This window comes from Glycine soja, chromosome 15 (genome assembly GCF_004193775.1).
Source record: "Glycine soja cultivar W05 chromosome 15, ASM419377v2, whole genome shotgun sequence".
Taxonomy (NCBI): Eukaryota; Viridiplantae; Streptophyta; class Magnoliopsida; order Fabales; family Fabaceae; genus Glycine; species Glycine soja.
The window spans coordinates 21,843,601-21,915,689 of NC_041016.1; the positions used below are offsets into that span (position 1 = coordinate 21,843,601).

Below are 72,089 nucleotides of genomic sequence, written 5' to 3' on the forward strand. Positions count from 1 at the left end.
GGACCAAATAGATAATGTTGTTCATGCTAATGCAAAAGTTAAAACCATGTGTTTAGCTTGGTTTGAGGCCAATAAAACATATGTTGAGGGTAAAGATTTGACTTATGCTAAGTTTCCTACCAGATTTGTATGGTTGAATCAACAAAAAATGTGGCAGCCAAGGAAAAAATGTTATTCTATTGGGAGACTTTCTTATATTCCTGCTAGTGTAGGCGAACTATATTACATGAGAATACTTCTCATGATTTAGCATAGTTGTGTTGATTACGACAATATCAAAACATTCAATGGGAAAATCTATGTCAATTTTCTAGATGCATGTTATGCTTTGGGGTTACTAATGGATGATAGAGAGTATATTGGTGCAATTAAAGAAGCCAGCCAGATGGGTTCTAGAAACCAATTGAGGAGACTTTTTGTTACAATGTTCTTCATGAATACAATGACAAAACTAGATGTGGTATGAACAACCACTTGGAAATTGTTAGTAGATGGGATTGTCTACCAAAAAAGAAGACAACTAAATATTCCAAGTAAAGTTCAATACAATTTTAGTTTTATATATTTTAAATCTATAAATTGCTTATATGGAATTTTAATGAAGACTAATATATAACAAAAAGTCTAAACTTACTTGATATTATGTATTATAATGAATCAAATCAATATAGTATATAGATATGTAGAAATCCATATTGTTATAAACAAAAGTTTACACCTCAATAGTTCAAATTAAGTTTGATTCCAAAAGAAAATTTATAAGTGTCTTTCTGAATCAGATATGATATATTAGAAAGTCCATATGTTTGCAACACCTATTATTTGTAAAACATTCTTATTTGTTGCAGGTCTTCATGTTGAAGATAGTGAGTTGAAGGAGCTTTGTCTTATAGAAATTGAGAAGCTACTCAATTCGAATGGAAGATCTTTAAAAGATTATATAGTTATCTGCCATGTCCAGATAGTTCTAAGTTTGATTTCTATAAAAATAAATTCATTGTAGAACAACTCAATTATGATACAAATGAGTTAATTGAGCTCCATGCTACTCTATTGAAATTGTTGACAGAGGAGTAGTTAGATGTGTACAATTAGATCATTGAAGTTGTGTTTTCTGATCATGGCCAATTTTTCTTCCTTTATGGCTACGGTGGAATTGGGGGGACCTTCCTTTGGAATACATTTTTAGCTGCTATTAGATCATAAAAGAAGATTGTTTTGAATGTTGCATCTAGTGGTATTGCCAGTTTGCTTCTCCTTGGTTGAAGGACAACTCATTCTACTTTTTCAGTTCCATTCTTAATGACTGAGAAATCAACAAGCAACATGGAACAAGGAAGTCTTCGTGCAAAGCTTCTTATCAAAAATAAATTAATTATTTGGGATGAAACACCAATGATGAATAGATATTGTTTTGAGGCTTTCAACCGCATTGGGATTTGATGCATTGTAAGTGTGAAGAAAATAAATACAAGTTGTTTGGTGGAAAAGTTATTGTTTTAGGAGGTAATTTTGGGCAAATTCTACTAATTGTTAGAAAAGGATTAAAACAAGATATCCTTAAAGCAACAATTAACTCATTAGATTTATGGAAACATTGCAAAGTGTTGAAATTGACAAAAAACATGAGATTGACCACTGCCAAGTCAAATTAGATAGCCAATGAGATCAAGAACTTTGTTGATTGGATTCTTCAACTTGGAAATGGTGACATAGATTCAAATGAGAAAGGTGAAGGTGACATTGAAATACCAACTGATCTTTTGGTTTTAGATAATGATAAACCGCTGGTTTCATTGGTTGATTTTGTGTATTCAAACATATTGGAAAATTTGAGTGTTCCAAATTTCTTTGAAGAGAGAGGAATCCTCGCTCCAACATTAGAAATTGTTGAAGAAGTAAATGAATTTATTTTGTCTTTAATTCCACGGGATGAAAAGTATTATTTCAGTTCAGATTCACCTTGCCATTCTGATGAAGATTATGAAATACAAGGTGAAAGGTTTACACCAGAATTTTTGAATGAGATCAAGTATTCACGAATTCCAAATCATAAGTTACGACTCAAAGTTGGAGTTCTTGTGATGTTGTTAAGAAACTTGGATAAGATAAATGAATTATGTAATGACGCACGACTACAAGTGAAACAGTTAGGCAAAAATGTCATCACAGCTACAATACTAACTGATAAAAATTATGGTGATACAATTCCCTTTATCTTTGTGTTTTGCAATGACTATAAACAAAAGTCAAGGACAATCACTATCTAAGGTTGAATTGTATCTTCCAAGGCCAGTTTTCACTCATGGTCAACTATATATGGCAGTATCTAGAGTGAAATTAAAGGATGGCTTGAAGATGTTAATTTTGGATGAAGATTGAAAAGTTTGTACATCAACCAAAAATGTTGTGTACAAATAAGTTTTTGAAAACCTATAGTCACTACATATAATAGGTTAAACACTCTTTGGTAACATGAAAGGGTCAGTACTCTCAACTGCAACGCAACAATAGAATTATTCTAATCTATTGTGAACAACCACTTATGTAAATGTTTACAGCTAATTATATCGATAATTATTAGTCATCTTATATTGCTTGCACTTTGTTAATATCTAGTGAAAGAATTAATGTGTTGGCAAAATGTTGTTAGCAATGCATACTTTTTATTCAAACACAAAAGTATTTTAATAGACAGGCATATACAGGAGAATACCTAGCTACATAGTGATTTTTTTTTGACTAATTGACACTACGAAATTCTGTACAATTAGTAATCCTGCAAACGTCCCAATACAGGTCTTACCATAAATTTGTAGAACAAAAAGTTCCAAGTGCAAGCCCATTTCAAATATTTGGAACAATAAGTTTCAAACATTTTGTGTTTCTAGGTAGACCTTTAGTTTGTTGGCTGCACATAGCTCTGTAGTTTGACAATAGCTTGATCCTGCAACCAAAAGAAAATAAGGCTCAAACAAACATCCAATTATTTGCTTCTTGGATTCAGCCATCCCATAACAAATCATTTTTTGAATTAATTCAAACAAAATGGAACTGACAGCATGACAAAACTATTTATGAAGTGAAAAAAGTAGGCAATTCCTTTTAACAATATAATAAGTCAAAGCTGATTTAAAATGACTCCTTCATTAGTAGAATTACAGATGAAATGGGAATATACTGATAGCAGTAAAATAGTGTAGTGTAATTAGAGTAATCTTTAAAATTGCATGCATAGGGACAAAGGTTAAACAAAACATGATAATCTAATATGATAAATAAACAAGAAAGATACTAATAAGGAATAAAAAAACAATAACCATTTTTAAGTAGGTTCATTAGTTATACTGTTTTTTGTTTTTCATTTTTTTTATATTAGATTTCTATTACAATTTTGCATTCATTTTTTTCCAACATTGCAGATTCTACTAAAAGTACTATGCCAATGGAGTTTAGTCTAACTGACCAACATGTTGTTGCAATTTCAACTTCATCAGTTGGAAATGGTATATGACTTTTTTTTTCAATTTTAATTTCATGCAAACAAATCCATGTCATGTTTCTCTTTGTTATCAAATGACAGGAGTTGAACAATTCTGCACATAATATTAAGCAGTGCAAATATATTCAACAATTTATTGATGTACTACAATCTATAGGAAGAACAATATTGAATTTCCATAGTGCAAAATATGAAAAACAACCTCAACAATTAGGTTAGATTTGGTCTTCAATTGGTAAATTATATTACTTATGTATTAGTAACAGGAAAATCATGGTACTTGTAGTCCATGCAAGATTTCTGGCATTGGAAGCTTAGGAAAATATGCAAGATCAACAAATCCAACCTCCTCGGCCCTTTTAGCAGCATCCTCAGTTTGTAAACAGAAAAAGTTTAAAAGGAGAAATATTATTCTATATAACTACAACACAACAATATCTGAGAAACATATTTTTGAAGCAAGATTAGTACTCTCAGCTGCAACACAACAATAAAATGTAAAATAAGTTTTTCCTTAAATTGTATCATATAATAATTATAGTTCGTGATAATTTACAATAAATCAGTATGTCCATGCATTGCACAAGCTCTAATACTAGTAGTATACAATAGTTGGTTAACATTTATAAGGGTTGCGAGAAAGATATCTAATTATTAGGATATTTATGTGCTTAGAAGGGATAATGGACTTTTCGTAGTTAAAGAGATATTATTCTAAGACCCTAAACCTTCTTAACACCATAGGTTAGAAAGTGCTTAAGGATAGTTTTGTGAATAAAATATTTCATAAGACTTGAAAGTAGAAACTTCGAAGGACCAATTCATAAGTTTAAATAACGAATGTTATGAAATGGCGGATGACAAAAATTGGTTGTATGTAGGTGTCTTAGCTTCTTCTTGGTAAACCTCCTACCTGGTTGTTGGTGGTGGAGAGCATATAAGCTTGAGGCCGACCATGGATAATTATGGTGGGTATGGAGATCCCGTACTCCTTACTACAAGAGTAATAACTAAGCACTCCACCCTGGAAATCTTCATTGAGTTGTTGATATTGATGTGTTTATAAAGTTGTTGATGATGCTCCATGGACATTGTTGTGTGTTGTGCTTTTATGGACCATTGTTGATGTTGATGGTGTGCACATACATGTATGAGTATGAAGTGTGTGGTTGCGTTTTGCAAGTAAGCACGTAACTAGAGTAATAGTTAACGGGGGAAAGTGCTTTTTATTCTTGATTCTTATTGGACAACGCTGCCAACAATAAATAGAACACAAGACAAAAAAAAAAAAATTGATACTACACCTCAAAGGTGGTTGCTAGACGAAATAAAGTGGCAAGACTACTTTACCAATCCGAGAATCAATTATATCATGGCGAAAATTCTGAACAAAATTTTTTATCTAACATTTTACATTAATTAACTATAAAATATTTGATTCGAAACACGCTGCAGGGTATATCGAGCAGGAATTTCAACCTCTGCAATCTGTTGTTAACAATCACCCCATTACAAAAAATCACTGTAGAACGTAATTATCAAAATGTCTTGGTTGAATTGCAAGTAGGCCGTGAAACAAACCTGACAGATGCCACACCTTCCAGAAAATTGAAACTTCATTCAAGGATAAATTCCTTTGGAAATGGAAAGAGGAAAATGTGCTATGCAACTAGATACGTCAAAATTTTGCTTGATTCTTTATAGGTTGCAAGTTGTACATGCGACCGATGCTCAGCAGTACCGCATTAAAATAATACTTGGGTCGGACAAGGATTCTTGAGCAAAGCTGTAAAAAATCCAACTTGTGAATTCTTAGCGGTCATTTCTTGGCACCAGAAGAACATAAATATCGCAGCATATATTCATTGGAGGAACATGTATCTGCTAGATCTTGATGAATTCTAGTGATTGCTTTCTGCAAAGATTTCAATGATGGTAACAGATTTCTAGAGTTCTGCTGAATAGAACTCCCATGGGCTTTGCAGAGCTCCTGTCATATCAAAGATAAAGACCACTTTTATAGAACTACTATGACCTTAAGCAAACTTATGAAAAAACTAAATCTAAGCAAGTAAAGAATACCTGAGACCATCTAAGTGTAAATTCCAAATGTGGGCAGTTTTCTAAAAGATCTGCAAGTGCCTCAACTAATCGCTGGATATATTTGTAAGGCATTGATGTGGCAACTGCTGGAATATCTCCTGGACTAACCGCAAATATACATTTTTTAATGAAAGAATCCTCATTCAGGCGAAGGCTAAGGATCAAGGCTTTACTTGGTTGATTTTCCCGCAGAGCCTCTTCAACAGCCTGTTCAGCAATGCCATCCCAAGTTACTAACGACATCAGAAAAGGAAACAGTGCAACAAAGCCAGAACATCAAATACAGCAAGATGGAGTGAAATTGAAATTATATAAGATGCATTTTCAAGCTGCTCAATGTTGATTTTGATTCCTTGTTTTCATGATTGAAAAGGAAAACATGAAATATAGGAAACCGTTATCTTGATTATCTTATCCACAGAAATTTTAACATTTCAATAATTTGTTGAAAAACAAAATCATACTTTTCTTGAGTTTTATATTGACTTGTCATAAAAAAAACAATGACATGAAAAATCCACACTATAGGAGGAAAATTGCATCCTCTTCTTACAAGTATATATGTGAACAACCACTATAAAGTTTCAAACACAAATTTTGCAGGTTGTTTACTCATTTTCAAAGCAGGTGTTCTCTACAGCATTTCCTACTACAGAAAATAGTTTCTACAATAATCTTATATTCTTTGAAGTATACAAAGCCCTAGTTCTTTCAAGAAGATAAAATACCTCAGGTGTAACATTTATGTCTAGGTCAGTTGGATCAAATATGAATGATTCATCAACAGAATAAACCAAAACTCCCTCAGTTGTTGCTGCAACAAAATTACGTCCCGTAGGTGCAATTCTCAGGCTCTTTGTCTGAATAATAGGCCTTCCACGGTTAGGCATAGATCCTGGCAAGTCTAATCCTAGCTTCCCTCGTGTTTGTTTGTCAACACCTTCTTCAATGTCACTGTTGTCATCATCAATCAAATCTAGTGGGCCAGCTTCAGTCATATTCTTCGAGTTAAAAATGTCAAGCACTCCATCTAATGAGAGATTGTGAGTTATCTGGAAACGTCGAAGCAAAACCTGAACAAAAGAGATTCCAATTAATAAACAGAACTGCGCTATCATATGATATGTAAACAAGTAGTACAGAATAGTCCATTTTAAATATGCATCCACTTCGAACACCCCATAAATATAGACAGACAAGGGATGTGAATAATAAACTCACTAAATCAGCATAAAAGTTTTGGAAGGCAATAGACAGAATCAGGCACAGATGAAAGAAGATTTTAGGAGTAACATTTTAACCATCAGATAGATTAACGTTCAACATGAAAAAGAACATAACTATTCTAAGTGAAAAGAGATTTCAGAGAATAAAAACAAAAGGCTTTCCTCAATCTTTGCATAACATAGATTGTTTCTCCCTCTAAAAGAGGAACTGATTGCCTAATGAGAAACTTAGGCATAAAATAAATGAATAGTGGAGGAGTTACGGTATACAGATTGTAACGAGGAAAGGTCCCCATGGAAGGGACACTTCACACCCAGATGTACACTCGTCAGGTGAAATTCCCCAACCAACAAGATAATATTTTTTCAATATGCTATAGCTGACCAAAGGAAGTTCCTCATCATCTCTATCTTGAGTATTTCGAATAAGAAAAAGTGAAAAAATGGAGAGGAATACTGGACAAAATTGATCTAAGGAATAAGCACCCTTCCAATTATCTGGCACTTGGAGATCTTATAGATGATTGGATCCTGGAAAGAACTAGCCCTAGGACTGACACCTAAGGAAAACAAAGTGGTCCGATACTAGAAATGCCCTTAAGAAAACTAGGAAACAAGCGAAAACACGCCTGCAAAAGAATCAATTTGTCGTGGAAATGGCTGGTTACAGCTCAAGGTGCAGGAGGTAGAGAAATAAATTGCAAAAAAGAAACAAAAGTCTTCTTCAATCAAGGATTTATTTTAGTAAATATCACAAGAATGGATCAACTTTGTGAGCTAACCAGCCTTTCACTACAAGAACTTATTGAGCTCATCAGCCTTTCACTTCTTTATCATTTAACTTAAGGAGCATTGAGGCCCAAAAGTCTTCACTCTGCAGCATCTAAGCTGCATCACCAACACAAAGGTGTGATCCGTAGGGAAGGTGCAAAATGATATGCATCTCAAATTTTCAACCTATCCATTTACTGAAGGGCAACAGTACATATTGACCCCAGACAGCATTTAAGCCTCTCAATAAACAAACAAACGACGAAGCCTTATCCCACTAGGTGGCATTTAAGCCTCAATATTTAGACAAAATGTTATGACAAAGACAAGGGCTTTAACACTATATATAGTGTGTCAGTGCATGTATGCGCGAGTATCAGTATCATTATAATACAAATGATTGCAAAATATTTCATGCTTTTTTGTTGTTTATGAATTATCTAATTGTCCCACATCCAAAACATATCTATTTAACCAATAATGTGTTGGACTAAACTGAACAACGAAAACTCATGGAACATTAACATGAACCGTGCAATATAGAAGCTTTCTAGAGGATCAAATTCTCAGAAATAATAAACAGTTGATATGCTGTGACTTCTAAATATGTGAAAATCAACCAAGGCGCAAGCAGGCCAACCTGATCTGTAACATCATACATGCAGATGTATCTGCTACTTCCCCCAGCTAATATATAGCTTCCATCAGCTGAATAACACAAGGTTGTAAAGAACTTCCCTGAAGTTGAGTTAGCAGCTGATCTACGGTCTGTCATAAGACGCCCACCGGCTATATCTCTAGAACCTTCTATGGTGTACATTAGCAAACCATCTATTGGGTCCCAAAAATGAATTTGCCCATCTAATGTGCTGCAAGCTAACTGCCTTCCATCTGGACGGTAAACAACTGTAAGAACATCGTGTGTGTGAGGAAACGTTTCAACTGCTCCTTTTCCATCAAAGACATTCCACAGCCGAACAGTTTTGTCATATGATGATGAAGCCAAGACAGTCTGCACAAAGGGAAAAGAGATGATGCTAAGTTGTTTTTATTATAACACATGTAAAAACTAAAAAGCATAAAAGAAAATACAATCTTTAGTGATTCCCTTCATTGTCATATCTCAAGAGACATCAGTGTTGATATTTGATCATACTACAGTCTTAGAAAAAAATATTATGTTAAAATGAACCATGGCTTCACAGAAATTTCTACTCGAGGCACTGTAACAACAGAAATTTGGAACCAGCTAAAACTAAAACAGACGAACAGGAGATAAGACATTAACTTAGTCAGGCAAATCAACAGAAGAAAATATAACTAACATTTGTAGGAGAAAACACCAGTCCATGAACAGGAGCTTCATGACCACTAAGCACATCCATCAAGCGCCCCGTTTTCATTGACCAAACAAAAACCTGTAACATATCATTGAGAAAAAAGGGTGAGTGGTAAAATAAAATAATGATATAGTCAGAATCAACCAAATTTGTGCAAAATTATACCTCAAAGGAATCTGAAGTGCCAGCACATATCACTTCACCACTTATATCAGCTGTCAAAGAAACAAACTGCCTCGGAGAAGGGGTTGTAAACGTCTTAAAATTCCGGTAACGTAATAAGTCCCATGCACGAATGGTCCCATCAAGAGATGCACTAAGCAGGACATTGTTACTTGGTATAAAATGTAGAGCCGTAATAGCATTAGTGTGCTCAGAAAATGTAACAAAGCAAAAGCCTGAGGAAAGAGTCCACACCTGTGACACACAAGAACAAAACAATCGCTTCTGAATATTCAATTTCCAAACCAGTGCAATCCACCCATAATCAAAGACGAGAATGTGCAAAGCAAGCAGTCAAACACAGATCAATTTTTCAAAAACACAACCACCAGCCAAATTCAATCACCTTCACTTTATTATCATCTGCTCCGGTTGCAAGGAGCTGCGAGTCTGGCGAATATGCAACGCAGTTCACATCAAAGTAGTGACCCTGCTGCTTCAAAATGTAGCTCTCAGACCTCCACTCCCACACAAGCAGCTGTCCCAACTTGGCACAGCCAAAGGTCAACCAATTCCCAAGCTCATTAAACACTGCAGTGGTAATCTTCTCCCTTGAAATAGACAACAAATGAATGCACACAAAATCCGGCATCTGATACAATCCAAACACACCATTAGAAAATCCAACAACCACCATATCCAGCCCTCTATGATAATCACACGCGGTCACCTTTGCCGATCCCTGCATAAACCCATCCTTCCTCAATAACTCCCACTTCCCTCTACTCAAGTAACCTTCATCACCATCCTCAATATCAGTTTTCTTTCTTTTCTTCACACCACCATTCTCACTAATTTTCTTTCTTTTCTCCACACCATCATTCTCACTATCCTCCAAATTCTCTTCCACGTCCCTCTCCGGCGTCCCCGGAGAGGGCGGCTCCGAACCCTCACCACTATCATCATCAGAAGTAAAACCCCAGCTAAACAAATAACAATCCCTAGTAACCGTATAAGCCTTGCAAACCCTATTAGTCTTCGAATTGACACCGAAGAACGAACCGGCAACAGAATCCCTATGCCCTAGGAGCAAAAAAGGCCTTTTTTTAACACCACCAGTGTTCAATTTCTTCAAGCACAAGATTCTCGCGGTCAAATCCTTGGACCCGGCGACGAGGTATTTCGAGTCGGGGCTCCAATCGAGGGAGGTGACCTTCGCGTCGAAGTCCGCAAAGGTCCGAACGAGCTCGAAGGGGAAATACTCCCGCCGGAACGCCGGCGAGCGCCAGATCTGGACCAGCTTCCCGGCAGCGACGGCGATGAGGGAGCCTTCGGGGCTGAACTTCGCTGCGGTGACGCGGTGCTTGAAGGTGATGCGATGGAGGAGGGCGCGGCGGCGGAGGTTGATGAAGAGGCAGCGGTTGCGGTCGTCGACGGCGAGGAGGAAGGTGGCGTCGGCGGAGACGGCGATGCGGGTGACGTTGGAGGAGGACTGGATGGGGAGCGTGGTGGTCTCGGACTTGAGGAGGTCCGTGACGGCAACGCGGTTACCGACGGGGGAGAGTAGCACGGTGTTGCTGGAAATGACCACGTTTCCCCCTCTGTAGGGGGCGCCCAACAGGTTCTGGAACCGGAAGTTCATCGCTTTGTGGAAGTTTTTGGGAAGGAGAGTGGGGGCGTTCGCTGCATGAACTGCGAGAGGACACTGTGTGAGGCGGGATTGGGGGTTTATGAGTTTAGGGTTTTAGGGGTTCTCCCTCGTTAAAATCGAATGCAATACGGTATCGTTTTGAATATACAGAGATACGATAAAATACTGATTAAATCGGTTTTGAAAAAGAAAATCATTTAATCTGATCACGTCAATTTTCTTAATTAATCATCTAATTATGCTTGGTTGAAAATTTAAATCCGAACCAATTTGAATTGATTTGAATTAGATTGATTTTTGGTTTAAGTGTTATTTTTATTTTTATTTAGAGAAAACATTAAAAATGGTAAAATATATAATAAACATGATCAAATATAATTAAAATATAAGATTCTGAGTATGGCTAGGTGCACCCAACAAAATTTGTAAATGAAAAAAAATGTCTTTGGCTTCTTTTTTCATTATGAAAGATTTTTTTTCCTGGAAATGCACATAGCTCCATTTTTGTTCGTTGTTTTTCTCTGTTTTTGTGGTTTTCGTCCGACATTGTCTCCGATTCGTGAGTTCGTTGTGAATGGTTAGGTGCGGTGAAGGTACTGGTGTTGAGTGTTGCGGTGATCGGCAGTGGCAAACGAGGTACGCAGAAGGTGGTGACTCCCTCGGGAACGTACGGATCAACTTGATCCATAAGTTGGTGTGTTACAGTTACGGATCAAGTTGATTTGTAAGTGACTTACGGATCAACTTGATCCGTAAGAGTAATTATTTTTAATATTTGATGTTTTTTGAATTTAGTTTCCCTTTTTTTAAAATTATTAATTTGTTTGTATGGTCATTTTTTGTTTCAGTTGGTTAGATGGACGAAAATGAGTGAATCTATGAAATAATGTCTGAACAAGCGGATATGGATTATGAAAATGAAGAAGCATGTAGTGCGAATGAACCACATGTTGATTGTTCTGATGCGTTCAATACTTTTCAGGTTATAATGTTAATGTTTGACACAGATTTAATAAAATGAATACTAGTAGAAAACTTAAATATGTGGATTGCTTTGTAGGTGTTTGAGTGCCAAGAGGATGTTTCGCGGTGGGCTCGATCCGTTGCTCATGAAAACAGATTTGTGGCGGTGATTTTGAGGTCGACCACAAACACAGGTAGTAGAGGAAGGACTGCGTTTGTGTTAATTGGCTGTGAAAGGAGTGACGAGTATAGGTGTAGGAAAAAAGAATTTATCAGAAGATACACTAGGACTAGGAAATGTGGGTGTCCCTTCAAGCTTCGTTGCAAGCCAGTGGTTGGAGGAGAAGACTAGATGGTGAAGTTGATTTGTGGAATGCATAATCATGAATTGGCCAAGTCATTAGTTGGACATCCATATGCAGGGTGATTGACTAGAGCTTAAAAAATACTTATTGCCGATATGACGAAGTCCATGGTGAAGCCAAGACACATTCTGCTAACTCTGAAGGAACACAATGCCAATAGTTGTAGGACCGTTAAACAGATATACAATGCAAGAAGTGCATTCTGTTCTTCCATATGAGGAAGCGATCTTGAAATGCAACATCTGATGAAGCTTCTTGAACGTGATCAATATATTCATTGGCACATAATAAAGGATGAAGATGTGGTTCGTGATATCTTTTGGTGTCACTCTGATGCAGTGAAGTTAGTCAACGCATGTAATTTGGTATTTTTGATAGACAACACCTACAAAACAAACCGGTACAGACTCCCACTGCTCGATTTTGTTAGGGTAACGCCGAGTGGGATGATATTCTCTACCGGTTTTGCATATGTGGAGGGTGAACGCGTTAATAATTTGGTCTGGGCTTTACAACAGTTCCGATGCCTTTTTTTAAAGCGTGATGCCCTCCCTGGAGTTATAGTCACTAACAGAGACCAAGCATTGATGAATGCAGTGAAGGTTGTATTCCCTGATTGTACAAATTTGTTGTGCAGTTTTCACATAAACAAGAATGTGAAGGTCAAATGTAAATCACTAATTAGGCAAAAAAATGCTTGGGATTATGTCATGGATTGCTGGGGATGTCTGACTGATTGTCCTTCAGAACAACAGTTTGATGAATGCCTGAAGAAGTTCGAAATGGCTTGCGCACCTTGGCCAATGTTTGTTGACTATGGCAAGGAAACATGGATAATACCACACAAGGAAAAATTTGTTTCCGCCTGGACTAATAAGGTGATGCACTTAGGAAACACAACAACAAACAGGTATGAAATTGTTCAACTATTTCTAATAACGTTGATGAATTGATGGAATTGTATTATTGTATATGTTTATTTTTATTTGTGTATTTGAAATGTAGGGTTGAATCTGCTCACTCGTCTTTAAAAAGATTGTTACAAAATAACCTTGGAGACTTATGCTATGTGTGGGATGCCATGAACAACATGATTACGTTGCAGCACACGGAGATTAAAGCATCATTTGAAACAAGTACACATGTTGTTGGACATGTGTTCAAAAAAACCTTATACAAGAGGCTTCTTGAAATGGTTTCAAGGTATGCTTTAAATCAGATTGTTGCTGAATTAGGGGGTGTTGACTATGCTGGCAAGAATCCCTCAAGTTGTGGTTGCGTGGTGAGAACCACGCTTGGTCTTCCTTGTGCTTGTGAGCTATCCAAATATGTTGGTGGTTGTATCACAACAAAGCATGATATTCTTTTCTCTTAGAAGTCAACCGCTGGAAAATTCTTTATTGCATCGTATAATTTGTATTGGTCATGTGTATGACAATCATTTTGTTGAGATACATTGTAGATTGAAGTGTTTTTTTTTATATTTATGCAATGAGTTTTGTAGGATTGAGTTAACACTTTTTTCGCATGTACAACAGGTTTATTTACATGAACATTGTCCCTTACCGCCTGTAGCATTGTTATGGTCTAGCAATTGTCATCCTCAGGCGAAGCCGTGGCCAAATCCATGTATTAGCAGAATGCAACATTACAAGAGCTTCGTGATGTTCAAGAGAGACTATGTTGACATAAATGATGATTGAACATGTAATTTACAATGACTGATCGTTCTGAATTGGATATTCACATTTATGTGTCTTTGTATATTTGTTACGTCCACAACAAAATTATTACTTAATTCTAAAAATGCATGTATGATATATCGTTGTCTGAATTGACAACACATTGTGAAAAAGCGTGTATGATAAATTGTTGTCTGCATTAACATAAAGCAAGTGACAGGACCTTGCACAACATGACTACACATGCAAATCTGATGCAAGATAAAGTGTGTCACGTCATTGGTGTAGTTGACAACACATACAGAAAGCATGTGTATGCATAATTTTAATCTTTAAAAAATGCAGCACTGATATTAAAACTCATCTATATATATGACACAACCTAACACTGTAAAAAACCACAAGTTTCACTCGTAACCCAACTCTTACAAAAAACTATGGCATTCTTGGGAGAGACAAGAAGTCAAACAATTGTGAATTCCACATTATGTTTTATTTTTTCAAATGGATCCATTGTTCACAACGACAGTGGTGTTTCCTTTCAAGCTTCCACTCCAGTTCCCATTCGAGTACCTAACGGTTGTGATTTTCAAACGTTAAAAACTAGAATACACAATATCCTTAAGCTAACCGACAAGCAATTTTTGGATGAAATTTACTACCACCAGCCTTTCACATATGCAGGTAATCAATTTTGGTTTCAATGTATGCAACTGAAAGATGATGTTGATGTTAACACAATGTTAATGTGTAATCATGAATTTTCATTTGTTGGTCCGATTGAGTTATTATGTAGCATTGCTAGAACACCAGATGGTATTTTAAACTTACTTCAAGCCACTATGACCCCTACTCATGATGCCCTGCTATATTACAATGGGAAGTAGAACATGTCACACCAAAATGAGTTTGTTGGTTACTCGTTCATAGGAAAAAATCCCAAAAAGTTTAACATTCCCACCAGATGTACCATGGATAAATTGAAGGATTTGATCAAACAAGTTGCGCCTCCTGGGATTCCCCCTTATGGTATTCATGAAACACAAATGGTAAGGCGATTATTTTTTCGGAAACCAAGTTACCATGAGTATTCAGAAAAAGTTATAAAATTCAAAATAATTGAACTCAAAACCAACGATGACGTGATGAAGGTGTTGATTGAGTCTAACTACTAGAAAAAGATTGGGCCAATAGAAATTTTAGTTGTTTTCAGTAAACCTGCACCGGAAATGGAAGACGAGTTGTCCTTGTCGCAAAATTAGCATGAGTTAGTTGTAGTATTTGATGCAAATTTAATTTCGTTCGACTATATTGAAGTTAATGTACTATTTGAATTCATGTATCGCATAATCGTTCTTTTTTTTCTGGAAATGGAAGATGAGTTGTCGTTCTCTGTTAAATTTGATTTCTACTACTTTTACTTTTTTATCGGTCTTGCAAATTTATTTTAAATATAAAAAACTACAACAAACGAAAAATACTAATTAATTATTTAAAATCGAGTAGTTCATTTTTTTAAAAGAAACTACTATAAAATTAAAATTTAATTAAAATATATTTTGTCATCAATTAAAAATTATTTAATGTTGAACTAATTAAAAATATTTAACAAAGTACATTTAACTCTGATGCAAAATATGGAAATCAAGAAAATAAATAAATTATATGAGTCAATTAATAATTTAATATGATGTATAATGCTTCAAATGAGAAGGTTTTATTTTTTAGTCTCTCAAATTAGAAGGTTTTATTTTTTAGTCTCTTAAAATAAAATATAAATGTTAGCCTAATTATAAAATTATAAAATATAAATACAGATTTTAATCTAAGGAGAGAAATTAAAAAAAAACATTTTTTTAATTTGATAGAATAAAATTATAAAATTATAAGCTAGTTGAACTTAATTTTGACTGTTTCAATTGATGAGTCTATCATTAGTTTGATTTGTTATTAATTTATTTTGTCGAGCCCTTGCATATTTAAAAAAACATATTTAATAGGCAGCAAGTTGATCACAATCCTATAATTATACCTAGTATAGCGATAATTAAATTTTAAAACATTTTTAAAAACATATTTTTCAAAAAATTATTTAATAGGCAGCGAGTTGATCACAATCCTAATATGATCCATTAAGCTAGATTAGGCAAAGGGAATACACAATCAATGAAAATAAATAAAATTAACATTACTATCGGAAATAAATAAAACCAACATTACTAATGAAATGGGTTCAAGTACAATAACTGTATATACATCGAATTTCAATATAAAATATGTACATAAACTACGCCTGGTCCGTGCATCGCCTACGTCGAGACCTAACATATACTAGCTGGTCCTGTGTGACACTCCTGGCCATCCTGAGGCATTCTTTGATCACTTCATGTGTCGATGAGCCTGGCGTGACCACCCCTAGGCTCAGATGGCGCTCCAACCTCTCAGCAATCTCATAGCAAACTTCCTGTTAAATACAATACAAACAGATTAAACAAATTATTATGAAAATATTGATGTAAATGACGTAAATTATTAGTATTACTTACCACTGCATGTCTAGGCTCGTCCACAATGGGCCTTGCAGACGTCGATGGTGCTCCTGGCTCCGACACGTGAGGGATATCTGTCTGTGGGACCTGAGGGACGACTCGGGGCTACGGAGCATGACCATCTGGCAGAGGATCTGTTGCCTAACCTGGTGTCATGAAAGGATGTGAAATACGGAAGAACCAGTCTATGTATTCGCTGGCACACTGACCTGGCACAGTGCACACCTCACCTGGTGCAACCATATGATTCAAATAGTGCATCCACCTATCGTGTATATCATCATACGACACCCATGAATCGACAGGCAGAGCTAGAATGGTCTGGGTGTATCCAAACTGTTGCATGACCCTCTCTGGTAGGTAATACACAACAACGAGCCCTAAGCGCAGGAGACTGGAATAACATGAAATCATATGGAAGTCTTGGACCGGTCGGTGCTCCCCATGTGGGATCCAACAGACATCCGGAATCTAGAGTCGGTCTAGGCGCTCCCTGTACGTTGGTGTACGTATGCTCTTTACGGTCTTCTTCGTAGCAATCCACCTACAAGCACGCGGTGAATTCTTGTCATATTTCGGATCATCAGTGGACTCCGCGACCGAGGGAAAGTGCTCGTATATCCAGCACTATAAAGGTAACATGAAAATCATAGACATTAATAATGAAAGTCTAAAAAAATTTAAAGTTAAACATTGTTGAACCTCAACGAATCAAAAACATGTTTGTTACCTGCAGCAGCATGATGTAACCGCCAAGCTGTCGGTTGGTGCTGATAGAAGCATCGTTGAGGTGGTCGTACATATGGACCAGTGCAACTACTCCCCAGGCGTACCTCCCGGTCTGACTGAGGTCACAATGGGCCTCCAAAAACACAAGATGAACATTGGTTGCACTCTTGTTAGCAAAAAGAGTGCAACACAGAAGATGAAGAAGATACGCGCAAGCCGCAGCTGTCCAATGACCTGCCCGACATCGACACTCATAGATATCACGTACCCATTCCAGACGTATGTACGGTCCACGACATTGCCCTATCTCAGCCTTGGCAGCCTCTGCATAAACCATCAATAAGTCCACCAGCATCTGTACCGCATCATCCATGTGTAAGGGCTGAAAGGCATGCAAGTCACCAACCACGGGCAGATGCAGAAGAGACGAGACGTCGTCCAGCGTGATCGTCACCTCTCCCACAGGGAATTGAAAACTAGACATCTCCCGGTGCCATCGCTCGACAAAGGACGACAAAAGTCACTGATCCCAGTGTCATGTATATCACCTCTTGCCATTGGCTTATCCGCATATACGTCAGCCTCAATCGAAGCTCCGGTAGCCTCTGCCGCAAGGACCACTGGCTCATCGTCCACAGCAGTCACAGGTACTCGTTGCCTGCCTATGGATGTCGTAGGCCGTTGACGCTATAGAGGATCATCAAAATCAGCACGATCTCCTCTGCGCACACCTCTGTTAGTATCATGCCCTAAGGCATGACCTAATCCTCGGGTCCTAACCATGATCTGCAAATGTCTACCGCAAATTCCATCACTGATTTCATTCACTCAAATTTCATTGGTCTAACGCAAATTTCATTGGTCTATGAGAATTTATCTAAGTTTTCACGGTATATACATAAATGATTATTTGCATGAAAGTGTTGTTCTATATTTGTCTTCCCTTATTTCATTTACATTAGGCGTGTGTTTCAATATGCTTAATATTAACCAAAAAAACAATATGCATAATATTTTCAACCCACTCTACTCCATGATTCAGCGGCTAGCTATTCTCATCCATTAAGCACTTACCTGTAAAGATGACTACATAAGCAAATATTCACATGAAAAACTTTCAACATTATCTTCATCTATATCTTTTTATTTTGGAGATCGATATGACCCATATATGTTTTTGGAACTCAAACTACATGTACTTAATTATTTACTATTTGTTTCAATGTTCCTTAAGAAATTGATAAGGTTTCAGAATGAATAAGACTAGCTATCAATCATGGTACCTTTTAGTAGAAATTTTCAGTTTTAAATACTCTTACATTTACAAAGTCAAAGAAAATGTAAATGGAGTACCACACGTACTGATAATACAGAAAAGGACCATACAAATGGTTCCTCAATTGGACATTCATATTCTCAAAGGGAACCAATCTATGGATATATATTTCATATGAAATTTACATGAATTAGACTCATAACTATATAATCTTCTGCTGATACATAAAACTTTGTGTAAAGCTACTTGCCCATTGATAAAAATGGACTGTGACATCTTTCTCAAAAATCCTAAGGCAAGACGAAAGTTAAGGCTAATGTTGCATCTTGAAACACTGAATTAGCATTGAGCATTACAGAACACTACATTGTTTCTATGCTTCCAAATAGACCAAGTTAAGGCTAATGGGAAAGTACCTTTAATGTGTAGCCATGACATAGTGTCTTGGGTGAGAATGTAATATACAACAACACAATTTCCAATTTCAAACTAGTATAAACTTAATCAACTAACCCTAAATCCTAATTTCAAAAAAACTCACTGTTTATGAAATATAAAACAATTTTAAAAATTAAAATTGAATACTATGGATCAAGTTGATCCGTAAGTTTTTTTAAGAAACTTACAGATCAACTTGATCCGTAAGCATGTTACAGATCTTACGGATCAAGTTGATCCGTAACATGCTTCTGGATCAATTTGATCCGTATGCTTACGGATCAACTTCATCCGTAACCAGCATCCAAACTGCGGCAACGACGAACTAAAAGCCATGGTTAGGGAGCTTACCTCGACGGTGGACGGTGACGAAGCTCCCTCGATGGTGGATGGCGGCGTTGCTCTTCGCGGAAGCTTCCTCAATGCACCTCGCAACCTCTTCACGGCAACCTCCTATTCACGACAAAAATGGTGGCAAGCTCCTCAACAAAGAAGAAGAAGAACCTCTTCCCGCAACCTCCTCTTAACGGCAACAACAAATGGAAAACGCCGGTGACGTGAGCAACAATAATATGAAAATGGCTGAGGTGAGGAAGAAGAAGAACAAAACGTTGTGAGGAAGAAGAGAAGAAAACACAGGAAGAAGAAGCAAAAATGCACGCGGAGCGGGAGAGAGATAGTCTCGCATTATTTTTTAAAAAATAAGTCAGGGGTATTACGACCTTTTCACTACAAGTGTTGGGTGCACCAGCAAAAATGTTGGGTGCACCTAGCAACACTCTAAGATTCCTCAAAGATGATCCAAAATTTGGGTGGGATGTCTAGACTTCCTTGGTGCATCAGCAGGGACTTCAATGACATTTTTTAAAAAATTGAGTTAGAAGGACACGTAACAATGCTGCGGAAGAAAGATTAAACAAAGCAATGATTAACCCTAATTGGTGTGATATTTTTCCTCATGTTAAAATTATTATTTTTTCTCTTATGATAGATTATGACATGGTTACATCCTACAAGGAAGAAGAAAATCAACCTCTTAACCATTTTGTATTCACAATGTTTAAATCAACTTGCTCTCTTTTTTATGAATGAGTCATATTTTTTAATTGATTATTTAAGAGGGAAAAGTAGAAGGATAACTTTGGATCATTATTGCAGAGCATTGGTGAGAGATATCAGTTTTCACCGGTTAATTTATATTAGCAATAGCAATATAGCTTGCATAGAAAAGACTAGGATGGACCAAAGGTGTTTTTATAAGTTGTGCAAGTTACTGAATACTATTGGGAGACTTGTACTAACTAAGGACATCGGTGTAGAAGTTGTAATATTTTTACATATTTTATCTCGTGATGCAAAAAAAAAATGGGTGAAACAATCAAGGTAGTCAAATTCAAGATTCTACCTCGACACAAAATTGTAAACCATTAAATCATAAATCAAAACTTAAGATTCTACAAGATTTGTAAAATGAATGTGTGTGTATGTGAGCGTGCGCACGTGCATATAATTCTTATTTATGCATATAAAATGGTAAAAATATGATAAAGAAAACACTTATACCACACGTCATATACTTAATTAAGCTTAAAATCATAAGCATACTTGCATAACAAAATCAATGACTAAACAAACTCCATACATAATTCATAAATGACAAAGAAGGAAACATAACAACTTAAAATACTACACTAATGCTTAATGCCTACTCCTTTTACCAAAAGTCCAAAATACAAGATATAAACACCTAGGCTTGACCTCTAAACACAAAAATAGATCACCAAAATTAAAATGATAACCACTCAAGATGTCCACAATTCTTCCATCATCTTCTTATTCTTCATTGATCATATTAGCAAGATGAGCCTTAGTCTCTCATCAAGAGGTGGTACTCCAAGAACACCATCCGTATCCTCACCTAGATTTGGAGTATCCAAATCTTTAGTTTCTTCAATGCAATATTTTCAAGTACTAGCTCCAGAGATGATCTTCTAGCTTGCCTCTGGTTCTCCAATTTTGAATTAGTCATGAAAAAACTACTACTACTATACATGCAATCATACCCTTTTTAACTTCCAAATCAACTTTAAAATTAGATCCATAATGCATTTCAGGGTTAAGATAATAGGCAACAACATGCAATGGTTTGTGAAGTTGGTTGTCCCATCTTCATGGAGGTTCATAACTAAAAAATAAATTAAATTAGAGTTTGCTTTTGAAATAAAGACTAGAAGACCACATGCAATCAAACCCTTTTTAACTTCCAAATCAACTTTAAAACTAGGTCCATAATGCAATTTAGGGTTAAGATAATAAGCAACAACATGCAATGCCCCGTGAAGTTGGTTGTCCCATCTTCCATCAATGATATTCCTTCGAGGTTCATAACTAAAAAAATGAATTAGAGTTTGGTTTTGAAATCGAGACTAGTAGACCACAAACAAAATAATAAACAAATATAAACATAGCTACAAATTAGTACCTTGACATCATTCAATTCCTCTTGGATCTCCCCCTTAACTTGGTCCATTGCCCATAAAGATACCCCATGGTTGGTTGTTTTTTCCTTTGATTCAACCATTTGAAGCACTTTGATTAGAGGAGATGCAGCCTTTAGACAAATAAAAATATTTTTCCAAAACTTTTTGTCCAAAATCACATCCTCAATCAATCTCCCATTTGTTGTCTTTGCAAACATGTTGTCCTTCCATTGGTCACTTGTGAACATTCTAAATAATCACTCTTGTTCTCATGAAGGCACCTAAAGCAAGGTAAGATGTGACAAAATGAGTTAAGTCTGACCTTATCAAATCTTTTCCTTTTATAAAGTGATGTAGTAGAGAAATGAGATAAGTCCTTTAATAATTATGTTTTAATTCTTCTAGCCTTGGGAATTGTCTCTTGATAAATATAAATATTCTTTCCAAATTTTTCCAACATCAAGTCAATACAGTGTGCTGCACAAGGTGTCTAATACATCCTTGTCCTCTTTGCCATCAACATAGTACCAACAACTTTGTAATTGGCTACATTATCCATCACAACTTGGACAATATTCTCTTCACCAACTTCTTAAATAATCTCATCTATCATCTCAAATATCTTCTCCGTTGTTTTTGAGACAGTAGATGCATTAGTGGACTTCAAAAACACAGTGCCCTTCCGACTATTCACAAAATAATTCAGTATTATCCTCCTCCTCTTGTTAGTTTAACTATCAGTCATTAAAGTGCACCTTGTTTTCTTCCATGAAACTCTATGTGCTTCCAAATATTCTTTCAAATACCTTACTCTAATTCCATGGTAAGAGGGCTTTTTAAGCCTCAGACCGTGTTTTGCTACCAATTCAATCATTTGGGCAAATGCTTCACTCCTTGCCACATTGAAAGGAATGGTATTAAGGTAGAGAAGCCTTGCAACAGTTTTGTATGCTACCTCTTTGTCATTCTTCTTGAATTTAAAATCAACATTGGGTTGTTTGAGTATTACCCTCTTAAAAATATTTTGAGAGCTTCAATCATCAATACTTTTCCTTTTTTTCCATCAATTTCCACAACCTCCTCCTCATCCTTATCTCTTCCAAGACTTGATTTCTTCATCAAATTTTTCTCAAAATTAAGAACAAATTATATTGCCATCTTCTACTATTTTACTCAAGCAACCAAAACTTGGGCCTGAAAATTGCACTGATGAAGGTTGAAAATGGTTTAAGGTAATATCTCAAATAAGACAATTTAGATGTTATTCAATTATATTTAAATAGTAAATTTTGACATTAGACATGTTATCTTTTTGTGAAGTGTCTAGGAGCTTCAGATGGAGTATACACAAAGTTAAATGTCCCACAAGTTGATAAAGCTAGATATCAGACTGAGAAGGGTGACATAGCAACACATGCCTTAAGAGTTTGCTCACAAGATCAATGATTTATTTATGTCTTAGCTAGATAAGAAGGATCCGCTACAAATTTTACAGTTCTTGGAGATGTTATATCTCGTAGAAATGGATTAAAAGTGCCCAAAGGTACAATGCCTTATTTAGTCTAGTATTTTTAAAATAAGTTTTTCTTTAAACTTTTTTATAAGTGATATTTTTTTAGGTTATTACTATTTGTGTAATGTTGGCTATATAAATGAGGACGGATTTCTTGCACCTCATAGGTGGGTGGAGCTATCACTTTAGTAAATGGAGGCAAGGGTCACAACCAACCACACCAAGAGAATTTTTCAACATAAAACATTCTTCAACTAAATATTTTATAGAAAGATGTTTTAGATTGTGAAAGGATGATGGGCAATTTGAGAGCCATATATTTTATCTAGTCAAATTAAACTCAATGTAGGATAATTACCGCATATTGTTTGCTTCAGAATCAAATTAGAAGAGAAATGGTGGTGGATCCTTTATATCATGAATTGATAGAGGAGGAACAAAATGGAGTGCAAGGTGATATGATAATTCATGTGGAGACATCATGTGCTTGGACACTTTGGAGAGATGAACTTGCTCAAGAAATGTTCAATAGATAAAAAGGACAACATTAACATCAAGTGGGAAATGATTTTTTTGGAAACATTAATAGGTTTGGTTTACAATTGATATATTTTTAATTAGTTTTATGTTTGTTTTAAAACAACTTCGATGTAGTTAAATTTTAGTAAATTTCTTATTATGTTGTTATTGCTCAAACATTCATCGCTTATGAGTCATTTTTTATTGTGTTTTATAAAAAAAGTTATATTATTTTATGAGTCATTATGGATATACATAATAGTTTTTCTTTTCATAAACGGGTGAACCAAAGGTTAAACGTAATAACCATTGTCATACCCTAATTTCGTCCAAGAATTATCATTTGATGATGTTTTAATTCTCGCTAATTGAAAGGTGTTGTTCGACACCAGTTTCTGCACAAAACGAGAGATCGTTCAATGTTTTGATCAGGAATGCGAAAGATACCAAAAGGGAGGGGGAAAAGGGTCATTTTAGGGAATTTTCTGGACCCTAGCTCGCCCAGGCTAACCTCTGGCTTTCCTGGGCCACCAAAAGACTTCCATGTTAAGTAACCAGCTCGCTTGGGCGAGCCAGTTGCTTCATGGCTAAGTCTTAGCTCGCCTAGGCGAGATGCCATGGTCCCAAATGCTTGTTTTTCCTATAAATAGGTGTGAGGGAGGCTAAGGAAAGGGGGGCATTCAGTATTGAGAGGTTCTTTGAGAGAAATCAGAGAGAAGAAAAAGAAAGAAGAGAAAAATGAGGACGAGGCGCTACTGAATTGCGATTGTAATAAACTTCTACGTCGTTCTTCGTTCGGTGTTCTTCGTTTGTCATCCGGTTAGTTTTTGTTTTAAGGATTTGAATGTGATCTATGTACCCTTAGGGGTCCCCCTTGTTATTATGTGCACATCCATCTTCTCCATCTATCATCGATGATCTCGTTTTTCTTTGTAAAGTTCAATCTTAACCGATCACTAGTGTTGTAAAGTTGTCTTTAAAGAGATTGAAAGTTAATAAACAAAACCAAGATAAAACCAACTCACAACTAACTTCTTTTTATCAAATATCACTTGAGGTCATTTCAAGGTCCAACGCCTTAACGATTCTTTCCGCATTTCAAATTTAAAAGATCATTTCAAGGTCCAACGCCTTAAAGATTCCTCCACTTTTCAAATTTACAAGATTGTTTCAAGGTCCAACGCCTTAACGATTCCTTCGCTTTTCAAATTTTCAAGATCGTTTCAAGGTCCAACGCCTTAACGATTCCTCCGCTTTTCAAAATTTAAAACATCGTTTCAAGGTCCAACACCTTAAAATACTTTTTGTTCACAATTAAAATGAATCTTTCAAAAACATAAAAAACAAATTTAACTCATAAACATTCAGATTTAAAGAACTACGTATGTCTGAATTTCTCATCGCACTTGAGGATACGTAGGGGTAAGGGCAATACCCTATTCGACCCCCAAAAAATAAAAAATATAAGAAGGGAAAATACATAATTTTAAAGTCATATTTTGCACACTCGATTAAAGGCTATCGTCCCTTGTGACGGGCGCGTGGGGTGCTAATACCTTCCCCATGCGTAAACAACTCCTGAACCCTTATTCTCAAAATTCTTAGACCTTTTTTTTTTTCTAGCATTTTCCTCAAATAAATGTTGGTGGTGACTCCCACTTGTTTTCCTTTTTGGAAGACGCTCCTTTGGCTTTTCGCTTCACCCTCCCGTCGAATGGTAGGTTGTGACAACCATCAATGGAATATTAATGAAGATAGAATCCAAATTGAGTGTTTAGTTGAACACTACAATGCTTGAAGAGGAGACAATGGCTTTAAACATGGTTTCCATAAGCATTTTGAGAAGAAGATACTTGAAAAAATGCATGAATGCACCTTGAAATCTACCCTTCATATAGAGTCTAGGGTTAAGCAACTAAAGAAGCACTACAATGCAATATGTGAGATGAAGGGACCTAGAGGTGGTAGTGGGTTTGGTTGGAATGACAAGGATAAAATGATTGTGGTTGAAAAAGAAATTTTAAAGAATGGATAAATATAATTAATTTTTTTACATTTCTAGTATTTTTCATACAAGTTTATTTATTTTAATATGATATTTATATTTTTTTTTTTACAATCTCATCTTGATGCTAAAGGACTCTTCAACAAGTCTTTTCTTTACTTTGATGCTCTTAGGCTAATTTTTTTTTTTGGTAAAGATGCAACCACATAAGTAAATAATGTTGATGTCTCTTTAGTGTTGTGGAAGAAATGGACAAAAAAGTTGACATTCCTAATATTAAACTTAATACACAATTTACTAAAGACATTGATTACCAAGTTGACATTGTTCCTGAAATCTAAGCTGCCACAAATGTTGGATAAGGTAGTGCTAAGAAAGGTATAAAAAAAAAAGAGTTAGGTCGAAAGGTTCAATGGTTGAAATATTTACAGCTAGTATTGATAAGTTTGACGCATTTTTTTGAAAAAACTCAAATAAAGTTAATGAGTTGGCTTAATGTTTCAAAGTTGAGTCTAATGGAGCCAATAAAGAAAAAATAATTTTTGAAGAGTTGAAGAAAATGGAAGAATTGACTACTCAACAAAGGGTTCGAGTTGGTTGTTTGATATGCAAGGATATTAGCACACTTTATTATTTCATGGCAATGGATTATGAAGAAAAAGTTATATTAGTGAAGGATATAATGGCTTAATATTCAATATGAGAACATTATATTAAGAATGAGTTAATTGTAATGGCACACATTCGCAAGAATTATTACAATGAGAGGTAATTTATAAAGATGGAGACGTTAATGTTGTTAGTAATATCACTTTGTTATTTTTAGCAAACACATGATAGTATTCATTTGACATGCAAAGAACACATTGCTTCAATCAATTGTAGTTCTTTTTGTTAAATTTTACCAATCATAATTTTTTTGAAGATATAAATTTATTTAAATCTTATAATTAAATTAATTAAAATTCATATTTGTTATATAATTTGATTTAAAAAATATTTAATAAAGTAATTTTAATAGATTTTTCTAAGAAAATCCTATTTATCCAAGAAAGTTTTACTATAACCAAACATGAGAATCTTCAATTCCCTAGTACTAACCAAACATTACATTTTGTCTCAATGGATCGATGAGAAAGAGAGTTCACCGACAAAAGGATTGTAACATGAGAGAAGCAAGATCAACCTTTTTCAAATATACAACATGGATCCTAGAAATGCAATGTGGTTGGATTTTCATGTCGATCTGAATGAATCATGCTTTCCACATAGGTAAATCTTTGCCTGCTAGGCAAGACTACAGCAGATTACAAATTTTGTCTTGGTAGGACATGCATTTTTATTACTATTAAATTGACATTCTCAGGATTCATAATTCTCAAAAATCAATAAGAAAACTTTTCCCCTACCAAACACCCCCTTAAGTCAATAACAAATATGAACTCTGCATGTGAGGAGAAATTATTAGACAATAAAGGATCATATAGTTGTCTATGATCTTAACCAATCTTTATGTACATTATATGTATTCAAGTTTTTTAATTACATGTTACTGATTAATAGGGACCATGTAATAATTTACGATCATATTTGAGATCTATCTATTTATCCTAGAACCCAATTACATTCATGCTTGCAAATGTTCATTTCAAATATAAAAAATCCCTCCATAACTACTAAATTTTTGAAAAATTCTTATACATTTCATCCATGTATCAACTTAGAGACTACATATGTTTTTTTTGAAAAAAACCTTAGCGATTATGTAGAAGAAGCATGCAACCTGAAGAGGACATAGTAAACCAAGAGAAACATTGTCCATAACCCAAACATAATAAATGTGACTTTATCTATAGACCCTAGGAGGGAAATGTTAATAGAAATAGATATGGAAGGTATCCATGGAACCAAAGGCACCCCCCAAAGTTTAGGCTCCTTTGCCATTAAAATAAAAATTTGAAGTCCTCTGGTAGATAAAGCTCAAATTGGCCCAAAAATAGCATATCCAATCCACCCTTCACTAAGAGCCCAATAACATGAAATCCTCCACGAAGAGCCAATAATCAACACATGAACATAATAAGCTTGATTTGGATTTTGTGTGTAGTGACCCCACTAGAGTAGTACCTTCTCACAAGGATATCAACGACCACAAGCATGAAGATGAAAAGAGTGGAGATTGGCAAGAGATTGGAAAGAATCTAAAGCTCAATGAAGAATGCAATCACAACAGAGGCTACCACCATAGCGATCATGACATTCACTATCGTCCAGATGTGCTCATCAACTAGGGAAAACCAAGGTAGTATCATGTGGGTCAAGTACCTAGCTTGGCCCACAACACTCACCAACAACACCATGGTATTCCCTTCAAAGCACCCAATGCAAAAATGTACTTAGCCTAATCCCACCATATGACACTAAATGCAATCGAAAAGGGTGCATTGACATCAATGCTAGTGTAGGGTTGCATGAGGCATAGTGTGGCTGAAAGCAAGCAATATGTTGTCGTAGTAATCACCATTGACCCTACAAATCCTACATATGCAAAGTATAGCATTGCTTAAGCTTGAAAAACACCCCTTGCACCAAAGGGTGCAAAGGGTGTGTAGTTTTTAGGCTTGGCATTAATAAGACCCATTATAACTATGAAGGCAATGATGACCATGTTCACCATGGAGTCAATAATTAAAGATGGACGAGTCTTTGGTGTTGTAGACTGCGAGAATTATGATTGCTATAGGATCAAAGTGGGTGTGATTAGGGTTCATGTTGTGAACCGCTGTGCAAAAACCATCAAGGTTTTTGTTGCATAGAGTGGCGAAATACGAGGTCCATGATCTTGCTATTGCGGCACAACTTACTACGTACTTCAGAAGGATGTTTCCCATGGCTATAAAGGCCACAAAGTCTTATAGCTCCACCCTTAAGTAGGGAAATGAGCCATCTACGAAAAAAGAGAGAAAAGAAAAGAAACAAAATAATTGTGAAGTTAATTAATTGCTATCAAATTGATGACATTGATTGATGATGATGGCATATGGTATTACAAGTCAACTATAAGATAATAAGTTTTTTGGAGGAATTCTATGAATTGATCGTAAGCATGGTTCTGTTAAAAGTTGAAAATATGCAAAAGGCAGAAGATTAGTCAAATTATAGTTACTCACTATTGGACCAGTTGGTTTTACTCATAAAAGGAGGTTAACGTGACTAATTACTCTACATTTTTATTAATTATTAAAAACAAGTTTTAATTAAGTAATTAACAATTAATTATTTTTTTGTATTGTTTTAAAGGAGTACTCTCTCTTTCATCTCTTATGTTGTCTTTCATCTCTGCTAACAGGTCTGGATTTGTCGTCTCCTCCCATGAGTGACAACAATCTCAGCTTCTCGACAACACCACCAACAGATCAAAGAAATAACTTTGATAAAACAAATTGGCAAGGAACATGCGCTTGCCAAATCCAAAATCAAATTTAGATATAAAACTCTTGAAAATCCTTTCGTCATCTCCTTTGAACATGCACTTACCTCAAACCCTCCACCATCAGCTTCACGCATGGCTCTAAGCTGAGCCCGACAACGAAGAGGAGCATGGTGCGACCATCTGCGTTCATGGTGTTGACATTGCGACCATTGTCAGAGTCGATGAAGTTCATTAGCACGGACTCGTCCACCACAAAGTTTTGTATTTCACGATGACTTCCTTGGCTATGTCGCCCCATTTATTCTCTCAATTACCATATCTTGGATTTTTTTTTATAGATCTACAATTTCTCCCTCTCAATCCTGATGTCATCATCGGAGCACCTGGATTTTGAAGGAGCATGTTGCAGCGTTGCAGTGAGATGTCAGTGCAGCAAAAGGTGAAGTGGAGGAGAACATTGACACTTGGAAAGGCAGTGAAAAAATCGAAGTTAACTATGTTGTCTCACGTGACGACATCAATGGGAAGAAGATGAAGTGGTCGTCATTGTCGGAGGAGTTTTTGTCTTGGTTGTTGAACATAGACTACGGAATCTGAAAAACTAGCCTATTAAATTATAAGTTTTTGGTAAAACTAGTTGTTGAAGTAGTTGAATAGTGTAAAATGATATAAAAATAATAAAATCATTATTTATTTTAAAAAGGATAACTAGGAAATTTGATAGATATATTGAAGATAAAAATGAAAGAAAATATAAAAAGCTAGAAGTTAACGTGATGTAGCTCCATGTGGAGCTTGTAGGCCTTGAATCTTTTTCATCAATGGAGTCCTTTACTTCTTGAAGATCAATGACAGCGGAATGGAGAAGGGGGAAAGATGATTGGAGACGTCACTTCAAGGAGAATATGAGTCAAGAACAAGCTCATCACCATAGAAAGTAATGAATAAGAGCTTGAAGGTAGGAAAAGATGAGTGGAGGGAGAAGGAGAGAATGGACACGAAATTTATGCCTCAAATGAGGTATGAAATTTGAAGTGTAATTTTTCAAATGATCAAAGTTGAAAAAAAATACACACACAAGGCCTCTATTTATAGCCTAAGTGTCACACAAAATTGGAAGAAAATTTGAATTTCTATTTAAATTTCACTTGAATTTGAATTTGAATTTGTGGAACCAAATTTGGAGACAAAATTTCACTAATTATGATTAGTGAATTTTAGCTATGGTTCGACCCACTAATTCAAGATCAAGTCCAAGATTCTCCACTAAGTGTGCTTAAGTGTCATAAGGCATGTAAAGCATGAAGGACATGCACAAAGTGTGACTATATGATGTGACAATGGGGTGTAGCAAGAAAATGTTCACCTCTCCCTTAGGATGGTCAAAAATTTAATTGGATTGGACTTCTCCCAATTCAATTAAATTTCTCTCCCAACACACACATCAAATAGTGCACTTAATGCATGTGAAATTACAAAACTACCCCTAATACAAGAACTAGTCTAGGTGCCCTAAAATACAAGGACTGAAAAATCCTACATTACTAAGGTACCCTCCCTACACTATGGAGCCCTAAATAAAAGGACAAAAAATAATGAAATCCTAATTTAATATGTACAAAGATAAGTGGGCTCATACTTAACCCATGGGCCCAAAATCTACCCTAAGGCTCATGAGAACCTTAGGGCCTTCTCCTGCATCTCTGATCCAATCTTCTTGGAGTCTCCTAGTCATGACTCTGGTGATGGGTCCTCTTCTTGGAGTCAAGTAGCTTTCAAAAATGTTAGAATCTACTAAAAAAGCTTATTTATCGAATAGTCAAACAAACTTTTTAGCAAGTAAAAAAAGCTAGAAACTAGCTAAAATGAATTGCTGAACATAAGCTTTGTATTTTGGTTCAACTTTTTTTTTTCTTCAAATTTTCAATTTTTTTATATATAAAGTTTAGGCGAGTTGGGTCTTGGTACTCACCATAGTTAGGATAGACATCAAGTCTCAGTAGTGCTTACAAAATAATACCTATGAATTAGGTCCTCATTATTGCAGCGGGGATGAACTCACATACTTGTGAGATTTGTATTTGTTTCTTATTAATTAGACTAACATTTATTAGCCAAATTTTCAAAATTTTAAGGAGAGATTCTAATCATAACCATTAAATAATTAAATGGTGTAATATCCTTATATGTATGGATGTAAAAATCTCACATTTATTTGCAATTGAATAATATTTTCTCATGAAGTGGTCCACTTCACTCTTTTAGCATACATTTGTTATATCCTCCTATACTTTTAACATATCAACCTAATAGTTTAAATGTAACTGAATACTAGAAACTAATTTTAAATATGCTTAATTAAATCAAGTAAATTGTTTAATAAATTGTAATTGAATATCAAAACTAATTTTAAATATATGTTTTATCTTCAAACTTCAAACACGTTTCTAACATATGTATATGATATATTCTCTTATACTTTTAATATTAATTGAATTATTTAAATTAAGATTTTTCAATCTATTATTTTTAATATCTTTGGTTCTACCTTTTCAAAAATATTTTTAGTACTAGCTTAAACTTCAATTTTTTAAAAGAAATTGTTAATAATAAAAATAGAAATATATTACAATATAAAATGTTTATCATAAATCTACAATATAATTTATAAGTATAAATATATTTATTAATTACATACTTTAATTATAATATAATTTCCATATTTAAAAATATGTTTTATTGTAAAGTTTAGTTGTATAGAATAAACATTTAGCCATGGGAATGCACAAACTAAAATACTAATTAATCTTATTTTACTATCTAAAAAGAACATCAATGACATTCCTCTACTCTCTAGCTAAATTGATAAGACTCATTTTAAATGATGCTAATTCAATTTATCTATATCTTAAATTTGGACTTTCATTGTTATTTGTTGAACCAAAATATTTATTGGAGTTTTTTTTCTTAGTTACAATACATTTAATTAGTTCTCTTGCATTTCCATAAAAAAATTATTATTTCTTGCATTGAATATTGAATTTTACTTTTTATGAGATATGCTAACAGAAATTTTTTTAGCTAATAAATTCTTTTAAATTCTTTTGCTTACCATTTAATTAATGATCAGTTTCATTTATATTAATTTTGTAATTTTTAATAAATTTTAATCAATAATTAATATGATGGAGTACCACTTCTAATTGTTGAACCAAAACGTTTATTGGAGTTGAATTTTCTTAATTAATTAATTATTTAATTTCTGTAAAAAAAGTTACATCTTAATTACCAGCTTTATTTCCTGTGAATTTGAATTTCTATAACAAATTTGTATAATTAAATCTAGATAAAGATACTCTAAAGTGAGCTTCGTCTAGAGAATAGAGTCAATATATCTACATCGTTTTATTATTTAATACCTAATATTAATTCATATTTAAAATTTTCAAAACTTAAAAAATTAAAAATCAGAACATAATAATCATGCACTATTTTATTTTATTGCATTATACTTGTGCATTATTTTTCGCTAATTCTGATGATAAGCAAAAGTGTCTTGCTACAAAACAAATTTGCTTCCCACAAATAATCAAATGAACAAAGCTATGTCATTTTCTAGGAAAAACAAAGTTCAATTCTTGCAAACAAAATGGGCTCTGTTCCTCTAAAACTTTAGAAGTTCTTTTGTCCCTCATCAATCAATAAATACAATCAAGAGTAAATGATTAAATTTGATGAAATGTATAAATTTAGTTTCTGAATATAAAAAAATATAACAAATTTATCTTATAGTTAAATTTGTGAGATCATTATTAAAGTAGAAGAGTAAGATTACTTTATTTTTCTGTTTTAACTACTTTTAGTTAGTTGTGTTAGTTAATTCAACTAACCTAAGGTTAGTTGGCAGTTATTACTATTAGTTGTAATAGTTGTTTAGCTCTAATACAAATACTAAAGATGTATCTACTTTTGGTTGAGTTAGTTAATATCAAAAACTCCATTTCTGAAGTTTAGTTTTGTTCTCTCTTTTATTGATTTTGAAATCATTTTATGGTATCACGGAGCTTTTTTCAATCTTGAGTTTTCAACAATGGCTTCCGCGAACAATTTTCAACCTCTTCCTCCCCCTCCACCATTGTTTTCATCAACTTCGGTGGCGGATTCTTTAGTCCCTCAACTGATTCCAATTCTTGAACTAGTTCCGATGGCAATTCTAGTTTGCCTCAACTGATTCTAGTGACTGTTCCTTAGTTGACTCCGACACTGACTCTAGTGGTTGCGACACCGATTTAGGTGGTTGGCTCTAACTTTGACTTCAACAGTTATTCTGGAAGTTGCGACGCCTTCGTCATCGCAATCGCAACCTTTTACTTGCTTCTCACATGCAATCTCTACGAAATTAACAAAAACAAACTACTTGTGGTGTCAGCAAGTAGAACTAGAGGATGAAAGGCCATTGCCTTCATCTCTTCCTTGAAAATCCTACAATTCCTCCGCTATTCAGAAGCCTAGTGGATCGCAATCTTGGAATCACTTCTCCTAAGTATCTTGCTTAAGAATCTTAGGATCAACTGTTGTTATCCTGGCTTTAATCTACAGTTTCTGCAGAGGTACTTCCTAAGCTTCTTGGATGTTAAACTTCAAGGCATCTTTGATATAAACTTCATTCTCATTTTCCGTTCCTTGATTTGTGGGAAAACACATCAGCTAAGAATTGAACTTCGTAACATGCTACTGGAAAATAGGCCAGTGTTTGAATACCTACTTCAAATTCAGACTATTGTTGACTTTCTTGGTTCAATTGGAGTAACAATTTCTTCATATTAGCATATTCATGTTGTTCTTGAGGGGTTATCTAGGGAGTATAAGTCCACTATGTTGTTAATATGTAGTAAGTCTGAACCTCTTTCCATTGAAGAGGTTGAAACATTGTTGCTAGGTCATAAAGCTAGGCTTGATAAATTTCAGAAATGTGATTCCCAAATTAGTATTAATCTGACTTGAAGGGACTCTACTTCTACCAATTCTATTGATTTTACTCAAGGGCCTTCAACCTCTAACAGTTCTACTTTTGTTCAACCTGTTCAAGTAGTTCAAAATTTGCCAAGTTCCTTAAATGGCAGTTCCAATGCCCAAAACTTTGATGCTCAAGCTCATCTCACTCAAGGGGATTATAATAATTCCAATAACAAAAATAATGGTAATAGATTTTTTAACTATGGCTGAGGTGGTCGTGGTTATCGTGGCCAAAATGGAGGAAGAAGTAATGTTGGTAGAAGAGATGGTTGCAACCGTAGTAGGTTTGCAAACGTTCAATGCTGAGTTTGTCACAAATATGGTCATGAAGCTTCGTTTTGCTATCATCACTATGAAGAAAACTATGTTCCTACACAGCCAATGGTCTGAAAATACGCAAACCACTTCTTCAACACAACAAGCTTTCACACAACAAGTTGTAACATAGCAACCTTCAGTGCAACAAGTTGTAACACAACAATTTCCCTCTGCTAAACACTACATGCCTATATACAGTGGCTCCTTTTCCATACTATTATCCTCAAGTGCCATATGTGCACAATGCTGGAATCCAAACAACTATTCCTCCTTAAGGTCCACCTCAAGCCAACATAGCTACTGCAGTGCAACACCTTTAAACAGTTGGTATCTAGTTTCTGGTGCTTTTCATCATGTCACTAATGTTTCCCAAAACATTTAACAGTTAACACCCTTCGAAGGACCTGATCAAATAACAATTGGTAATTGGCAAGGTCTTAGGATCAATTTCACAGGTCTAACTTCATTCCAATCTCCTTTAAACCCCAAATTTTCTCTCATTCTTAACAATTTGCTTTTTGTCCCTTCAATTACTAAAAGTCCAATTAGTGTGAGTTTATTTTGTAAGGATAATTTGGTTTATTTAGAATTTCACCCTACCTTTTGTTTGGTGAAATGATAGGTTTCTAAATATGTCTCCTTAAAGGCTTGGTGGGACAAGATAGTCTTTACCAATTCCCTAACTTGATTCAATCTCCTAAGTCAAAGTCTTTTGTTAACATTACTGTCTGTTCAAATTCTAGTTTTGAATCTGTAAATATTACTCAGATAATATTGTTGTTGGCATTTCTGCCCCTTGTAAAGCTTTTTTTTACCACTTGACATGCTAGACTAGGACATCCTAGTGTAGATGTCATGATACATGTATTCCAAATCTATAATTTCCATCTATCAATAAAAATGTCTCAGATTTATGTTTTCACTATTGTCTTGGGAAGTCACATAGACTGCCTTCTTCTGCTTCTTTAACTGTTTATTCTAGTCCCTTTGAATTTGTTTTCATAGACTTGCGGGGCCCTGCACCTTTTTTATCCAGTTCTAGTTACATGTATTATGTTTCATTTCTTAATGCTAATACTAGATTTACTTGGATCTACTTATTGAAAAATAAATCAGAAACTTTGAATGTGTTTAAGCAGTTTAAGGCTATGGTGAACACTTAGTTTAAGTTCGCTATAAAGGTTGTATAATTTGATCGGGGTGGAGGCTACATACCTTTCACTAAGTTTCTGAGTTAATTGGGTATTCAACATAAATTAATTTGTCCCCACACTTATCATCAAAATGAGGTAATAGAAAGGAAGCATAGACACATACTAGACATGGGTTTGACTTTGTTATCTCAGACCGATGTGTCTCTTCACTATTGGGATCATGCTTTTCTTATTGGGGTGTATTTAATCAATAGACTTCCATATTCATATATCCGAAATAAGTTTCCTTTTCATAAGTTATTTCACAAAACTTCAAATTACTCTTTTTCAAAAATTTTGGATGTGCTTGCGTCCCACTCTTCAGATCCTATAATTCTCATAAACTTCAATACAGGTCACAAGAGTGTCTTCTTAGGCTACAAATGTTTAGCTTCAGATGATGAAATTTGCATCTCCAAAGATGTATTATTCAATGAGTCAAAATTTCCTTATCCTATCTTATTTTCTTCAAAACCTTATACTTCCACTGATTCTCACCCTAATCCCTCCCTCTCATTGTTTTACCTAATTTCGCTGCTTTTGTTGGTGCACAACCCTCCCCACTATTCGCAGCCTTTTTACATCAACATTATTCTTATCATTGATAACAAATGTTGAATAGTTCAAAAACAAATAAAACTAGGAAATTCTATAGCACATGATTAACTTAGGTCGAACTCAAAAATATAATTTAATTTGGTTCCTACGTTCATTCACTTATAAATAAGAAATTCTAGAACCAAACATATGGAGCCAGATTTGTTTTTTGTTAGAGAAAATGTTATGAAGAAGAGTCTTCAAGTGATTCATGTTCTTGTTATTGAACAATATGCTAACATCCTCATCATATCTCTATTTCCTTCCAACTTCACTATTGTTAGGAACAATCTCAGATAGAATTACTCCCTTTTCTGTTTTAACTACTATTATTTAGTTGTGTTAGTTAATTCAACTAACCTAAGGTTAGTTGTAACGGCCGTGTTTTTTTTTAAGTTTCTTATAAAATAAAAAATTAATAAATAAATAAATAAGTAAAAGTAAATAGGTCATAATTTCTCATTATATAAGTCAAATGTTAACCTAGAGCAGCTTTTAGAAAACACATTCGGTTCCTTACTTCTACTTCTGACGCACAAGAACCCTAACAGAGCAATCGGAGGAGGAGTTCTAGAGAGCACCAGAGACGTCACAATTGCTAACAGAGAACGTTTGAGCGACTATATCGAGGTAAGGGATGAGTTACTCACGCTTCGGGATTAGAATGAACATGTATATGAATCCCTAGATGATCAATTTTAGATTATTTTGGGTTATTTCTTAACTGTTTTTCCCAAATTTATGCTTGTCATTCTGATTGAATTTCACTTTTACAAATTTGATTTATTTACATATATTGCAAGTTTTGATTTCATGTGAATTATTTTCTTGTTTCAATGTTTTGATTTTAATTTAAATTACATAACAATGATCGTATATGTAGGCACATTATATGAATTGCTTACCCACGTTTGCCCGGATGCGTATGTGACTGATTTTGAATTATATCTAATTACCTAGTGAAATCAGATTTTTTTCTTTGGTAGATACATATATTCCTAAATATTAACGTGTATAGTTACTATTATTATTAGTTATTATTATTATATCACCAAGCATGGATAAAACACTGTTGTGTTTTGTTTCGTTTTATTTAATTTTAATCTTAGTTATTTGATTATTGTAAGGTAATATTTTGAGTTGCACACAAAAGTTTGTTGTAAGAATTGAAGCTTGATCATTTTTTTGGTGAGGAACTAGGATTCCTCTGTTGAGGTTTGATTTTAATTTTTTTTTTTGAAAAGAAAGAAGATGAGAAGATTGACGCTCACCTTAATTGAGATGTTTTTTTTGTAAATAAAAGCTTTTGAATGTACTAATTAATGGATTTAATTGTTTTCATTTGGTTGGTACCTAATAAAGTGGCCATTAATTTTATATAACAGATTTTATAACCACGTCTTTTGTTTTTATTTTGGAAGTGGGAGGTACGTATTCTTTTTTTTAGTTACGTGTTTTAATATTTGTTTGACAAATACAATTAATAATAAAGTAAGTTTTTTTTAGAAAAAAATATTATATTGTAACTATCAAATACATATGTAAGATAACTATTTTTTTGTGTAAACTGATATGTTTAATATTATAAATTAAATACTGTTGTGAAACTGTTGTTTATTGCTTTTTAGAAATAAATTAAATAGTGTTGTGAAATTATTAGTTTATTTCTTTTCAGTTGTATATGTTATATCTGTATAATAATAAATTAAATATTGTTGTAAAATTATTGATTAATAATAATTATTTTTATTTTGTTGAATTAATATATTTGAGCATTAAGAAACATTTGGAAGTATAAAAAAAATGATTTAGTACTCTATTTATTTTTATCTTAGTGTATTCCAAGTATGCACTTTCATTGTGATGTGTAAAAATAATAATAATAATAATAATAATAATAAGGTTATAGATATTATTGTTTCATAGTGATTATTGTTGTGACTTTATAGATTAATTGTTATAGAAGTTTTTTTTTGTTTTTTTGAATTAGTATATTTTGATTTAATTTATATTTTTTTTTGTGTCAAGTAAATGTTACTATTGAATGATATGTGTAGGATGCATAGGATGCGATAAATTATTTTATTATGGAATTGTGATTGGGATTGTGTGTAAGTGACAATTATTTGGTACGTAATGGATTGTGAATTACATGATTCTTGAGATGTTGTATGTTTTGAGTTGTGAGCCATGAATTATGTAATCACACAACTGTAAGACCCTTTAAGGGCGACGAGTTAATGTGCGATGAGTTGTGATGGGATCCACCGTGGGAACCCAACGAGTTTAATCACTTGAGACGCATTGAGTTAAAATATAATATATATATATATATATATATATATATATATATAATTGAGATTTTGAAAACAATTGAGTAGTTGTGTGCATTGCATAATTCATAGGTAGAGTTTGTGTGTTCAAATATTTTTTTTTTGGGTTGGACAGGGAGAGGTCCTGACAGACTCTTCGGAGTGTAGGTCTTGGGGGTCATCAGATTTGAGTGCTCCTTTAAGTCGGTGTTGATTCCACACCATTCTCACAAAACAGTGTGATCCTGACTTGTCTCCGTATGATTTCACTTAGTGAGAGTGACCTGACTTACCCATTGTGAGGCATGTCCTGTCATGTACGCTTAGGCATCCGACAAGGTTTTTCACTGAAAAATGATACCACATTGCATGTAGGCTTGAGTAGTGTATTTTTCGCATAACGCTTGTGTTTGACTTTCATTGAGTTAACAATTGTGATTTGATGTTATTACCTAGAGTGTGTGAACTCAAATGGGTGTGAATAATGTGTGTGATTTTGTAAAGTGATATTATTTATATAAATTCATCTTTAAGTATTATATGTTCCAAATGCTCTAATGTTTTATTATATACGAATGTGATAACTCATTCCTGGTGTGTGTTTGTGTTTGGGCTGATTGCCATTTTGTTTCAGGTGAGTCATCATATAATGAGTTCCATGATAGAGCCAGAGAGACTTAGTCTGTGTTAGAGACATGCTCTGATAAGTGTGACATTGGGACATAGGATTTTACTTCGCATGTTATATTTTCCATAAACGATATAATTGTGTTATATTTACTATTTTAGTTTTTTTATTTATTCAGCATGGACGACCTTGTTTTGAGCCGGGATAACTTTGTTGTTTTTATTTGAACAATTTCTACTATGTTTTCATTAAGTGAATGCGAACCCTTTACCTTTTGAAATCAATTTAAAGTCAATGTGTTTTTTTTTTTTTTAAAAAAAATCTGCATGATTTTATTTCCTTTTATTCGCTATTTGTGAGGGTAGAGGGTGTCACATTAGTTGACAATTACTATTGTTAGTTGTAATAACTGTTTAGCTCTAGTATAAATACTAGAGATGTAACTACTTTCAGTTGAGTTAGTTAATATAAAAAACTCCCTTTTTGAAGTTTAGCTTCTTTCACTTTTATTAATTTTGAAATCATTTTAATCATTTTGTTATTAAGTTGTAATGTTCAAAGACCAATTTGACAATAAGTTGTATCTTTCGAGGGCACTTTGATATTAAGTTGCAAATTTTAGAGACCAATTTGTAATTAAATTGTTTGCATGATTAATTTGTCGCACTTTTTCACATTAAGGGAATATATTTAAATTAATCATCTTCCGAAGACCAATTTGTAATTAAATTGTTTGCATGATTAATTTGTCGCACTTTTTCACATTAAGGGAATATATTTAAATTAATCATCTTCCGAAGCCCAATTTGTCAACGTCTCACACTTTCAAGAACAAATTTCACTATTACCCTGTAATGAACTATTTATCACTTGATTGACAACTTTGAAATTCAATATTGGTAAAACTACGATAAGTTGTGAACTTGTGATCACACCCTTTTGATTGTTTAGCCATTGCACAATTTAAGACGAAGAATTTTCCAAAATAACAACCAATTGTGGTTGAAAGGTTTTAGTTGTGTCTCGCACTCATGTGTTAAGGATGATGAAAGGAATGAAATACATGTAGGAAGTGAAAAATGGAGAGGAAGGAGATGTGTCTGACACAATAGCTGAAGATATTTCGTATTTTGGTTCAGTTTTTTCTTTTTCAAATTTTGAAAATTTTAAACATAGATTAATCATAACCATTTAAGACTTCTGATCGCACCCTTTTGATTGTTTAGCAGTTGCACAATTTAAGACGAAGAATTTGCCAAAATAACAACCAATTGTGGTTGGAAGGTTTTATTTGTGTTTCTCAGTCCTGTGTTAAATGATGAAATGAAAGGATTCAAATACATGCGCGGAATGGAGAGAAATGATATGTGTTCGACAGAATAACTGAAGATATTTTGTTTTTTGATTTTGTTTTTTCATTTTTAAACATAGATTAATCATAACCATTAAATAACTGAATGATGTAATATCCTCAAAAGGGACATATCATATGAGAATGAACACGTGAGAATGAAAATTGAATGGTTCACACACACACATATGATGACGATGATACCTTTTAGGTGTCTAAACCTTGGGAGTGAAAAGATCTTGGTTATGACTTACAAAAATAATATATATACACACACACATATATATATATATATATATATATATATATATATATATATATATATATATTATGAAAAATTTTAAATCATTGAAAGAACATAAATAAATTTGCAAATAATATTATTTGCTCCTCAATTATCAATATTTTAATTAAGTTATTGAAATAACCTTTAGTTATTTTATTTATTATTATTATTATTATAATAGATAATTTTATATGAATATTTCAAAATTTTCTTTTGATAATGTCAGCTCGATTAAATAACATTTTTTATTTATTAACTATTTCACTAATTAATTGACTATAATATTAACTAGTTTTGCTTTCACTTTTCAAATCTATTTTTTCAAATAACTTTTATCTCTTCATTTTACAATATTTTTTTTATATATAATATGTTATGAACATGCGGACTTTTGTTATATGATAATTTTTTATAAACTTTTTTTTTTTTGAAAAAAATTGTCTATTTTTCTATGTTTCAAATTTTGCTATAACTTTGTTAAAAATATGATTGTTTTCTTAATTTGGTTGAAAAAATTATAGATTTTTTTTTATTTTCATACAAATTTTGTATCGTATAAGAAAATTTAATATTTTTTCGATCTTTTCTCCAAACAAAACTTGTAGAAATTTTTTCTAGTTTTAATTCGGTACTAAAGGGGAATAAAAGTCATAAGAAAAGCTTAAGAAATATTATTAATAAAGTAAAAGATATATTTTGATATTAGAAGAATAATTTGTTATAAAAATAGTAGTTAAAATTTAAATAGTGTAATTAAAAATTGAAATTATCTATAAAATATTATATTTAATTTATATATTATAATTTTAATTATTTTGACCCCTTCAATTTTTTTTAAAGCTCCGGGACTGCATAAAACCTTAACCCAAGTTATTTCATAAAACCGTTTGGTCTGATTTTGATATAAATGGCATGTTCGGTTCAACAAGAGGTTGTTCGAACAAGTGAAACTACCGATTCGTGATTCGTCCGTCAGGTTCAAGCCAACTTTTAAAAGGAGGTTAAAATAAAATAGATTTTTAATCATTTATATTTTCGATTATCTTAGTCAAATTAAAAGTATGCAAAGAATAACAATTTATTCTAAAAATTCAAAAAACCATATAAAGGAAAAACGGTGTCGTCAAGCGCCGCTTCTCTGGTGCCAAGTGAAAACAGAGAACCCTATTATTCTCGCCGTTGTTGGAAGCAGAGCATAGAGGTGGATAGTGGTAGTCGTAGTAGGCATGGAGGAGGAAGCGGAAGAAACGAAGAGCGCAGTGAGAATATTCGTCGGAGGATTGGCGGGAGCCGTGAGCGCCGAAGACCTTCGAAGCTTATTCGCGTCTCTGGGCTCCGTCCAATCCGTCCAAACCATCCGAACCAAAGGTCGCAGCTTCGCCTACCTCGACTTCCTATCCGACCCCAAATCCCTCTCCAAGCTCTTCAGCAAGGCAAGCACTAACAATTTCTTTTTTAAGCGAGCTGAATGACGTCGTGTGATTCATGTAGCCGACCTCACCTGATAGGATTAGTATAACTCTAGATAAGGCTTTTACACCTCACAAAGGTAAGGTTTTAAATACGGGTCGCGGTCGCATTGCGGTTTTGTTGCGTTTGTTGGTATTGCGGCAAATCGCGGATAAATGCCGTCGATGCAGTTGCAATTAATAATTAAAAAACCTTGTTGTTGTCCAAATCATGGCCGCGGACCGTTTTTAAAAACCTTGAGGAGAAGTATAAAATGATAGAGATAATTCCCAAAACTTAAGGTACATAATAGTGATATACCAATCGTACCAAGTAGATAGTTGTAACAATGGATGAGAGTCGTATGATTTAGATGTATTGCCTTGTTGTATGTAACTTATTTGTGTATGTATGATATGTTTGTGAATGAATTATGTTTAGGAACATCATTTTCCATTTGACTATGAGTGTACTTGTGTATGCTGAGATGAATATGATATGTGATGATGCATGATGCGTATGTGTATGAGATGTGGATGAAGTGATGCCATGGTAAATTTGTAAGATTTAAAATGTTAAGGGAAGCTAGCCCACACAGGATAGGATTCTTCAAGTGACGTGTTAAGTAAAGCCATGCACATCCTATGTGATCATGTATCATGAATGTGCTGAGCAAAAAAAAAAATGTATCATGAATGTGCATAAGTTTTTAAATGGGAGATAAGATTTTGTTGTTTGCAATACCTAATTTTAACTTTCTGTTGATGTGGCAGTATAATGGGTGTCTGTGGAAGGGTGGAAGGCTGAGGCTGGAGAAGGCCAAAGAAGACTATCTTGTGCGTTTGAAGAGAGAATGGGAACAAGGCGCTCTAGATGATGCTACTCAAAAACCACCTGCTGCTGCTATTGAGGAGGAAATTCCCAGCACCACACACTCTTCCGAGTCAAATACCAAACACCTCAATATTTTCTTTCCCAGATTGAGAAAGGTCACTTATTTAGGTGTTTGTATATCATGTCTTCATTTTTTAGACTATGCATTTTAATCTTGTGGGTTAGTATTGTGATGGTTGGGTATGGTGAGGGTAAGGGTGATGTGTAGGCAAGGCAATAGGATTGGAAGGAGTTAGATTGGTTATCTTTAGGTGCTGTGAATGGTACGTGTGGACCTAGCGATTGAGGTGTTGTGTGTTTTATGGTAAGGGGAAAACTTAGATGCACTTACTTATATGCTTTTGGTGTTGTTCTCTGACCAAAATTGGAGTTTCACCTTGGTAACCTATGCTGACTTTCAATGCAAGTTTTTTGTAGGTTGATTATCGAGGTAAAAATCTAATTCTGAATAGATAACAAAGACCAAAACCATATAAGGAATTGCATCCAAGTTTTCTTCTTATGTTAAATTGAAGGAAGAAACTTTCGTTGAGTTAATATTCAATAACGTGTAGAAAATCAAGATAGGCCTGTTACTGTTAGGATGGGCCCTGTTAGTTCGGCCTTGTAAGTTGAGAGTAGGACTTATAATCTATTAGAATAGGTAAATTAGTGCAGCTCTAATAAATAGTCAGAAAATGAAAGGGAAAGGGAGTTAGTTGGTGAGGATTAGTTTTGGGTGGGAGAAACTAAGCTCTCTAATTCCTGGGGCAGTCATTCTTTTAGATTTTGCCCACATTCATTCTGAATTCAGATACCACACTGGTACGGATTAACAATTAGGGATTCATTCAATAAAAATCTCATTTCATTCTAGTTTCTATCAGAGACAAAGAACAAAGATTTAGGTTTGATTGCATCGCGTATCTGGGTAAATGAAAAATTATTGAGATATCATAGAGCTGAATTTTAGGTCTGAACGAAACCATCACATATGTCTCCCAGAATTTTGGATTAGAGACATAATCCCATAATGATGGAGACAATCTAATAGTGTAAATAAAATAACACCTAAGTAAGATAAACCCAAGCCCAAACACAGCCATACACAAGGGGACATGTGGAAATTACTGCATAGCCCTGGGATGGGACTAAAATATAAAATAATGCCAAAATAAAAATTTCTTATCTTGACTACGATCGATTGTGGAATCAGCCTATAATTGTCAGTAGTGCAGAATGTAGAAAATATTTGCTCTTTAGTTTACACTTTAGATGTGCAAGATCCAACTATGAGGATTTACTTCAATCAACTAATAAATGGTGCTCCCCTCTGTTGCTGCATCCTTAACAAGGAAATACATTATCACCATTTTTTGCACTTGGCAAAATTTGTAGGCACTCATAATGGTAAAATGTTGTTTTATAAGTTGTGTACAATGCATTTTCTGTGCAATGATTTTGATTTTTAAATTGCTTTATTGATTTATTATGTATAAATACATAATCATTCAATTATATAGAATATATTTTTGCCTTTGCATTATTTTTAATTATGTATAAATATATTATTTCTAAATTATTTGACTTGGTTTTTACATGTTACATATAAACCTGTGTAGGTGAAATCCATACCATTCAGTGGAACTGGCAAGCACAAATACAGTTTTCAGAATATTAAAGTTCCTCTACTCCCTGTGCATTTTTGTGATTGTGAGGAGCATTGTAGTCCTTTTGTCCCTGAAAGAGAAAAACTATCTATTGATAGGGCAGCTGATAGTGGTGCAATGAATGATGAAGAGATTAGCATAATGAATGCTGTGATGAACAAGCTATTGGGAAAACAAAAGGTTTCCAATGCCAAGAAACTTGGAGAGGAGAAGGGTTCTTTTGAATCACCTGATGCTTTACATTCTGATGAATGTGAAGATAGTGCAACAGATGAAGATGATCTCATTATCAACGTGGAGACAAAGAAAAATAAAACAGCTTTAACAGGGGACGAGGAACTTCAAAGGATCTTGGAAAACCAGGTTATTTATTTTCTTTTTCTGGGCTGGGGTGGGGGGAGTTTAACAAATTAAGGTCTAAGTGGTAATGTCAATTTCCTTTTATCAAAGAGTAGGTATTCTATTCTATCTAATTGTTCTATTCAATCTTCAGGAATCATGGTTGAATAAGACAAAAATTGCTAAGGAAGAACCCAACAAGAGCATGCCTCCAGTGCAAAAAAGGAGTAATAGCAATCATGACAAGAACAAGAAGAGAAAATCACTTCCCAAATTGGAAGTGTCTACTACCCCTGGAAGCAAGAGTAATATGCAGATGCTTCCAGATGAGGTAGGATCTGGTGCACAGCCTACTGAACTAGAAGATGATTTTGGGGAAAAAGTTTCATGGTCTCAGAAGTCTTCATGGAGAGAACTTCTTGGTGACAAAGGCAATACTTCTTTCAGTGCTTCTCTCATATTGCCAAAGTTGGACTCTGGTGAGAGTCAACAAAGATCTGACGATCAATCCACACCCGTATCTACAAACAAAAAAACTGAAAACATGGAATGGGATGGGCACCTAGGGAGCAAACCTACGAATCCACACGTGATAGAGGAGCTTGTGGAAGCTCAACCTACCAATAAACAAGTGATTGAAGATGTTACCAATAATAAGCATAATGTGGCAGTGGCACCTAATAAGACAGGTCGAGGATCTTCATGGCTGCAAAAACAATCCTGGACACAAATGGTTAGTCAGAATAACAATTCATTTAGTATTTCAAATATTTTTCCTGGCATTACTTTCCCAGAGCCAATGGCCACGGAGCCCATTGTGGAACCTGCCATTTCCAATGATTGTAAGCATAATGGTGTAGCTAAGGATACTGTTAATGAAGTTGTCAGTGATGGGTTTAGCTCAAGGGAGACTATACCAGTAAAGAGTCAGCATACTGGTGCCGATGACATTGCTTCTGCTTCAGTAGTTGAGGAAAAAGTTGAAACAAGTCCAAGAGAAAAATCCTCTGAAAATGTTGAAATAGGCGAAACTTGCTCATTTATGAGAAGTGCTGCATCTTTGAAGGAATGGGCAAAAGCTAAGGCTGCTATGAGTGGATCACTCAAAAGAAAACGTGGTCAGAAGGAAGATCAGAAGGCTTAGATAAGGCGGAAATATGACGGTTGAGCTACATTACCTTTCACATGGTTTGGTGCAGTATCATATCCACTGTCAGTTATTGTTTTCTTAGTGCTAGCAGATGAAAGTGAAAGGTAATGAAGGGAAAACTAATTTCCAGACACTTGGATAAAAGCAAAATGATATTTGCACTGTGGACACCATTGTCCACACTTTTCTTCAGTAAAATCTAATCTGGCTTGGACTGGTCCGATTGAGAGCTGGTCTAAATTGGTTGTTGGATCTGAAATCGTTTGTAACCATTGTGATCCAGTATAACAGGGTCAGTTTTCCTAGTGGACCAATGATTCGACCAGTCGAACTAGTCTGAGTGAATTGGTGACCTGGTGGGTTTCCAAGTGAATTGGTGTATTCTGAATTTTTTGAAAATTTTAAGGTATAGTGTGGACTTTTTAAGTCTGAATTTTAAAGGTATGAATTTTTTAAATTTTTTTTATTTGGTTCATGTGGTTCGACAAGTATATTGAAATTTGTAAGTTTTCTTGTTTTGTTACCCGAAAAGGAAGCAGCGGAAGGATGACGAAAGAAATTACAATAAAGTTAACATTGTTGGTGAAAAATTAATTGTCATAAAATTTATGATGAAAATTTACATGTGTATCTATTCTACGACCATATGGTTTGTGAATCTGTCACGGATCCATATGAATTATGGATCTGTAAAGTTACTAGGGATAATTTTAGAAAAATGGAAAAAGCACAGGATGCACAAGTAATTTGCTCGGTGTACTAAACAATTGCTTGTTGATCTGATATGCCAATTGAAAAGATAATCTTGGATTTTTCAGGGTGTAGAGTATATTTCATTAACCATATCATTTTGATTAGTCATCCAACTCACAGCTGCAAGTTCTTAAGATGAAGAAAAAGAAATGTCGTTTTATTACATTATTTTTGAGTAAATTACAATAACATTTGTGTAATTACATAAGTATTTTTTATTTTTTTTACCTTTACATTCACTCTCTCTTAAAGGAGTTATTAGTGTAAGATTTGAAATAATGTTAAGGGGATTGTAATGTTTTCAAACATGTAAGGGGGTGTTTGCGTAATATTTTTAAACTTAAAGGAGTCAGTGTAGGAAATAAAATCTTTGAGAGTATTGTTGTAGTTTGTAATATTTTTTATATGCATTTCTTATTATGTTTTTTATATGCAATTCTACAGTGTTGTTTTTATTTATTAAGGACATAATTGTCTTATAAAATTTAGTAGAATACCGTATGAATATGTATGCTTACTGGTTACAAAGATAAATTGTCTCATTATCAATGAAAGAGATAATTAACTTCTTGCGAAAGCTATAGGTCTAGTACCATTGCGTAGCACATGTGAGGCAAATCAATACATGATTTTTTTTTTCTATCAAACTCAAAAATATCAAAGGTTACCACTTTGACAACTAATCTAATAATAAAATTCTATAACTTATCTGATTTTGGCAATAGCTTCCCATATGAGGGTCCCATGCTCCAAAATCTTCCATGGTTCCACCAATTTCCAATTTCTCTATCAAAGTGTCCGTTCAATTTCTTAAATGACAAATAAACAAAGAGAAAGTTAATTTAATAATTAACTGATATGTTTGCGCCTTGATGCAATAAAACAGATGGAATTTGTACAAACTTTTGCAAATTATAACAGGCCTACAGGAATGAAGAAAATAAGCTAAGTACTTTATACTTGGTGCATTTTTGGTAAAACCAAATACGAAAACTGAGTGATATGAAAATTGTTACTTTACTTATAGTGAATTTCTCTCTCTCTTAATTGCTAAAAAAAGTAACTATATGGTGTGTAAAAAGCAAAATAAAATAAAAGCTAACTAACCAAGTTTTTATTGTGTAGATTATAAGAGTGACATTTGTAAACATAAAAAATAAATTAAATGTAACTCAAATTGCAAAAAACATAAGTTATTTTCATAGATCGAGGGGGTAGAGTTTTCAAAGCGAAAGGAACTAACAGCAACATCATATACACATGTAAATAACTTCCATTAATTTTACCCTTAAAACTTAACCCAACCAGTTTCCTATGCATATAGAGGTGAACTTGGTTAAAAATGATGAAGTGTAACCACGTTTGCGACGTAACACGTTTTTTTAAACAAAAAAGAAAACATATCTAAGAGACAATCAAAACCGATAGAGAGATAAAAAAATATAACTAACAAAGAGATTAAGAAGACCTTAGTCGCACAACAATGATGATTTTCTTTAAAAAAACATTTAAAAGATAAAGGTGGTTACTTAATTTAAGAGAAAACAATATTTTTGAACACAATGATGATACATGAGTAAAGAAAATAATGGTTGAATGTAGAAGAGTATATATCTACACACAAAAAAATGTAGAAGAATAAGCATATGAAAATAAATATAAATTTCATTGATAGAAACATGTTTATAGTAAGATGAACAAATTTGAGTAATTATGTGTTTGTATTGATGAAAAACTCAATGAGAGTATAATCAAGAAAAAAAAAAAAAGATGATAAAGTGACAGGTGGAGAAATATTGGACCATCCTACTTACCTGAAGATAAGGGGGAAGTGTTGGAGTGAAAATATGACACCAATGATGCGTCATTGTAACCTCTTTCCACATTACATAATCCCGCAGTTGGTAACCTGTCATATTTGCGTTCAATGTGACGCCCTCTACCCCTCACATATATGTACTAATAATAAAAGAAATAAGAAATCAAAATTAATTAAAAGTTTTTAAAAACACATTTAAATACAAGCCTTTCAAAAAGGGTAAAAGGCTCATATTCACTTTTTTAACATCACAATAAAACTTGTCCAAATAAATAATAAATCATCTCGGCTCAAAACAAGGTCGTCCGATACTTCATGCAATTAGTATAAAAACCTATACCCCAATGTCACATTCTATCAGAACATTGTGTTCCCGTGTCCTCTAGCATGAGGTTCTTCATAGTTATCCATCTAATCATCTGTTCCCACGAACATGAGGTTCGAGATCATCACAGGATCCAAATACAAATACCACGGGGAGTGAGGTATCACATTCCTAGCTAATGGAGAGAAACAAGACAACATGTAAATATACATATCATATGAATAAAAGACAACTTACTTAAGCATAACTCACGTCATTTCACCACTTTGTCGCACAACATCACATCACAACACCACACGTCTCATTCATTTTCACAACATTCACGTTGTAACAGCCGTAACTTTAATAAGTAAATAAGAAAATAATAAATTAATACATAAATAAATAAGAAAAAATAAAATAAAAATTATTAGGTCATAAATTCCCACTATATAAGCCAAATGTTAACCTAGAGCAGCTTTTTGGAAAACACATTTTGTTCCTTTCTTCTTTTCTGACGCACAAGAACCCTAACAGAGCAATCAGAGGAGGAGCTCTAGAGAGCACCAGAGACGCCACCATTGCTAACAGAGAACATTTAAGCGACTACCTCGAGGTAAGGGATGAGTTACTCACGCTTGGGGATTAGAATGAACATGTGTAGGGATCCCTAGAGGATCAATTTTTGGGTTATTTTGGGGTGTTTATGAATTTAATTATATTTTCATGTTTAATCGCGGATTGAGTGTGTTTGATGAACCAATTGGTGTTCTGTTGCGAGTTTGTTGCAGAATTGATGTGTTCTGTTGCGAGTTTGTTGTAGGATTGATGTGTTCCTGTGTTAGGTGTGTACCTTAGGAATTAGAATTCTTTATAATTAGCATAAAAATTGTGTGGTGGTGATTTGTTTATACCAGATATGTTGGCCTTTCAATCTTGTTCCTGTGCTAATGTATATTGTGTCCAAATAATTATTTTTTTTACACCGCAGTGTATACGTGTACATATATATTGATACTGTTTTTTTTTTTTTTATAAACTTTATATTTTATTTCACATGGGTGATTTCTTGTCATGAAATTCATAGGTATAGGGATTGTTGGATAATTGAATTGGCTAAAATCATTTAAAGAAATTAACTAAAGTTGTATTCACATAGTAATTAGGCATTTTCTTGATGTTGGCAACTTAGTTAAAATATATTTAAAATATAGGTATACATGTTGTTCATAGAAATCAATATGAGTATATATTTTATTGTTATGTATAATTTGTATTTACTTAATAATATATTTGATATTATTGTGATTACTTTATATTAATATATATTTAATACTTTTTATATGTTATATATAACATGTACGTTTACGTTTACGTTAATATATATTTTGTTATATATTTCGAATATAATATACTTATATATATATATATATATATATATATATATATATATATATTATGTGTATTTTATAGTTACTTGTTTATAAGCCTTGAAGTTAAATATTGTATGTTATTATTATTATGATACATTGTTATCTAATTGTTGAGTATATTTTGTAATTAGTTAGAGTGTGAAATGTTAAACTCTAAACATGAAACATGGTTGTGAATGAGTGTGTGATTGATATTTGTAGTGATATTACTTGTCATGTGAGTTATGAGTTATACAGTAACCCGACCAGTGTGTACTTTGAGAGAACTTTTATGCGCAGTGTTAAAGAAAATTGTAGGATTCCTAGTTAGGATCCTGAAGGGTTAAACTATAGCGCAATTTGTTAAATATGTTTGAAATATAAGAGTAAGGTCGTGGGTATTATATAACTCATAAACAGTGTCTGCGTGCAAATAAAAAAAATATTTTAGGGGTTGGACCTGAATCAGGAAGGTGAGGCCCAAACGGATTCTTCGGAGTCTAGGCCTTGGGGGTAAAGATACTCGGTTTGAGTGCTCCTTTAAGCCCATGTTGATCCCATGTGGTTGGGGCATTCTCGCAAAACAGAGTAACCCTGACTGGTCACCTTATGATGTTACTTAGTGAGAGTGACCGAGTATACCCATTGTGTGGTGTGCTTTGTCATGTACTCCTAAGCGCCCCAGTGTTGTTTTTTCACTGACATGGTACCACATTGCATATAGGCTTGAGTCTTAGTATAATTGTTGCATAACGCTTGTGTTTGAATTTCATTGAGTTAACAATTGTGGTTGATGTTATTTTATGGAGTGTGTAAACTTGAATGGGTGTGAATAATGTGTGCGATTTTGTGCAGTAATGTTATTTATATAAATTCAGCTTTAAGTATTATATGTTTCACATGCTCTAATGTTTTATTATATACGAATGTGATAACTCACTCCCGGTGTGTGTTTGTGTTTGGGCTGATTGCCACTTTGTTTCAGGTGAGCCTTCATATGATGAGTCACATATTAGAGATGGAGAGACTTAGTCTGTGATAGGGATTATGATTTACTGAATGATATAATTGTGTTATACTTTTCTACTTTAGTTTCTTTTTATTATTTATTTAGAGTGGACGACCTTGTTTTGAGCCGGGATAATCTTATCTTTTATTAAAAAAAAATAATATTCTATTATGTTTTCACTAAGTGGATGTGAACCTTTATCCTTTTGAATTGATTAAATTAAATGTGTTTAAAAAGAAAAATTATTAATTAATGTTGCATTTTTTTTTCTTCTTTTATTATTATGTGTTTATAATCTTTTAAATAAATTTTGTATGATTTATTTAATTAGTTAGTTATAATTGTAAGGGTAGAGGGTGTCACATTTAGTGGTATCAGAGCCTGGTTGAACCTTTCGTTCATGTGTGTTATGAGCTTTCTGTGTTTCCTTGTGTACTCTGATGTGTTGTGTTTGTTTTGTTTGATTAGAGGTGTACTCTATTGTGTTGGTATATTTTTATTTTATTTTTTTTCTTCAAAGTTTTGTTTCTTGCGTGACATAGGAAGTAATGGCTGCGAGAAATGAGCGAGAACGACTTCTTACCGAGGCCTTGAACAACTTGGCGCAAGTTATGGCCAATCAGGGAGGCGGTGGAGGAGCAACTATGTACCATGGGTTAGATCGCTTTCAGAGGAACAACCCACCTACTTTCAAAGGGGGTTATGATCCTGAGGGTGCTGAGGCTTGGCTAAGGGAGATTGAGAATATCTTCCGGGTGATGGAGTGTCAGGACCATCAGAAGGTGTTGTTTGCTACTCACATGCTAGCAGATGAGGCGGAGTACTGGTGGGAGAACACTCGCCCACGTTTAGAGGGAGCAGGTGGTGTTGTTGTCCAATGGGAGACTTTCAGACAAACTTTTCTGGAGAAGTATTTTCCAGAAGATGTGAAGAATAGGAAGGAGATGGAGTTTCTCGAGCTGAAACAGGAAAGTATGACGGTAGCAGAGTATGCGGCGAGGTTTGAGAACCTTGTAAGGTATTTTCCTCATTATCAGGGGGAAGCTGGGGAGAGGTCCAAATGCGTGAAATTTGTCAATGGCCTTCGACCAGAAGTAAAAATGATGGTAAATTATCACGGTATTCATAACTTTGCACAGTTGACCAACATGTGTAGAATCTTTGATGAAGATCAGCGGGAGAAGACTGCTTTTTACAGGAATGCCAATGCTAGTCATGGGAAAGATAAGAAGCCTGTGACTCACAATCGTGCTAAGCCATATTCTGCCCCTCCCGGGAAATATGGAAACCATTCTGGAGGACAGAGGACTAGTGGAGGACTTCAACCAGTTGGTGGGAGTTCTCAGCCAATTAACAGGGTGTCTCAGTCTGCGGGTAGAAGTAGTGGTGGTAGTGGTGCTCCTGCTATCTTGATTGAGTTTTTTCTTCATTCTTGAATCTTGAGTCTTGAATCTTGATCTTGATTCTTGAGATCTTGAATCTTGAATCTTGATTCTTGATTGTAGGCTTTCTTCTTGAGTCTTGAATTCTTCTTGATTCTTGAATTCTTGACTTGTTCTTGATTCTCTTGAGATGGATGTTCTTTGATTCACTTGAGCTTTTTGTTCATCACTTTTATCATCATCTTTTGTTGTCATCATTGTTATCATCAAAGCACCTTTGAATCATTGTTGATTCATCATGAAGCTTTGCTTCCACAATCTCGCCCTTTTTTATGATGACAACTTCTGAAATCAAGAAACACACACACACTTTTTCCTAGTCGGTCACTCTTATAAATGCTCCCCCTTTGTTTTTGAATTTATGCTTATCTTAAAAATAAGTTGATTACTTATGTGAATTCTTGATTTAATCCCATTTCTCTCCCCCTTTGGCATCAACAAAAAGCCAAAGTGCGTATCAAATAAATTTAATTTAAACATCCATTTAATGTTCATAAAAAATATCAACCAAATCATGAAGCAAGAAGCAAGAACCATGAAACCATGAAGCAAACAACCATGCATAGATAAATTATAAACTCCACATAGTCAAATAACATACTTAATAATTGTTCAAACATACCATGCAAAAAGGGAAATAGTAAATTGTTCAAATAGTATAATAATATAGCCAAAATACAAGGCTGAAAATCAAAGTACTAATATTAAGATATAAGTCTAAGATGATGGTGGCGGCGGTGGTGGAAGATCAAAGCTTGACCGGATGTAAGATACATCTTCTTCAGCCTTAGTCATTCTTGACTCCATTTCATTGAAGCACATATCCCCTTGCAGTTCCAAAGTATCGAACCTCTCACCAACAAAGGTTTGAAGACCATCAAACCTTTCCAAAATCTTCGAAAGAAGAGATGAATCTTCTCCCTCATGTCCTTCTTCACCAATATTTCTAGCACCCTTCTTTACCCATGATCCATCATGCTCCTTAATATAACCAAAGGATGCTATGACTGAAGCGCCTATAAGGAATGATCTCTTGATTGGAACATAAGGTTCTGAATCAAGAGGGATGTTGAAATGTTGAAGGAAGAGGGTAACAAGGTGAGGATAAGGCAATGGGGCATTCAATCGCAATGCCTTATGCATCCGATATCTAACAAGATGTGACCAATCAATTTGTAAACCTTTATGAAAGGCCCACATGACAATAAGATCTTCTTCAGAAACCTGGGCAAGGTTTGAAGATCTAGGAAGCAAAATGCAAACTATAAGGTAATGGAGGATGCGGCTTTCAAAAGCCAATGAACCGGCAAGAAGTCTTCCGGTCATATCCGCTTGGTTGGTGCAAACCAACCGGCGGGCATCATGCTCAGAGAAATCGAATTTCCATTCATCAATCAGTGCACCCTCAAAAGGCACACCTTCACTAGGCAATTTTGTTAAATCATAGAATAGGGATTGGTCAATGACCATCTTAATCCCATAGATTTCATACATTAGAACATCTTCATGAATTTCTAAATTTGAATAAAAAGCTTTAACTAACTCAGAATAGACAGGTAATTTCAGAGACATGAATGGAATAAGATTGGAGTTTTCAAATGCTTGGAAGCATTCAAAATTCTCATTAGAGAAGAACTCCATATCTATGAATTTTGGGTCTACAATGGAACGAGAGGAAAAGAGGTTTGTGTACCGTGTACGCTGTTCCTCTGATGAGAATAATGACCCAGAGGGAATGGAGGGAGGAATTGGAGCTTCTTGTGACTCGGAATGCCGCTGACTCCGACTCGAAGTTCCTTTCTGCTTTTTCGATGGTTCCGCCATTTGAAGAGTTTTTTTGGGATTTCAATCGGTTCAAATGAAAGAGATTGAAAAAATATGAAGTTTGGGCTTTGTGGGGAGTGGTTTGGACAAGAAATGAGTGAGATATGGCTGGAAGAAAAATTGGGGGCGAGGGTTTTCGAGAGAATGAAGGGTTGCAGGTTTCAGAATTTGAAATTTGAATATATAGGTGCAGGGACGCGTCGTAATTGATTACACAAATATGGTAATAGATTACCAGAGAGCAACTTTGCCAGAAATAACTGATTGTAATCGATTACACTATTATGGTAATCGATTACCAGTGTTTATTTTAGCCAGAAAATAAAAAATAGAAGGCTTTCTAGGAGAGAAGAAGTTTTGAAAACTATTTTTGAAAATACTATATTTGAAAATACTTTATGACTAATTTTCAGTCATGTAATTTACATATCATGTCATGCAAAAATATTCAGAACATGAAGATAATCAATTTTATCAAGAACAATTACAACACAAGTATGAAGAATATGATTTTACTTGAATAAATGAATGAATATTTCATGCAAATAGAATGAAATCAATCAAGCAAATATACTCATGATTTCAATCAATCCAAAAGACAAACAAATAAAGAATTGTTAGTCATCATAGTCAAATTGTTTGAATGAAAATTTCAACTTTAAGAAATTTTTTTAATAAGATAATGATTTTGATATTACCTTTTTCAGGATTGAAGTGTCTATATCTTCAAAGTTGAGAATCATTCTTTTTCTCCTTGTTTTTCATCATTGAGAGATGTTCTCGTCACTTTCATAATCTTTGGTTAAAAGATTAATCTCCTTTTCTGAACCATCGGATGAATCATTGTCATCCCATGCAATGTATGCTTTCTTAGTTCTTCTTTCGTCAAATCTTTTCTTTTCACTTTTCTCCGGCCATTCTTCATTTGACGGACAGTTGGCCTTGATGTGACCAATTTGATTACATTTGTAGCACCTAAGGACTTGAGAATCATCTTGTGATTTTCTTCCATGATTGAAATTCTGACGCCTGTCAATTCTTCTTTTCTTGATGAATTTATGAAATTTCTTAACAAAGAAAGAAAAATCTTCTTCATCATCTGAATCTTCTTCTTCGTTTTCTTCTTGTATTGAAGATGAGGCTTTAAGGGCTATGCTTCTCTTCTTTTTGTCATTTTCTTCATTCTGATTGAGGCATTGAAGTTCCATCTCGTGTTCTTGCAATTTACCAAACAAAGTGGCAAGAGACATGGAAGATAAATCTTTGCTTTCAGAAATAGTAGTTACCTTGGGCTGTCATTCCCTACTTAAACATCTTAATACTTTATTAATTAAATCTTCATTGGGAACGTTTTTTCCTAAGGATGCAAGATGGTTTACTATATGTGTAAATCTCTTTTGCAAACTATGGATATTTTCATTTGGGTTCATCCTAAATAATTCATATTCATGGGTAAGGGTATTTATTCTAGACCTTTTTACATTTGTGGTTCCTTCATGGGTTAACTGGAGAGTATCCCACATATCCTTGGCATTAGTACAATTTGACACTCTAAAGTACTCATCTATCCCTAGGGCTGAAGTGATGATATTTTTGGCTTTGAGATCGTACTGGATTTTTCTCCTATCTTCTTCTGTCCACTGATCTCTAAGTTTTTGGGTTGAAGTACTTGTGCTTTCATCTACTATTGTGGGTATATGTGGTCCTAATTCTATTGCTTCCCATATATTTAGATCTATGGCTTCAATGAATATTTGCATGCGGGTTTTCCAATAATGGTAACCCTCACCATTGAAAATGGGTGGTCTGTGAATAGAATTTCCTTCAGGAAACAAGGGATTTGAGGAGGTCATCCTACAAGAAACCTGCTCTGATACCACTTGTTGGATCGAGTGGCCTCAGAATAATTAAGAAGGGGGGGTTGAATTAATTATTCCTAGAACTTTACCAATTAAAAATTACTCTTTTAAGGCTTTTACTAAATTGTTAAGAGAAAGAGGAGTAGAAGAGAAACTTAACAGAAAGTAAAAGCGGAAATTAAATGCATAGCAGAAAGTAAAAAGTAGGGAAGAAGGAAACAAACACACAAGGATTTTTATACTGGTTCAGCACAAACCCGTGCCTACCTCCAGTCCCCAAGCGATTTGCGGTCCTTGAGATTTCTTTCAACCTTGTAAAAAACCTTTTACAAGCAAAGATACACAAGGGATGTACCCTCCCTTGTTCTCTTTGAACCTAGTGGATGTACCCTCCACTAGAACTGATCCACAAGAGATGTACCATCTCTTGTTCTCAGTCAAACCCAAGTAGATGTACCCTCTACTTGTACCACAAAGGATGTACCCTCCAATGTGTTAAGACAAAGATCTCAGGCTGTTACACCTTCGATACTTTGTGAATGGGGATACAAAAGAATTCTCAGGCAGTTAAACCTTTGAACGCTTTTGTATTAAGGAATGAGAAGAATCAAAAGAATTCTCAGACTGTGTCGTTTTGAATTCTTTGACAAGGGAGAAGGGAGACACAAAAAGAATTCAGGCGATTAGTCCTTGGCGAATTCTTTTTGGCAAAGGGAGAAGAGAATGAAAAGGATGAATAGCACAAGTTTTCAAGGTTTGGAAAACCAGAAAGCTTTTGGTACAAAGAAGAAGAAGAAGTTCAAAGAGATTTCAAGAGATTCAAGGCTTGTAAAAGATTGTATGAGTTTTTTTTGAAAGATTGGAAAATGATTGATTCAAAATGCAAAATAAAGCCTTGCTTTTATAGACTCTTCATGTCTGATCAAGAAGACCATTCAGAAGAGTTATAACTTTTTAGAAAAACTTAAAACCCATTTGAAAAAGTCAAAACCTTTTTGAAGAGTTACATCTTTAGATTTTTTAGAAACAAACACTGGTAATCGATTACCAAATATGTGTAATCAATTACACAAAGCTTTTTGAGTGAAACAATGTAACTCTTCACATTTAAATTTGAATTTCAACGTTCAAGGACACTGGTAATCGATTACCAAAATATTGTAATCGATTACAGCCTTTTGAAAATATTTGGAACGTTGTAAATTCAGTTTGAAAACATTTTCAAACTTATTTTGCTACTGGTAATCGATTACAACAATATGGTAATCGATTACCAGAGAGTAAAAACTCTTTGGTAAAGGTTTTGTCAAAAACTCATGTGCTATTCAAAGTTTTGAAAAAACTTTTTAATACTTATCTTGATTGAGTTTTTTCTTCATTCTTGAATCTTGAGTCTTGAATCTTGATTTTGATTCTGGAGATCTTGAATCTTGATTGTAGGCTTTCTTCTTGAGTCTTGAATTTTTCTTGATTCTTGAACTCTTGACTTGTTCTTGATTCTCTTGAGATGGATGTTCTTTGATTCACTTGAGCTTTTTGTTCATCACTTTTGTCATCATCTTTTGTTGTCATCATTGTTATCATCAAAACACCTTTGAATCATTGTTGATTCATCATGAAGCTTTGCTTCCACACAGTGATTAAACTCATTGGGTCCTCACAATGGATCCTATCACAATACTCGTCGCGTAAAAACTCATCACCTTTAAAAGATCTTACAATTGTGTGATTGCACAGTTTGTAGCTCACAACTCAATACACATGTATTTCATCATTCATCACAGGTTCAATTTATCACATAATCACAATTTGAATCACTATTTCATAATTTCAATATAACAAATTATACAAAAGGTTTATCACAACGTGAGAAATAAAATCCCTCAAATAATTTCACACAATTATATCAAAATCATAGGTATAAAAAAATGAAAACACCAAGAGTATTCTATTTTATCAACCAATTTGTATCAGGACATCAACATTATATTTACAATCATAAAGGAAAAATATCAATTTAATAAACATCCAAAAATAAACTCAATTTAATCCTCTAAGAATCCCTACACATGTTCATTCTAACCCCAATTGCGATAAACTCATCCCTTACCTCTAAGCGGGCTCACGTGTGTATTTCGACAGTGATAGCGGCAACATCTCTAGCAATTTCCTGTAATTCCTCAAGTTTTTCCTTTGACTGCTCTGATAGGGTTCCTTAACGTTAGAGAGAAGGAGAAGAGATTGAAGTCTTCATTCCATTGTCTATGTGCAATGAATATTTCTCCTTTCAAAGACGTTATTTTGCAAATCCCAACGGTGACAATGTGAGGAAATGAATCACGAACCACATATCAAAATTAACAACAATCTAACGATTAATGAGTCTCAGATCATAGTTTTACTGAGACAGTTTTGAGTTTCTATGGGTAAAGAAAAAGCTACAATGCAAAGGATATTTCTCTCAGCTCAAACACTTTTCCTTAATTCCCAACGCTGAGAATGTTCGGAAATGAGTTCTGAACCTGATTCTCAAATCTCACGATGATCCAACGGTGAATGAGTCCACGATCATCATTTTTTTTAGACAAGTTTGGTGATATACAAGAAGAAGAGAGGATTTTGGGTGGAGAAGAGAAAACGAAATTGAGAGGAAGAGGAGGCGTAGAAGCTATGATCAGTTTGAAAAACCGATCTAACATGTCTCTATATATAGATAGACTACTCACAACCTATCATTTACTCTATTTATTTATTTTTATTATTTTATAAAAAAGAACTTTATTTTATTTCCTATCAAATAAATAAATCAAATATTTTTTTTTCTTCAAACCATTATTTTAATTAATAACATTATTTCTCCTTATTTATTTTATAATAAAAAAAATCTCAACATTTTTCTAAAACTATATTTTTTTAACTAATTTTTTTTTAATTTATTTACGAAAAATAGAATGTTACATTCAAGATCATTCTTTTATATAAGTACGAGTGGGTGATTAACCATGTAAGTTATTGTGGGATTATAGAATTCAAAATAAAGATCACGGGTAGTTATAAATGGTTATATATAAAAGTGAGGTATGTTTTTTTTATTTGTTTTTTCTTAATTTGTATTTTTTATTGGAGTTGGACTTGAAAGATATAATAAGAAATTTTAGAATAATTATGGGATAAAGGATGTGTATGTAAAAGTGTGTATAACAAAAGTAATGTTAAATGAAATATTCCCTTTATCTACCGGTATAGATGCAATTGCTAGCATGAGTTTTAAAAATTAAATCTCTTTTGCTATACTGTTATAATCTTGTATCTTTTGTTTAATTTTATTTGATTTTTGTGATATGTGATCAATTTTTATGAATTTTTTAGTTGTTGGGTCAATTTAATATATTAATTTTAAAATCATAATTTAATTTAATTTTTATGTTTCGATCCCTCAAAGAAGTGTTCTAATTTCATCCATATTGTCTATAATAGACAATCATTTTATATTGAAGTTTACATATTTTTTTTCTTCTGTATTAATACACTAATTAACTTTTAGTTTTGATTCTTTTATAATTTAATTTTTTTTTTGTGTTCTAATATTGTTAAAAGAGTGAACATTTTAAATCTATTATCATAAGTTCCTTTTTTAAAAAGAAAAATTAATTTTATTCATTAAAAAAGTCAAAATTGCTTCACAAGAAATGAAAATAATCAGAACTCTCCTAATATGCTTCGCATAAATTCGTCCCAAGGACCATAGGCATACGTGTGTCCCCATTTACAACAAATTTACAATTTGCCCCCCACCCCCATCAGTATTTGCTAGTTATTTCACAACTTATAATCTTTTTTTTTTTACCGTTCTATCCCAGTTATTATAAATTCATTACGTATTCATATGTCACAATTAGTTGAAATTTTATTTAACATAGATGTATTAATATAACATACTAAAAAAAAAACTAACAACCACAAAGATAATATGTACTTTCACATATTAATTTAGATAAAATGAAACATTAATTTCAATCCGTTTATAAAAATAACATAAAATGATTTAAATTTTTTTATCACACCACTATATAAACATTTTTTCCCCCTTGGCCATTGCTTCTTCGGATAAGGCCGAGGACCAAGCCTGTTAACTGGGTAGGGTAACACCAGGGTACTTGTGAGTCTAACATTAGAAATAATAAAAAGTATTTAAGAAAAAAAATAAAATGTTACTAATCCTAACATGTCTAAACATTTAATGCCGCAATTCATAAAATTTATTTAAATTACATAACCTTGAGTGTAATTCATCATGAATCATGATCCTACGTAACTCTAATAAACTTAACTCTTTTGAACAAGTCCAGTAACTGTTTTAGAGCTGACTAAAAAGATATTCCAATTCTTATATAAAAATTATATAAAATCACATTTACTTTAAAGAACCTATACATAAATATAATACACATTTGTCTACAACTAGTGTTGTATTCAACAATGTTTGAGTTTTTTAAATTTAATTTAAAATATAAATAATTAACATAATATAAAATAAAATTTATTTTTAAAGCAAAATATTTTAAATAATAACAAATTTTTCATTTAAAAAATAAAGGATAATAAAATATAAACTTATCTTAGTTTTAAATTTGAATAATAATATTTTATATTTAAGTCAATCAAGACATTTAAGCCAAACATATAAAGGTATGTGCCAAATAACCTCCTTAATTTTAGGGGCGTTAGAAAGATGACTAGTGACATGGAAAGATTGTAACAAAACAAACTCCTCCATAGAAGATAGCATAGTACCCTTAGAACAATATTTTATATATATATATATATATATATATATATATATATATATATATATATATATATTAATTTTTTGTTTTCATTATTTAATAGACAAAAAACATCTTGTATAAAATTGATAACAATAATAATTTAAAATTGAATTGAATTTATATACATTATCATTATAAAATATTTCTATATAAAGGCATTAAATCAAATTTTGACTATGTTTATTTATTTGTTTTATGAGAGTGTAAACTCCTTATTTATCAATTCAATTCTTATGCCCATGTAAAAATAAAATATACAGGATATCGATGCACAAGATCTTTTAGCCGTGATATAAAACTAATTAAGTTTCAAAGTGAAATATTTTAAATTAATGTAAAATTATATAGATTAGAGAAAAAAGATAATATAATATAAAATCATCTTCCATGTTTAAATGTGTTAATGTTTACTGGGTTCCGGTAGCTCACCTAAACTTTCTTGTAGGAAAAAAAAAATATATATTTAAATATATTCTATGCAATTTGATTCACATTCTAGATGAAATTTTGTATTCAAAATTTTTACAAAATTTCATCTTCTTTTTCTTTTTGGTGGAAATGAGGGGTTAAAAAACCCCAAACTGCATTAAAAACATCAGCCATAACGGCGTCCGTACAACAAGGATGAATAAAATCAAAGACGTAAATACGACCGTCTAAAGATAAGCCATAATTGGCCAACTTGTACGCCACTTGGTTTGCTTTGTGCAAAACATGCACCCGATCAAAAGAACCACCCTTCAAAGTGAACTTCTGGATACTCTTTACAATGCTAAACCAAGGGGTGAGAGGAGCTACACCCCTGCTTCAATAAACTTATAGCAATTTGGGAATTTGACTCCACAGTAAACATTTTGAAACCATGTTTCCATCCTATATCAATTCCATGAAACATTGCCCACAGTTAAGTATGTAGAACAAAGCAAAACCAATATTCGAGGAGAACGAAAAAACCACAACACCAAAATGATTTCGAAACACTCCTCCAACTATAGATTTCTTCTCGATATCATGAACTGATCCATCACTATTCAATTTAAATTGATTAGGCTCTGGATGGATTCATCTGATGGGAGGGATATGACGATCAACACATTGAATAGCCCCAAGATGCTTATGCTACATAATGCTAATGTTGACAGGATCAACCTGTTGCAAGATCATGTTAACAATAGCCGAAGGGTGTTCACTCTCGCTCTCAAAGATAAATTTATTTTGATTCCAACAAATCTTATCCAGAGCTTTTGAACACAAATCATAAGTCTTTTGAGGTTATGCTTACTGATGAGTTTGATTAAGTGTATTTAGAAAAGAAAATTTCTACATAGAACAACAATTTAAATAAACTCAGAGGACTGTCATGAGTCACTCAAAAAGGATGATAAGCTTGAATGCTCAAAAGAAGACTCAAAGTGTCATTGGTTATGTATTGCAATGAAGAAGTCAACATGCTCACTAGATGAAGAGAAAACTTCAAGCCATGAGAAGTAATCAACAACTAAAGGACAAGATTTGCAAAATAAACATGACAGAACAACATTGCCACGACACACTCAAAATGAAATTTCATCGACAGGATGAGTTCATTTTGGACATTGTATCTGGAATTCCAAAAATGAAATTAAGTTGTTCTTTGTGGCTATAGAAAGCTTGAAGAAAGAGCTTAAATTTTTTTGAACAATTCATGATCTGAAACAACCTGGAACATGGACAAATTTGAGCCTAAAGTTTCCGATGCTGATCTGCCTAGACAACTTGTTATGTGTGCAATAATTTAAAGATTGCTTGAGCTACAAAAGTACATTTGAGATGTTCTCAGTGTCTGTGAAAATCTAAGACAAAGATCTATATCTTTCATTAAGAAGTGTTGAAATAATATGACTTTTATCTTGGAGGAAATTAATGATCTAGATAAAGATGTCATTCTGTCCTCACAATATAACACAACTACAATGTTTTGAAGATTGCTTATGCTATAGTAGTCAAAATGACATGAGACTAATGCATGAATGTCAAGGATAGAATTTTATACATCTGTCATGAAGACATCAAAATCTAGTTGGGCCATTCAAAGGGTCAAATAAATAAATAAAACAGTAAGAAACATAACATGCTACAACAAGCTCACCCTATAATGTTTGGAATACAAGTCTGTTATGCCATCTCATCAAAGTATTCCTATAAGAAGAACATTCCATGAATTTCCATCTACATTAGAGAACTATCTCAAAGCAAAACATCATATGCAGGAAAGCTATGAAAGATCTTCAAATGATACAATGAAAGATTTACAATGAATAAAGCATAGCAAGAGTTTTGATGAGTTCATAACAAGTTCAGAAGTGATGTCTCAACCTTTCAAGTTAGAAGCTTACGAATATTTCAAAGAAGCCATTTGTGTTATGAAGTTAGTGCTTGCCTCTTAAGATCTCAACCTTACTAAGTTGCAAAGACATCAAGAAGGCTTTACATATAAAATTTATCAAAGGCTACAATGAGCATACAACATCAGAATGAAGTTGTACCAATGTCAACATTAGAATGGTGTAAGTAAGGACTCTAAGAATGAGAACATCAAAATGATACTATGATAATAGACTAGAATCAAGACAAGATAGATTTTGAGATGTATGATAATGATTGTCGAATCGTTTCAAAACAAATAAAACTAGGATTAATTTTGTAGTACAAGAATAACCTAGGTTGACTCAGAGATACAATTCCATTTGGTTCCGACTTCAATCCACTTACAAATAATAGGGGGAATTTCAACAAACAGTTTGTAGACAATAAACAAAAATTGCAGAAACACAAACAAAAATGCATAAAATGTAGAAACTGATAGAGTTTATGAAATAGGTAATGAAATAGATTCAAAAGCATCAATCCAATTCACCAAACCAAACATTTTGAATGATCACAGTTCTACAGATAATGATCATATTGTAAAAGTTCAGTCAATGTCATTAGAGGTAGTTCAATCGAATTAATCCTTAAATTCGTTGAAATGACAAATCAGATTGAAATACCATCCAAAATATGTGATTAAATTCAAAATTAGGAAATGAATCCATAACCTAATTCATTTTCAATCCTAAGCACATTCATAATCATAAGAATCAAAAATAGGATTGAAGAAGAAGATGAACATTCACATAGAATTAAAATACTAGACCAAAACTCAAGTTCAGCCTTACTTGAACTGGATTCTTGGATTGATTGATTGTTTAGCCTCCCATGATTATCATTAGTGCGAAAGAGCAAAAAAAATCGTGCAAGAAAGGAGAAGAACAAAGATGAAGAGAGGAAGAAAAATGAAGAACAATTGAGAGAAAAAATTTTGATCCTAAAACTTGCACTACAAAATTCTAAATTCTATTTTTGTACAAAATAAAGTAACTAACTAACTACACTAATATATATAGTGACTGGTCAGAAGGAAAGGATGGACCTTGATAAGACTCAACTAATCTATCTAATTAAACTAATTATACAAAACAAAGCCTAATTTCCTAGCCTAAAATTCAAGTGCAAAGACTCTGACTTCCAAGCCTAATATGACTCTCAAAACAACAGAATTGGCCCAATCTTATTTCTGACAAAATTGTATCTCTTTTCCTTTGCTTTCTAGGGACTACTCACATGCTCCATTTGGAGTTCTTTAGCATCCCATACGTCTTGCACAAGACAGATAGATCCATTAAGCACAAAAATCCAAAAATAAGCAACAATTATCAATTAAGTTCAATTATTTGCCTAAGACCAAAACTAAGTTAAGGTGAGAAAATAAGAGTTAAAGAGAAGTCAAATAAACTAAAATAAAAATTCTCGATCAAAGACTACATCAAATGATGTATTGAAGTCAAGATCATGCATTATCTATGCATCACAATGAAATTGCATCATAGTCTACATAAGAATGATGAATATCTTGACTTTGATGATGATCCTTGCCCCTCGTTAGTCATCACACAATCTCATTTTCCTTAAAATTTGCATTTCTAATGGGTTGTCATAATTAAAACTAGGGAAATGTGTATTCAACAATAGGTTGTCACCAAGAGTGTAACTTCCAAGATGAAGGCAGAGCAATTGTCAAAAGTGAGAAACTTTGCTAAAATAAAGTCCAAAAGGACAAGGAAAAGCCTTCAAAATGAATAAGATAATCAAGAGTCAGGAAGCTCTTGAAGAAAGATAGAACCAGAGAAGTTCTAATCTAATTAGATAAAGTGCAAACTCAAAAAAGCCATAGAAAAACTTCCAGGTAGGAAGTAAAGTTTAATTAGAGTTAGTAGAATTAGTCGAGTTCATATCAGAAGCATAATATAGCTTCATAGGTCCATGAGACCATCTAAATATCATAAGGTAATAGGAAAAATTTTGTAAAATTTTTGAAGAAATAAAACAACCAGAATCATATTGATGCTTTTGAAGTTTGAGAAAATCTGACAACCATTTCTCTCTTTCTCTCTCTTCGTTGTCACCGGATGTGGTGAATTGAGTTCTAACCTTTTAAGCTTCAAAAGTATCTTTTCCTTTTTGTTCTTGTGCAACAAGGCCAAAGCAACTCTCTTTAGAAGACATATGTTTTCTCCAAAAGAGTTGACTTATAATTGGCTAAAAAGGGAAAGACAAAAGAGAGATCTTAAGTTTCTCTCATCACAAGTCAAAAGCTCAAAAGGGTAAAAAAAAAAACAAATCAATTAAACTTTAAACTTTTTTGACTGCTTAAAACCTTGTTAGTGTTCTATCTCTCCTTCAATATCTTCTCGAGAATTATATCTTCTTCAATCCCAACCACTATCTTTATATCTCCTATAAATGAGAAACAAATCTCCCCATTAGCTATTAATATTTCTAAATCTTCGTTCGTGACATTCATTAATGAGAATCATAACAACTACGAGAAATTCACCATGAGCTCATCAAATTCATCTCATAATTTATGGATAATGATTTGGAAGCTAGCCAATCCAAAATTATGACAAAGCAGTACGCCAAGCTTGAGACTAGGACATTCTGACCGTAGTAGTGCTATTATTGCAGAACAAGTATTTGAGAAGACACAAGCCAAGTTTCCTCTGTACTCTAGATCTAGTCTAGGATGATATATATTCACTTTCCAATGGGCAATGGGGAATAAAGAAGGGTAATGTGGGTCTTTAGTTTATTATAAAAATTAAGGGGGTGTAGGATTATGAAGTGCGGGAAGTAATAACTAATGGCATACTGATTATCATTGCCTAAAACAATTATTAGATCTCACAACCCAAACCAGAATTTATATAATTTGCTGGGATAAAAACTTCAAACTTGATAGGCTTAAATATGATTTTGGTCCCTGCTATATACCCGTTTTTGGCATCTAGTCCCTAATAAATTTTTTCTTTCGAATCAAGTCTCTAATATTTTAAAAGTTTTGTCTAAGGTTCCAATTGTTAGTTGGGATCCGTTATCTGCTTATGTGGTCGTTAATCAGACACGTTGACATGTGATGTGTGGTGTCACGTGCTTACATGGAATTTTTTTTTAATTCTTAAAAAGTAATACGATGTGTTTTGGATTTAAGTTAAAAGAAAAAGCAAACCTCAAACCGAAAGAATCAACCTTCTCTCCTTCCATTTCTTACTTCCAGTGGTCACTCAATGACTCAACCACTATGTTTTTTCTTCATCATTCATCTTCTTCTTCTTCTTCTGCCTCTCTCTCTCTCATTCCCAATGCCCTCTCTCCACTTTCTCCCCAGTGCCACCACCGCTCCCAACTCCACATTCCTCCTCCACCCCTATTCTCCCCTCTAAAACCCTAACCCCCAAAAAACCCAAACCCCCATCCGCCCTCCTTTAGTGGAACTGCAAGCCCGAGCTCTCCGACTTCACCCCGCGTGTCGCCGTCATCACCTCCAGCAAGGGCAGCGTGGGCAAGACCACTACCACTGCCAACATCGGCCTCTCCCTTGCCCGCCTCGGCTTCTCCATCGTCGCCATTGATGTCAATGTCGGCCTTCGCAACCTTCTCCTCGGCCTCGAGAACCGCATCAACTACATCGTGATCAAGGTCCTTAATGGCAACTGCTACCTTGTCCGCGACAACCGCTTGTCCAACTTCAAACTAAACACATCGCGCACTTCAGCATGTCAACCTTCGGGCTGGTCATGTTTCCACCTACGTCCAGCAAAGTCACCAAATCTAATGGCGCGTGCAGTGACAGCACCACATTGCTCTGCAAAGGAGGTGGTGGTGGTGGAGCCTTTACTTTTAAGACCAAAGCATGGGACTCGTGTGTTCGTGAAGCTAAGATGACAACGCACTCTAGCATCAGTTTCACATGAACTGTTTTGGAATCTTCTTCGCTGGTTTGCAACGAATTAGAGTAGGATTTGGAAGAGGATGAGTTCTTTGGATTGACGGAAAAAAAACCTAAATCCAAACAACGTCGTATTACCTTTTAAAAAAAATCCACGTAAGCACGTGACACCACATGTCGCATGCTAACATGTTCGATTAACGGTCACGTAAGCAATTAACAGATTCCAATTAATAACAGAGGCCTCGAACAAAACTTTTAAAATATTAGAAACTCGATTCGAAAGAAAAATTTATTAGGAACCAAATGTCAAAAACAGATATATATCAAGAAAAAAAAACATATTTAAGCCAACTTGATATATTAAAATTGACTTAGACAAAAATTTAATTATAATTAATCCCAAATAGAGAATGCTTATTTGCTAATATTAATTGTGCAGAAGTACCAGCCAGTCTCAATAATATGATAATTTTCAAATCATACTTAAATATTTAGAACCGTCCTTGCCCCTCGTTTGCTCTTCACACAACCATTAGATTTCTAAACATCCTATCCAACGAGAACTTTTCTTTTTTCTTTCTTACATTTGCTAGCCATCAGGCTTCAGCCCCCATTTAAAAAATTCAGTACTTGGTTGCTTGGAAGGGATATACAGAAGTGTATATAATTTTGATACCATACAAAAATGGCTCAACACAATTTTGTTTCAGTTTACAAACTGTCAAGAACACAATTTTGTTTCAGTTTACAAACTGTCAAGAACACAATTTACAATACATATATTTTGTGCTCATACCATCCAAAGCACCAGGCAATAGAAAAAAAGATGTGATGCAATGTCCTGCACTCTACTCTACTGGCTTTCCTGTGGTATTGATAGCCTCAATAGCCTGAGCTGAAGCATTTGAAAACTCCATCAGTGACTGGAAGAGAGGGGGAAGTGTCTTTTGGAGGTGATCTAGGGTCATGGCCCTACTATACTGAACAGCATCCAAATAATTTGCTTTCGCACTTTCCACTTGCTTCTTAAGGGCTTCGGTTTCAGTTTTCTTAAGATGTATTGGATGCCTGGGGCTTGTATCAGCCATATCTCCATCAATTCTTTGCTGCATCTCAGCCAAGGAGTTCAAGCATTTTTGGAATTTCCTATCGAGTTTTTCTAACCTTTTCAGAATGTTATCTTCCTGAATCTGTTGGCCAGTTATGGAACGGATGCATGACACAAGGCTTTTTATTGCTTCAGAGGTCTCCTGTAACCACACCAGAGTGCATGCACATTTGTAAGTCTTACTAGTTACAAGACAAACCACTCATAAAATTCTTGACACAATTTGCATTATAAAGAAAAGACAGTGCTTATTCAAATTCAAACAAGTCATTCAATATTGCAGATTGACTTTCGAAAACGTCCATAATGCAAGCAAGCAGCTTATATTTTGAAATCAAAGTTTTTGGGCAAAGAAATTGCTAGATATAAAAAACATTCATGAGCATTTATGCAACATATAGTTCTTGACATGATATCTGTACCACATTACCAGAGCCTCTACAACCATATGGTCTAGAGTTTGAAGTTACATTAGACAGACAAGACTAGCAAATACTGGCCTGAAGCCAAGCACAAGTACTTGGTGATTGGACTATGCTCGTTTTTCTTCTGCTCTACTAAGAAAAGTAAAAATTGAGTCCCTTGGAAATGCAGAGGCAAGGCCAGTAGTGTTACAATGGGTGAAAACAACAAGAACAGAACTATTATGAAGGAAGCATTGCAGACAAAACAAAGCAGTTACGATAGTCTGAATTTTGAAAACTAACATATTGAGATTTTTTTGGGTGCTGAGAAGAAAGACATGAATGAGAATAGTGAAACAGTTCTGACTAAAGGGTTTCTACTTTTCCTGTTGTTAAGATTAGATATTATAATGTTATTATGATTAGATAGTAATTAGTAATTTAGTCATTATTACTCATTATTAGATTGATGCTATCTAATCAATATTAATCTTATTTACTCATTATAAATAAAAGCCGTGTGGTCATACACAACACACAACATTACAATAAACACTGTCTTATACCTGTCAAGAATAAACAAAGCCCAAGGAAACAAGATTGACATCAAATTTTGATCAAAAGTACCTTGTCAGGTGACTCATTAAGCCCACGCTCCCACTGATCACAAATGGCAAGAATAGAAGAATGATTGCTACATTCATTACTATCCTTGAGGCTTTCAGCAAGCTTAATCCACTCATAGAGGGTCCTCACATACTCCCGTTGAAATTTTACAAGTTTGCAAAAGCTATTATACCAATAAGAAGCCTCAGTCTCAAATTGAATAGTAGCCTGGTGATGATATTCCGAATTTAGTATCATGTTATGATTATCACTGAGGTTACTCAAATGCTGGGAGATGAGTGCTTGGGCTTTATGGGACTCATGCATTGTCCTCCACATTTGTGTCAACCTACAAAACAATCAAGATGTTAAAGCAAAACCCAACCCATGCCATGATTTCAGTTCTAATTATTACACTGTTTAATTGTTTTCAATATCTGCCACATAAGTTACTCAATATGTATTTAGAAGACCTTCACCATAGGGCAAGAGAAAATGAGAATAGACATTTTGTTTTTTATCAGGTAAATTCAACAAGGAATATTTTGAACCTCCCCTCTCTCTCTTATTTTAACTATCATTATTAATCTTGCATTCCTTGATTACTTACATTATCAATTTTAGTTCTTTTCTTCTAGTTTTTTTATTTATTTTAATCAAAGAGGAACTGTTTTCCTTATTATCATTAAAGATTAAAGATTTTGCAGCCATATGTAACTAGTTACTCAAACATCTGGATTTACACCAATTGAGAAACAGTAATATGGACAGACAATCAATGACAGATCCATAACATGATAGTAATGGCAAAATGGTACCTTTAAGAACGAAACTGAATGAGATACAAAACACTCTATTTCTTGCTACTCTATTACGTCTCATTTTATTTGTCGTTTAAGGTAATGCACACATCTTAAGAAAATAATTGATTATACCAATTCTCATAATAAAATAATCTAATAATCTAACTAAAATACATTTATTAACTACATTGTACAATCACAGCTATACATCTAATACTGTATTTATTTTTTGAGGGTATTATTAGTCTTAGAATGTGGGTTTGGGCATTTATTTTTTGAGGGTATTATTAGTCTTAGATATAGTGTCAAGATATAGTATATAAGCAGGGGGCAACCCTCATCCTTTGAGCTAGCTTTTGGGGTTGAGTTAGGCCCAAACCCACATTCTAAGATGATATCAGAGCCTATTCTAAATCCATTAAACAAGCCACCCACCATATTAACCCACATTCTAAAATAGTATCTAAGTCTATCCTAGATCCATTAAACGGGACCACCCACCATATTATCTACACATCAAGCCCAAAATTGTTGGGCGTGAGAGTGCATTGAGAAAAAACCAAGTCCAACATCGACTAGAGATAAGACCAAGATAAAGTATACAAGTGAGGGGCAACCCTCACCCTATAAGCTAACTTTTGGGGTTGAGTTAGGCCCACCAAACCCACATTCTAAGAATTAAAAAAAAAAAGTAACTAATACTTTATTGATATTCTAAAGTGACAAATAATTTGAGACAAAAATATTCAAAAAGTGACAAAATAAATGAGACAAAGGGAATATATTTCTTCAAACATCTTACTAAGATAAGAGAAAACATTATTGTGAAACTTAGATTGATATTAGCAAAATCATTAAGTTGGAAAATGTCTATTGCATCAAATTCTGAGAAATATACCCTGCAGTTAATGCAACCAGCTGGGGTAAAAGCTCCTCATCTATCATTTCCAAAATTGATGAAGTTGTGTCACTAATGCACTGCCTTAGGCTTATTAAATCGGACTCCAACTTATCAACACTTGATCGAGTTTTGTCAATCTTGACCACGTCAAGATTCTCATCCTCTTGTTTACGCAATAACATGGACTTCCTGTCAAACTCCAATGCAACAATTCCCTCCTCCTACATTATATGACATTTGAACAATGAGAAATGACGGACATTCATGCAAAAAGATTTGAAATCCAAAATCAAAGATTTCCTTTCAGATAAAAGAAAAATATATAATGATCAAGATAAATTTGAAATAAATTTTATAATTTGGTGCAATATATGGCAGTTTAACTATAGGCAAAGACTATAGTTTCATTGTCTGCATTTATATTCTTCCTCTTGATTACTAAGCCACAAAAGAATGAATGGATGTCAGTATGACTAATTCTAACTAAAGACTGACTCCAATTAATTCCCTCATCCTAACTAACAATATTCAATACCTTCCCCTGTATATGCCTTGTAGTTCTATTCCCGATCTTTCTTTCAGTAGATATCTTTTGCATTAATTGGCTGTTTGTCCCTTATACAGACTCATAATACATGGGCCACACTAAATTGGCAACTTTCTAATTTCCTGTCTACAAAGTCAGATAGCTAGATTTATTAGCTTACCTTTAATGCCTTGAAAAGTTTCTTCTCTGCTGCATATAATTTTTTAAGTGTGGCACAATGAGCTCCAGGCTTGCATGGTTCACTACGACCAGAAAATTCAGCACCATCTT

The 72,089-nt window shown here is 33.9% G+C and overlaps 5 protein-coding genes across 6 annotated transcripts in view; 2 read left to right on the forward strand and 3 right to left on the reverse strand.

The window, feature by feature from the left end:
• Nucleotides 1-4,830: 4,830 nt before the first annotated feature.
• On the reverse strand, nt 4,831-10,851 carry LOC114388023 (periodic tryptophan protein 2-like). The gene is made up of 7 exons (XM_028348363.1): nt 9,511-10,851; nt 9,108-9,359; nt 8,928-9,020; nt 8,243-8,614; nt 6,334-6,678; nt 5,585-5,812; nt 4,831-5,492 (listed from the first exon to the last, which is right to left on the reverse strand). The coding sequence occupies exons 1-7, from the start codon at nt 10,744-10,746 to the stop codon at nt 5,322-5,324; spliced, it is 2,697 nt and encodes an 898-aa protein (XP_028204164.1). The 5' UTR covers nt 10,747-10,851; the 3' UTR covers nt 4,831-5,321.
• A 5,201-nt stretch (nt 10,852-16,052) lies between these two features.
• On the reverse strand, nt 16,053-17,527 carry LOC114385951 (protein MAIN-LIKE 2-like). Its single transcript, XM_028345978.1, has 6 exons — nt 17,312-17,527; nt 17,045-17,209; nt 16,824-16,941; nt 16,540-16,694; nt 16,312-16,419; nt 16,053-16,229 (listed from the first exon to the last, which is right to left on the reverse strand). The coding sequence occupies exons 1-6, from the start codon at nt 17,525-17,527 to the stop codon at nt 16,053-16,055; spliced, it is 939 nt and encodes a 312-aa protein (XP_028201779.1).
• A 23,991-nt stretch (nt 17,528-41,518) lies between these two features.
• LOC114387711 lies at nt 41,519-46,479 on the forward strand. The gene is made up of 4 exons (XM_028347918.1): nt 41,519-41,841; nt 42,631-42,846; nt 44,353-44,763; nt 44,894-46,479. Exons 1-4 carry the CDS (start codon nt 41,635-41,637, stop codon nt 45,881-45,883), a joined length of 1,824 nt encoding a protein of 607 aa, XP_028203719.1. The 5' UTR covers nt 41,519-41,634; the 3' UTR covers nt 45,884-46,479.
• Nucleotides 46,480-49,336: 2,857 nt separating this feature from the next.
• On the forward strand, nt 49,337-53,167 carry LOC114385952. The gene is made up of 3 exons (XM_028345979.1): nt 49,337-49,381; nt 51,729-52,603; nt 53,149-53,167. Exons 2-3 carry the CDS (start codon nt 51,735-51,737, stop codon nt 53,165-53,167), a joined length of 888 nt encoding a protein of 295 aa, XP_028201780.1. The 5' UTR covers nt 49,337-49,381; nt 51,729-51,734.
• Nucleotides 53,168-68,098: 14,931 nt separating this feature from the next.
• Nucleotides 68,099-72,089, reverse strand: part of LOC114388217 (nitrate regulatory gene2 protein) — a 6,781-nt gene continuing 2,790 nt past the window's right edge. For both annotated transcript variants that reach the window (XM_028348582.1, XM_028348583.1), the window contains exons 3-6: nt 71,980-72,089; nt 71,270-71,493; nt 69,590-69,917; nt 68,099-68,700 (exon numbers count right to left, since the gene is read on the reverse strand). The exon at nt 71,980-72,089 is cut by the window's right edge and continues 75 nt beyond it. In XM_028348582.1, coding sequence (XP_028204383.1) covers nt 68,299-68,700; nt 69,590-69,917; nt 71,270-71,493; nt 71,980-72,089 — 1,064 coding nt within the window. In that variant the 3' untranslated portion in view covers nt 68,099-68,298. The remainder of the gene's footprint in view (nt 68,701-69,589; nt 69,918-71,269; nt 71,494-71,979) is intronic.

Excerpts from the sequence above, each read along its gene's own strand:
- LOC114388023 (XM_028348363.1), bottom strand. The coding sequence starts at position 10,746 with ATGAACTTCCGGTTCCAGAACCTGTTGGGCGCCCCCTACAGAGGGGGA. Across the intron at positions 8,615-8,927 it reads TGGTGTTTTCTCCTACAAAT|ACTGTCTTGGCTTCATCATC; the intron begins GTTAGTTATATT and ends CCCTTTGTGCAG. Across the intron at positions 5,493-5,584 it reads TTACACTTAGATGGTCTCAG|GAGCTCTGCAAAGCCCATGG; the intron begins GTATTCTTTACT and ends TTGATATGACAG.
- LOC114385951 (XM_028345978.1), bottom strand. The coding sequence starts at position 17,527 with ATGTCTAGTTTTCAATTCCCTGTGGGAGAGGTGACGATCACGCTGGAC. Across the intron at positions 17,210-17,311 it reads CGTACATACGTCTGGAATGG|AGTGCAACCAATGTTCATCT; the intron begins GTACGTGATATC and ends TTTGCTAACAAG. Across the intron at positions 16,420-16,539 it reads ATATGGTTGCACCAGGTGAG|CCCCGAGTCGTCCCTCAGGT; the intron begins GTGTGCACTGTG and ends CATGCTCCGTAG.
- LOC114387711 (XM_028347918.1), top strand. The coding sequence starts at position 41,635 with ATGGAGGAGGAAGCGGAAGAAACGAAGAGCGCAGTGAGAATATTCGTC. Across the intron at positions 42,847-44,352 it reads TCTTTCCCAGATTGAGAAAG|GTGAAATCCATACCATTCAG; the intron begins GTCACTTATTTA and ends AAACCTGTGTAG. Across the intron at positions 44,764-44,893 it reads AAAGGATCTTGGAAAACCAG|GAATCATGGTTGAATAAGAC; the intron begins GTTATTTATTTT and ends TTCAATCTTCAG.
- LOC114385952 (XM_028345979.1), top strand. The coding sequence starts at position 51,735 with ATGGCTGCGAGAAATGAGCGAGAACGACTTCTTACCGAGGCCTTGAAC.